The 70616-nt window shown below is 37.3% G+C and overlaps 6 protein-coding genes and 5 pseudogenes across 7 annotated transcripts; 4 read left to right on the top strand and 7 right to left on the bottom strand.

The window, feature by feature from the left end:
- Positions 1–18885: 18885 nt before the first annotated feature.
- Positions 18886–20563, bottom strand: LOC148933759 (filament-like plant protein 4 pseudogene; annotated as a pseudogene).
- A 2539-nt stretch (positions 20564–23102) lies between these two features.
- Positions 23103–23707, bottom strand: LOC148933758 (auxin-responsive protein SAUR15 pseudogene; annotated as a pseudogene).
- Positions 23708–30691: 6984 nt separating this feature from the next.
- On the bottom strand, positions 30692–32246 carry LOC125220512 (uncharacterized). Its single transcript, XM_089062347.1, has 6 exons — positions 32051–32246; positions 31783–31934; positions 31592–31701; positions 31427–31512; positions 31070–31174; positions 30692–30987 (listed from the first exon to the last, which is right to left on the bottom strand). The coding sequence occupies exons 1-6, from the start codon at positions 32158–32160 to the stop codon at positions 30879–30881; spliced, it is 672 nt and encodes a 223-aa protein (XP_088918473.1). The 5' UTR covers positions 32161–32246; the 3' UTR covers positions 30692–30878.
- Positions 32247–40625: 8379 nt separating this feature from the next.
- On the top strand, positions 40626–45227 carry LOC125218028 (auxin response factor 5-like). Its single transcript, XM_089063083.1, has 13 exons — positions 40626–41112; positions 41231–41343; positions 41789–41887; positions 41967–42023; positions 42109–42261; positions 42350–42434; positions 42523–42613; positions 42698–42862; positions 42941–43063; positions 43139–43350; positions 43427–44664; positions 44736–44923; positions 45014–45227. Exons 1-13 carry the CDS (start codon positions 41004–41006, stop codon positions 45135–45137), a joined length of 2757 nt encoding a protein of 918 aa, XP_088919209.1. The 5' UTR covers positions 40626–41003; the 3' UTR covers positions 45138–45227.
- A 160-nt stretch (positions 45228–45387) lies between these two features.
- On the top strand, positions 45388–48213 carry LOC125218025 (uncharacterized). Its single transcript, XM_048119617.2, has 7 exons — positions 45388–45603; positions 45796–46413; positions 46746–46933; positions 47024–47247; positions 47338–47531; positions 47770–47895; positions 47982–48213. Exons 1-7 carry the CDS (start codon positions 45448–45450, stop codon positions 48078–48080), a joined length of 1605 nt encoding a protein of 534 aa, XP_047975574.1. The 5' UTR covers positions 45388–45447; the 3' UTR covers positions 48081–48213.
- A 231-nt stretch (positions 48214–48444) lies between these two features.
- On the bottom strand, positions 48445–51381 carry BPC6 (basic pentacysteine 6). Of its 2 annotated transcripts, none has more exons than XM_048119619.1 (3): positions 51079–51381; positions 49751–49872; positions 48445–49643 (listed from the first exon to the last, which is right to left on the bottom strand). In XM_048119619.1, the coding sequence occupies exons 2-3, from the start codon at positions 49805–49807 to the stop codon at positions 48792–48794; spliced, it is 909 nt and encodes a 302-aa protein (XP_047975576.1). In that variant the 5' UTR covers positions 49808–49872; positions 51079–51381; the 3' UTR covers positions 48445–48791. The 2 variants fall into 2 exon arrangements, with proteins under 2 accessions (XP_047975576.1, XP_047975577.1); XM_048119620.2 differs by having other exon boundaries at positions 51146–51381.
- A 971-nt stretch (positions 51382–52352) lies between these two features.
- Positions 52353–54115, bottom strand: LOC125218024 (aldehyde oxidase GLOX pseudogene; annotated as a pseudogene).
- A 1818-nt stretch (positions 54116–55933) lies between these two features.
- Positions 55934–57681, top strand: LOC125218027 (V-type proton ATPase 16 kDa proteolipid subunit). Its single transcript, XM_048119621.2, has 3 exons — positions 55934–56134; positions 56204–56489; positions 57245–57681. Exons 1-3 carry the CDS (start codon positions 56056–56058, stop codon positions 57375–57377), a joined length of 498 nt encoding a protein of 165 aa, XP_047975578.1. The 5' UTR covers positions 55934–56055; the 3' UTR covers positions 57378–57681.
- A 1205-nt stretch (positions 57682–58886) lies between these two features.
- LOC125218023 (putative TPR repeat-containing protein At1g05150 pseudogene) lies at positions 58887–61689 on the top strand (annotated as a pseudogene).
- Positions 61690–61884: 195 nt separating this feature from the next.
- Positions 61885–62921, bottom strand: LOC125220741 (uncharacterized; annotated as a pseudogene).
- A 4180-nt stretch (positions 62922–67101) lies between these two features.
- LOC125223678 (B-box zinc finger protein 21-like) lies at positions 67102–68253 on the bottom strand. Its single transcript, XM_048126931.2, has 3 exons — positions 67978–68253; positions 67608–67910; positions 67102–67514 (listed from the first exon to the last, which is right to left on the bottom strand). Exons 1-3 carry the CDS (start codon positions 68161–68163, stop codon positions 67290–67292), a joined length of 714 nt encoding a protein of 237 aa, XP_047982888.1. The 5' UTR covers positions 68164–68253; the 3' UTR covers positions 67102–67289.
- Between the last annotated feature and the right edge of the window lie 2363 nt (positions 68254–70616).

Below are 70616 nucleotides of genomic sequence, written 5' to 3'. Positions count from 1 at the left end.
GAACTGTTCCTGGCACTCCACAGCAAAATGGAGTGGCTGAGCGTATGAATAGAACTCTCATGGAAAGAGTGAGGTGTATGTTGTTTGCTTGTGGGTTAGGCAAGAGATTCTGGGGTGAGGCAGTCTCAACTGCTGCATATTTGATCAACAAGTGTCCCTCTACTAGTTTGAAGGGTGCCACACCTGATTTTAGATGGTATGGAGGGCATAGAGATTACTCTAAAATCAGAACATTTGGGTGTAAGTGTTTTGCACATATTAAGCAGGGGAAACTGGAAGCTCGGGCCCTCAAGTGTGTGATGCTTGGCTATCAAAAGGGAGTAAAGGGATATAGGCTGTGGTGTGTTGAAGAAGGCAAGCAGAAAGTTGTGATTAGTAGAGATGTAACCTTTGTTGAGCACCTCATGCCATACCTAAAGTCAGTGGAAGATGGGAGGAAAAGTACTGCTCAAGTTGAGGTGGAGCCTGACCAGTTTCTGGAGTCTCATGTGTCTGATGAGGAGAGTAATTTTGACAAGCCTGTAGAAGCTGACCCTGATGCAGAGGGAGAAAATGATCCAAAAACTGATGATTTGAGCAATTATCAGCTTGCAAGGGATAGAACTCGAAGAGAAAACAGAAGAAGACCTGCAAGGTATGCTGAAGCTGGTGTCATCTCTTATGCTCTGTGTACAGCTGAAGCAATGGAGTGCTCTGAACCTTCTACCTATAGTGAAGCTGTGGGATGTAGTGACAGCAAGAAATGGATCAAGGCTATGAAATAGATTCCTTGATCAGAAATAAGACCTGGTTGTTGGTGGAAAGGGCTGAGTTTATGAAGTTAGTAAGTTGCAAGTGGTTGTTTAAGAAGAAGGTGGAGTCAGTGGGGACTGACAGTGTGAGGTATAAGGCACGGTTGGTAGCAAGGGGGTTCACCCAAGAAGAAGGAGTGGATTACAACGAATTTTTTGCTCCAGTAGTCAAGCATGCCTCTATAAGGATTCTTTTGGTAGTGGTGAATCAAAGAAATTGGGAAATGCAGCAGCTTGATGTAAAGACTGCATTTCTACATGGAGATCTTGAAGAATCTATTTATATGTTCCAGCCTGAAGGGTATGCGAAGAAGGGTGATGAGAACAAAGTGTGTCTACTCAAGAAAAGTCTATATGGACTCAAGCAGAGCCCAAGGCAATGGAACAGAAAATTTGATGCACATATGACAGAGAATGGTTTCACAAGATCTAAGTATGATGATTGTGTCTACATAAAGAAAAAGGAGGGAGTTCCAGTAGCATATCTACTGATTTATGTAGATGATATTCTGATTGCAGGCCCATCCAAACATGAAGTACAGATTGTGAAAGATGATCTAAACCAGAGCTTTGAGATGAAGGATCTAGGAGAAGCAAAGAGGATCCTAGGCATGGATATTATGAGAAATAGAGAGAAGGGTACTCTTTGGCTATCTCAAGCAGATTATGTGGAAAAAGTGTTAAAGAGATTCAACATGATCAATGTGAAGCCTGCTGCAACACCTATTGCCCAACACTTCAAGCTCTCAAAGGCTCAAGTTCCAGGTAGTATGGAGGAATCTAAGGAAATGGAATCTATCCCATATGCAAATATCATTGGCAGTCTTATGTATGCCATGATTTGTACTCGGCCTGATATATCCCATGCTGTTAGCATCACAAGCAGATACATGTCTGATTTTGGAAGGGAGCACTGGAGTGCTTTGAAGTGGATGCTAAGGTATCTGAGGGGTGCTGGAAACTTTGGTATTCTATACAAGGGTTGTGATGAAACTGAGACAGAAATTCTACAAGGCTTTTGTGATGCAGATTATGCAACCAATCTTGATAACAGGAAATCACAAACTGGTTATGTCTTCACCATGTTTGGATCAGCCATAAGTTGGAAATCCTCACTGCAGAGTGTTGTAGCACTTTCTACTACAGAGGCTGAATACATAGCTCTAACATCAGCTGTTAAAGAAAGCTTTTGGATTAAGGGGATGGCAGCTGAGTTTGAGGTGGAGCAAGATGCAGTGACTATACATTGTGACAGCAGCAGTGCCTTGTGTCTTGCTCGACATCAGGTGTTTCATGAGCGTAGCAAGCACATTGATGTGCGGCTACACTTCATCAGAGATGAGGTGGAGAAGGGAAATGCAAAGGTAGTTAAGATTAGCACTTTGCATAACCCGGCAGACATGCTTACAAAGGCTCTGCCAAAAGAGAAGTTTGAGCATTGTAAGGAGTTGATAAATGTGTGTGCTATGGTCTGAGCTGCTTGTGCAAGGTGGAGAATTGTGAAGAGTAATGTGCATAAGAAGCCCAGCCCATTAAGCAAGAAATAAAGCAAAGAAGAAAGGAGAGAGTAGAGTTCAAACCCTTGAACTAGCTGTTAGAAGAGTAGTTGAAAATTCTATTTTAGCTTCTTTTCCCTTTTCTTGTTTTTCCTATGGTTAGTAGAAGTTAGTTACGGGGAGTATATAGTCTGTTGATTGAGATGTGTAACACAAGTTTTTTCCCTTCACTACTGAATAAGATTTCACTCTCATTTTTCCCCAAATCTCTGATCCCTAAATTCTCATCTTCAAACATTCTTCTTCGTCAGAAATCTTTCCCAAATCATAACACCTTCAATGATCCTGCACACTTAAGTAGAATTTTTTAGTAACACAAGAATGACCCCGCGGGATCTAAAACACAGAGAAACAAGTAAGACAAAAGGTATAAGCACGTGAATATGGCTCAGGTCGCAACAGGCGACTACACCGGGCCAAGAACCTCCCCAAAGCTTCAACCAACCGTCACAAGGGAGTATTACTGAACAAGGACCCCAGAAACCCTAAGTTTCACCGGTTACCACCACAGTAGGCCTCCTCAACACGCGGACCACCACAAGGCTCTCCAAACACTATCACACACCAATATCTCTCACAACACCACCTCCAAGCAAGCAGATCGGTCACAGAAAGAAGATCGACCCTAGGGTTTGAGAAGGAAACCGAAGAAGTTGCCTAACACTCAAACTAACCACTAGATCTCTAGGAAACTGAGAATCATCGGTGGAAACACAAGCTTGAAGGAAAACTCTGACTAAAGCCGTCGGAAACCTAGAGAGAAGGCAGAGCAAGTTCGAAGAGAGAGAGAGAGAGAGAGTCAGACGTTTCAACTGAATGAGGGAAGTGAGAAGACTTCTTCTCACTTAACAAACACACTTCAGATCCAACGGCTAAGCTCCAGGATCCGCGTGGAGCTGCCTACTTTTGGGGTTTGGTGCCCCTTGCACAGCGGAAGACTTGTACAAAACAAATAAATCAGATAGGATCTATTTGACCGATTATGCGATTAATCAATTCACATGTTAAACAGATAATTGCATGCTAGAACGCAAATAATTCATGCTCATAGAAAGTATAAATCCTAAAACATGAATTCTACGGTTTAGAGTTACCGATTTGATTCTCCAAAGAATCGACGATTGCTCGCGCCTTCTCCACGTGATGATCTTCAATACTAGTAATAATGTAATAATAATAGTGATTCTATTCGTGCAGAACTGCTCGAATAATACCGAATCGGGTTAAAAGTGGATTGTAGAGTTTTACGTATACAAGCAAGATTCTATTCGAGCGAAACTTGCTCGAAACATGCTTTTCAGTATACCAAACCTAACACCTACGTGGCGGCCATCCAGGCAAGCAGGTAAGTAGCGGGCCAAACTCATACATTGGGCCTGCACCAGAGTCTTGGGCTCAAATATTAATTAGATTGGGGCCAGCCCAAATGATTAATACATAAGTCCAACTCTTAGAGGTCCACCAATATTCAACATTCTCCACCTTGGACCTATTGGGAGCACATGGGGAGAGCCTTAGTCAGCTGTTGCTTCATCACAGCCTACAAGGTTTGTCTCAAGACACCAGAGAGTTTTAAAGCTCATTAGTCAAGAGAGAAACCAGGTTGCCTGAACAAGACTCCAGATGGCAAGGCCAATTAGTCTTGCAGGACTTTCACTTGCCTTGTGACTTCAAAGAGTCAGCAAGGTCTTTCCCCGGGACATGCAATGCACATGCTCAACCAAAATCAAAGTGCAATTTTTTGATGCATGACAACAACTTATCCACAGAAAGACATTTAGTACCCATATCAGCAGGGTTATGATCAGTATGCACCTTTTGTAAAAGAACTTCACATTTTTCCACAACATCTCTAATAAAATGGAACCTAACATCTATATGCTTAGTTCTATCATGGAAGACAGTGTAACCTCAAGGACATCACATGAATGACTGATAAACTAGAATATAGTTACTAGTCTTTCTCAAGCACTAGGGTATATTCATTACCTCAATCAAAATCCTTTGCCATGGTTAATATGATATATACTTGCTATGCATAAGCACAACTAATATCAAACTTAGTACACATTATAGCATACTGACTCAACTTTATTTTACCCAAATAATACCTGCAAGTGTACAGGGCTATTGTAGCAAATAGCAAGCAAGAGTATATCGTATCCCACAGAGACAAATTCGTATCCACTTAACTACCACGAACCAATGTTGACTACTATCCAGAGAATCAGGAAATGTTTGGTTTTGTTCTAACACTATGAAAAGCATATAATGCAAAAAAAATAGATAAATAAAAGTAATTAAACACAGAGTGAAAAGATAATATGGAGAAAATTGTAGAACTCAAGGATCCGATGCACAATTCCAAGCTCTTATCCAATCAATTTGTCTTACCTTTTGGTGTCTCTAGAGTTACTAAGTCGACCACATTTATAGATTAAACCCCCTCCCGAGGTGAGAAACCTGCAGATTAAGCGCTAGGATTGAAGTCCCCTTCTAATCCTGAACCCCTAACTCCCAAAAGCTCGATTAGGTCAAAGACCTCACTCAAAACCTCAACTCTCCCGAGTTTTATTGCATTAAGGTGTGAACTATTCCTATTTCCAGATTAATTATTTCATCTCCCGATTAATCTAATTAATCCTACACAAACAAGTGGTGATCAAGCAATTGAAAGGAATAAACCCAAGAATAATCAAATAACTACAAGAGCAAGGTAAGAATAAAATCAATTGGATAAAAACTATGAAATTAATGCATCTTCACCAAGAATTCTACATGTAATGTTTAGCTACTCATATTCATGGAAGAAAACAAGTCTAAACTAAGGAAAACAATAGAAAACATGATACGGAGTACAATTGGCGGAGGAATTGAAGCTTGAATCTTCAATCTTCTTCCAAGAGTGCTTGAGAGAGATGGGTCGTGTCTTTCACAGCGGTCCAGCATGAGTAGAGTTGCCCTAGCTTTCCTTTCTTATTTCCCTCTTTCAGAAAATCGCGTTTTGGCTTGGAAAATCGCCAGAAATACGTACCCGGCCGGGTGGATTTATTGTACAGGAAAATCACCCGGCCGGGTGGGATTCTTTTGGCACTCTCTGGAATTACGCAGGCCAAAATGTTCCACCCGGCCGGGTAGAATTGTTGTAATGTAAAATCACCCGGCCGGTTGGGGCTTCACTCGAACTCTCTGTATTCTCCGCGGCTTCTCAATGCCACCCGGTCGGGTGGCTTTTCTGCCCAATATCTCACCCGGCCGGGTGAGACTCTGTTTCACTTCCTTTTTGCCTATTTTGCCTAAAACACTCAACAAACACGTGAACTCCGAAACAAATAGTAATTGGCTGGAAATAACCATTTTGAGCACAAAAACTCAACAATTAAGCATATCAACATACCAATCATGACACTAAAATACGAGTTTGTCACATACATGAGACAACTATCTCTGAAACCAGTCTCATAATTCTTGATCTCACTAAGCGTCAAACGACACTTGACTAGAGACAAGACAATTCCATCTTGAGAGGTATAAACCTTTTCATGGAATTTCTAATACTAAAATGTTCCAAGCAATGTGTAGATATATGATAATTAGTTTCTCTAAATGCTAAGAATGTAATTAGTTTATCTTAAATCATTTATCTTAAACTGGGTAGACAACCAGTTTGCTACGCCAGATGCAAATCTTAGTTGTTTGCAATTTTTGTAGATTTCATCATCGTAGAGTACCAATAATACCATACTTAATGCACTTTCAACTTCCTGGTGCTTACAGCACTGCAATGGGCAAAAGTCAAATTCCAGACATTTGACAATTTATAAAACACATATACTCTGATTTAGATGCTTGCCTAAGACCACGAAGGTCTTTATAAGCTTCCAATCATGCGTTTCTTGCCCTTAATTACATATCCATTAGAATGTTCTAGTAGATGATTTCCTCAAGACTTCTATTTACAGAAGGCTGTCTTGACAATCATAATACATACATTCTAATTTATGTAAGTTCTAATAGACAATAGGATCAAATAAATCCTGGCACAACGATAGCGAGAAGATAATTCTCTTTGGGCATAACCCATTGTCATTGTCTAGCCTTTTGAGATCTATATTTACACTTGCAAATATACTAGCTCCCACTGAATGACACAGCCTATAGGTAGTTTTGCAAGTCTTGTAAAACATGTTGTCTATCTTAGATTGTAATTTGGAATCTATCACCTTTTCAAGGATGATTATTCAAATTAATCAATACTACATTGTAGTTAAAGGGATTATGTTCAAGTTAATCTAAGACTGAGTCTTACGACACTCTTAGACCCATGAACTTGTTGTGTTCCAGTGGAACGCTCCCACTATGATATGGTTCTTACAATCTTAGGTACTGAAGTTGATTTTATTAGTGCAAAAGTTTCTAATGGTATGACTTCTTGGTAATGTGGAAAATCCGATATCTCTCTCTTTATTTTGAGAGTTATCACGCTGTTAGGCTTGTAGTTCATCTCTTGATCTTCATACAAGAATTATATCTTTGAAGATTACAGAACTTATAACCTTACATCATTTGGGAAAAACCTTAAAACATGCCTCATTACTCAACTCCAATTTCTTGGACACTTTTCCAACATGTGTTGGAACAACATTACACCTTGAGATGTCCTAGACTAGAGACACTCTAGTCCACAACTCGTGTTTTGTAGAAGGTACTGATGTTGGTAATTTCTTTAATGTTTCCCATCAATGATAAGATTTTAATGAGTACAACTCATCTCTTAATCAAACTTGTCTTAGAAAGACTTTGATTCCTTCTTACATAACTATCACATTTATTAGATGAATGCTTGGATTCGTTAATGGAGATTAGACTCCCACTACTGATCATAACCCTTTGCTCGTCTCCTTATGGTGTAAACCATTGAGACTTGCTAGTCTTTCTATGCTGCACTTCTATAAGTATTCTGAATCTCTTGAAAAATCAAATGATTCTAACTCATAGTGCATTAAACAGACTTTCTCAACTGTCAAGCTATTTAACGAAATGTTAAAATCTTGATAGTCTAGATCAGTTCGAACAATTTCTAAGTATTTTCTTGGCCTTAAGGCTAAGAGCCATAAATACTTTATCATTCAATGATTAAGAAGTTGATGTGTTGTTGAATACTCAACCTTGTCGCACTTATATTATTTTAATACTATGATGCCTTAAGCATCAACCATAAAACAATAGTTGAGCATTAATAGCTCCCACTGCAACAAAAACCTAACTGGATCAAGATCTCTTATTTAGAAGTTGCATTGTCATGTAAGTCATTGTCCTTCTGTAAAATAGGTCAATCCAACTCACAAAGCATCTTTTCTCGCTTTAAACAAACTTTGATTGACAATTCAGGCTCTCCCATTTTCATATCTAGTCTTTTGTTCAAATGAACTAGGACTTAAGAAAAATGCAGCCTTTATGAATTCGTCATCTATCATGTTACTTTCCTCTAACAGTAATATAACGACTACTAGTCTGAAGATTTTCTTTTCAGCTAAACCTTCTTGTAGTCATTTCTTATTACTTTAGGCGATGACTTGTGTGTCAGAAACTATTTGAGTGATCAAAAGATCCTCAAAACATTCTGTCACTCTAGGATATTCCAATCGAATCATCTGGACAGATTCTATTTATATCCTCTTTCATCGTCATTAACCAAGACTTGTCGAGCTACTTAAAGGAAAATAGCTTGACCTTATTCCTCAAAGAACTTGTCAAGTACATGCATAATGCAGTCTCGAACATTCTTCGTGGAATTATGTCGAGGAAATGGAGGACATGAATCATTGAGTATAAACTCAAGGTTTTCAGCGATGAGAAACTTATCCATTTTCGTTTCCGGTCTACATAATTTAGGCATTCGAGTTTACTTTCTTTAAGGATCACAGACAAATATTAAATGACATAATGAAGATTTGGCAAATAAACTTATTATCACATACTCATGCTCAATACATAATCACAAATAACCACAAAACAATTATGTATCTTACAACAGCAAAATTAATAAATTGTATCCTCCTTTGGAGGTTAATACGCATTAAAATTTTGACAATTTTACTGGTCACAACACCGACGCATCAATATCTTCCTCCTTTGGAGGTCAACACGCCTAATGCTGCCTAAGCACGACCATCAGATTTAGCATTACAGTATTTTATTTCTACAACACACTCCCATAACAATGTTCATGTGCTGATAACAAAACCAAGCTATCTCATAAATTCCGATTGAACCCTGAAACTCGCAGTTCCTTAGGATTATTGTCCCCACTTTGCAGGTGACAATAATATTGGGAACCACTTTCTAGTTCATTCTATTTATTATGTGAGAAGTCTGCCCTTATGAACTTACTGTTTTCGTAGGATTATTGTCCCTACTTTGTAGGTGGCGATAATATTAGAAAATCAGCTTCACAAAATTTGGCAGTCCAACCGATGGAGACCATATACAACGCACTTGTTGTAATCATCACTTATATATTTTTATATGGTTTTTGCATAATTATCACATAAGCAGATAAAGCAGATAATCCACTTAAAATAGATAAACAACAAATAAACAGATAAATCCATTTAATGCATGGCATTTAAACACAGGATAATTATCGACGATTATTTAATCTAGTCAAGGGAGAATCAATTAAATAATTAAGTTTTATATTGGATCATAATTATCCAATTACTGATAGGATTTATCAAGATAGAGTTAACTATCTAAATCCATTTAGGATTATTCAAGATTTTATTTCGATAAAATCAAATCCTACAATTCAAGATAACGTTGATCTAAGATTATCATTATTTAAATCGTACTAGGATATTACTAGATAGAATCAGTTCCATCATTATGCATAAGATAAAAATAAAATCCTATCAACCAAGATTTATACAAATCTTAATTCTATTTAGAATAGACATCCAGAATATATCAAACGTTACTTAGGATTTCTTAGATAAATAAATTTATCTAAATCCAATTAATTAAGGATTTCTTATATATCATCTTTATCCTAATCTATCTAGGATATAAATCCAAAAGATAAGGATAAATTGGATTAATACTTATTTTAATCCATCTAAGATTTGTCTTAATAGAATTAAATCTATTCAAATCCATAGGATAAAATAAATCAATATTAATATTAATCCTAATCCATCTAGGATTTAACTTGGAGTAAATCCATATAAATCCATAGAATTAAATAATATTATATTATAATTATTCAAATCTACCCAAGATTTATCTAGGAACAAATCCATATAAATCTATAAGATAAGAATAAAATATTATATTATCACTATCCAAATCCATCTTGAATTTATCTATGAATAAATTCATATAAACTCATAGGATAAGAATAAAATAATATTAGTCATTATTTAAATCCAACTAGGATTTGTCTAGGGATGAATCCACATTAATCCATAGGATATAAATAAAATTAGATTGTCATTATCCAAATTTAACTAGGATTCGTTTAGGAATTAAATACCTACAAATCCATAAAATAAGGATAAAATCTATAATTAATCCATGATTTAATACAAAATCAAATCTTATATAATATATAAAATCCACAAGATATATTCAAATCTTATTTCTAAATTTAATCTTGAATTATCTCCAAAATTAATTCCAAGGGTTAGGAAAACCCTAATTCAATTTTGGAAAGCGAAGTCACGAGAACGAGGCCAAGCGACATAGAACTCGAATCCGGGAAACTGCCCGCGAAGGACTCCCACTCGAATCACAGCCGTTGATGCTCGTCCTCCGTAGGCATCGCGCTGCTGTGCGCTCTCCGCCGTCGATCACAGCCGCTGCTGCCCGGAACTCCACGTACAGCGGCTACTGCTGGACATCTCCGACGCTGCTGCGTCGATGTCGTATCTCCGGCGCTGCACTGCGAGATTCCGTCGCCGCTGTCTCAGCGTCGTCGCACCGTCGCTGCCCGTTTGCCGCTGCTGCTGCAGCGTCACCTCCGGTAGCCTGCCTAGTGTTGTTGCGTCTTCGGCGCAGCTGCTGCGTCGTCGTCGCTGCTGCGACGGCGCCTTCGCAGTGGCTGCTGCGCCATTGCCTTTACTCTCAGCGACTGCTGCAGGACATTCCCGACGCTTCTGCGTCGATATCCCACCGCCGGAGTTGCAACGATCACGCCAAGGTCCACCGAATTCTTGCGGTTAAACCCGCAAATCCAATTTCGTATTTACATGGAATTTACGTATCACCAAACCAAACAATTGATAAAAGATATCAAAAAAATTGGTAAAACTAATCATCAGGTAATGATCACGCAACATGATAATTGAATCTCACAAAACATGTACACGTAATGGATTCACGCCGCAATTAAATATATGCACTCAAGCAATTCACATAACATGAAATTAATCCACATAATCAGAGCCAAAAATTGGCTCTGATACCAATTTTTGGGGTTTGGTGCCCCTTGCACAGCGGAAGACTTGTACAAAACAAATAAATCAGATAGGATCTATTTGACCGATTATGCGATTAATCAATTCACATGTTAAACAGATAATTGCATGCTAGAACGCAAATAATTCATGCTCATAGAAAGTATAAATCCTAAAACATGAATTCTACGGTTTAGAGTTACCGATTTGATTCTCCAAAGAATCGACGATTGCTCGCGCCTTCTCCACGTGATGATCTTCAATACTAGACCACGGATCTTCTCTCTGGTTCCCGAACTGTATCTCGATATCAGGGTGGGCTGATCTTATCAAAATACTAGGACTTAAATAAAGAAGACAGAAGATATCATTTTGGGAATAGGAGTAGAATTTGAAAATTCCTACAGCTGATGTGGCTGATATTTTCGAAAATTTCAGTAATGAAAATTGTGATTATTCTGTCTCCTTTATTCTCCTATTTATATTAAGTTCCTTTTGGGCCCAGACAGAGATCTATGGAAGGTTTTGGATATGGGCTCATCCAATTTACTTTTTACTAATTAAATTGAACCCACAATTTAATATAAGTTATAATTGGAATATTACGAGCAGCCACTACAGAAGTAATATTGAACTCTCCCCATCCAAATACGAAATTACAAGTAATCCGGGTTTCCACTTTTATTATTTATTTCCCGCGCTTAAGATATAAATGTCCATTAATTAATTAATGCCTGCTATGGACTTAATTAATTAATATCTTATTAATTCCAAGAGTGGACTTAGCAAGAAACATTTATTTATTATTCATAGAGTAATAAAACTCCAACTGGCCAGTTTTCCGAATAATAAAACCTTGTTCGAGCTCCTCTTGAGGACATTATCAAACGAGACTCTCCTCGTGCACGATTCAACATAATAGCAATCCTAGCACCGCTAGATATTAATCACCACTACCCAATATATCAGGATTATTGGGTTGCGAAAAACCCGCACCATTTGATAAGTCAAAGTAGTGCATAATCAATACCGTATGCTCAATGCTAACATATGTAGATTAAGAAATAGTATTTTATCAAGACCTAGTCTTTCAGTAGATAGCATAAAGACACGTCTTGCTGTTAGATCCGTTCAGTGCTATACCACACCAATGTCATCTTATTTCAGTAAGGCTTAGAAATAATCGGACTGACATTGCAACCTTTCACGATAGGTAGTCTAAGCCTATCTGGGTTGTGAAATTCTTCTTTTTCTTTTGCAAAGCATTGCATAGATCTGACCGTGTTACCTTAAAGTGGACGACGCCCACAACCGGTCTACTAAGCAAAAGACTTAGACTTTGTTTACTTCTTATGCATTTAAATGTTTGTAAAACATCTTATAAATGCACAAGCAAACACAATGTAATAATAATAGTGATTCTATTCGTGCAGAACTGCTCGAATAATACCGAATCGGGTTAAAAGTGGATTGTAGAGTTTTACGTATACAAGCAAGATTCTATTCGAGCGAAACTTGCTCGAAACATGCTTTTCAGTATACCAAACCTAACACCTACGTGGCGGCCATCCAGGCAAGCAGGTAAGTAGCGGGCCAAACTCATACATTGGGCCTGCACCAGAGTCTTGGGCTCAAATATTAATTAGATTGGGGCCAGCCCAAATGATTAATACATAAGTCCAACTCTTAGAGGTCCACCAATATTCAACATTCTCCACCTTGGACCTATTGGGAGCACATGGGGAGAGCCTTAGTCAGCTGTTGCTTCATCACAGCCTACAAGGTTTGTCTCAAGACACCAGAGAGTTTTAAAGCTCATTAGTCAAGAGAGAAACCAGGTTGCCTGAACAAGACTCCAGATGGCAAGGCCAATTAGTCTTGCAGGACTTTCACTTGCCTTGTGACTTCAAAGAGTCAGCAAGGTCTTTCCCCGGGACATGCAATGCACATGCTCAACCAAAATCAAAGTGCAATTTTTTGATGCATGACAACAACTTATCCACAGAAAGACATTTAGTACCCATATCAGCAGGGTTATGATCAGTATGCACCTTTTGTAAAAGAACTTCACCTTTTTCCACAACATCTCTAATAAAATGGAACCTAACATCTATATGCTTAGTTCTATCATGGAAGACAGGGTTTTTACAAAGTTGAATGGCAGACTGAATATCAGAGTACAACACAGGAGTAGACTTAATAAACTTGAGTTCAGAGAGAACTCCCTTTAACCAGATTGCCTCCTTCATAGCCTCTGTAATGGCTATATACTCTGATTCTGTTGTAGACAGAGCTACAATGTGTTGTAGTTGTGATTTCCAACTAACACAAGACCTGCAAACCTGAAACACATAGGAAGTTGTGGACTTCCTCTTGTCCTTATCATTTGCATAGTTAGAATCAACAAAACCACACAACTCAACACCTTGATCATGCTTAGAAAAACACAAACCATACTTAGAAGTATTTTTCAGATATCTAAGCAACCGCTTAAGAGCTTCCCAATGCACTGGCCCAGGGTTAGACATGTATCTACTCAAGCAAGAAACAGCATAGGCAATGTCAGGCCTAGTACTAACCATAAGATACATCACAGAGCCAATAGCATTAGAATAAGGGACCTTTTGCATAGCTTTAACCTCAGATTCAGTTGTAGGACAAAGGTCCTTACTCAGCATAGAATGAACAGCTAAAGGAACAGAAGCAATTTTAGCACCAAGCATATTAAACTTTTCAAGAATTTTTTGCACATAAGGCTCCTGATGAAGGACCAGAGAAGAGGACTTTCTATCCCTAAGGATATTGATCCCCAAAATCTTTTTAGCATCACCAAGATCTTTCATGTCAAAATTTTCACATAAAGCACTTTGCACATGTTTAATAGACTTAATGCAAGGACCCATAATTAGCATATCATCCACATACAACAACAAGAACACAGGCACTTTATCAAGGTTTTTCACATACAAGCAGGCATCAAAGGTACTCCTAACAAAGCCTAATTTTTGCATGCATGTATTAAACTTAATATTCCACTGCCTGGGAGATTGTTTAAGACCATATAGAGCCTTTTTAAGCAAACACACATGATTGGGAAAATTGGGATCCACAAAACCCTCTGGTTGTTTCATGTATATGGGTTTATCCAAGTCACCATGAAGAAAAACAGTTTTGACATCCATTTGCTTTAATTCCCAATTAAAATAAGCACATAAGGCAAGCATCACTCTTACAGTAGTAAACTTAACCACAGGAGTAAAAAAAATTTTATAATCAATCCCCTCTTGCTGAGTAAAACCTTTGGCAACCAACCTAGCCTTGTACCTCAACCCCTCAATCTCATCTTTTAATTTAAACAACCACCTGCAATCAACTACAGAGGCACAAGGATCCAAGTTTTATTGACAAATAGAGAGTGGATTTCATCTTGCATAGCTTTAAACCACAAATCCCAGAACTTGGACTTTTGAGCCTGCTTAAAAGATTGAGGCTCATTTCCATCAGATTCAAACACATTAAAAGCTAGGGCAACCAAATTCACAAAAGAACCAATTCTATCAGGGGCTTTACCAACCCTTCTTGCTCTATCCCTAGTTAACTGATAATTGTGTAAATCTGGATTATTATTGGGTTGTGGCTCACCATCAAAAACATTTTCAGAGTTTGGGTCTTGGTTTTCCAGAGGCTCAGGGGGTATAGGATCTGGGTTAATAGGGGAAGAATTCCACACCTGCTCCACCTCAGTGGAAGCATCACTGCCCTAGGACTCCACCTCACTTGAGGACCACTCCTCAGATTGCTCCACCTCACTAAGAGGTTCACCATCTGAGGATGGAGAAGCAGGGGACCTGGGGACAACACAAGGGAAGTCTTCTTCATTGAAGATGACATCCCTACTGACCACAACCTTGAAACCAGGTTCATCCCTAACCCACACCTTATAACCCTTAACACCATCAGGATAACCAACAAAAACACCCTTCCTAGACCTTGGGTCTAACTTATCAGTTTTTGAATGAATAAAAGCACTACACCCAAACACCCTTAGGTGTGACAGATTGGGTTTTCTACCAGTGAAAACATGCTCAGGGCATCTGCCCTTAAGAGGGATAGAGGGGGATCTATTTATCAAATAACAGGCAGTGTAAATGGCTTCATCCCAAAACTTTTTTGACAAACCACTTTTGGACAGGAGACACCTAACCTTTTCAAGTAAAGTCCTATTCATCCTCTCAGCAACACCATTTTGCTGAGGGGTGTAAGGAGTAGTTTTATGTCTCCTAGTTCCAGATTTTTGACACAAAGAATCCATTTGAGCATTGCAAAACTCAAGGCCATTATCTGTCCTAATGGTCTTGATACATTTTCCAGTTTGATTTTCAATTAAAACTCTCCAATTTGAAAAGGTTTGAAAAACATCAGACTTATATTTTAAAAGAAAACACCAAACTTTTCTTGAAAAATCATCCACAATGGATAAGAAATACACAGATCCAGAGTGGGTAGTAACAGAGGCAGGGCCCCAAACATCCATATGCAGGTACTCTAAGACTGCTTGACTAACATTTTCAGTCACAGGGGTGGGAAAAGACACCCTATGCTGTTTTCCCATCACACAAGTTTCACAAAAAGAAAGCTCATTTTTTAAATCCAACTCACTCAACATATCAGAATTTTTCAAAAGTTTTAACCCCTTCTGACTCATGTGCCCAAGTCTATTATGCCATAGTAAAGCCTTATCCATTTTAACAAGATTTACACTATGATCATAACTAGTTAGAGGCTTAGCAGTACACACATACAGATTACACTTTTTCACAGCTTTAAACAGGCATAGCACACCCTTGCAGATCTTCATAATACCCTGCCCCCACTTACCCTCAAAACCCTCAGATTCAAGACAAGAGCAAGACAGCAGATTGTAGTTCAGATCAGGCACATATCTCACATTTTTCAAAGGCAGCAAGTATCCATTCTCAAACTTTAAAAGCACAGTACCAATGCCAAGAATTTTACAATTCTTGTCATTAGCCATAGACGCAAAAGCATTTTCCACAGGTTTGAGAGAAGTAAAAGCATCTTTGAAAGGACATATGTGAAAAGTGCATCCAGAATCAATTAGCCAGTCATATTTGGTAAAGAAACACTCTAGTTTACAGAAAAAACATCATGGTTCATAAAACATACACCATCTGCACCATCATCCCTGGCCAGATTTGCAACATACTCCATCTGGTTATTACCATTTGGATTCTTACCTTTCTTGGGTCTAGTACATTCTGCCTTGTAATGACTCACTTCACCACAATTAAAACATTTTCTTTCAAACTTAGGGTCCTTACTTTTAGACCTAGACCTGCCTCTGTTTGACTTCTTACCATTCCCAGAGGAATTGCTGCCATCCCCTCTAGATTTAGATCTCCCTCTCACATTCAAAGCCTTAGTTTGAGAAGATTTAGGGTTAAAGTTTTCTTTAAGCTCCAATTCTTTTGACTTTAAAGAACTGATTATTATGTCTAGAGGGGCACTATCCCTTCCATACTTTATAGCTGCCTTAACATCACCATAAGTATCAAGGATAGCATTCATGAGGGCTGTGCTGGTATACTCATCAATGGTTTTATCTCCAGACCTTTTGATGTCCTGGACCAATTTTTGAAAAATATCAATATTATCATCTATGTCCTTTGAAAGATCCACTTTAAATTTAAAAAGCTTTTCCAGGAGATACATCCTGGAGGACATAGAAGTTTCAGTATAGACAGCTTAGCCCACATCTCACTGGCAGATTCAATAGCCCCAACCTTTCTAATCACAGAGTCGGAAAGGTTGAGGATAATTGAAGACCTAGCTAATTCATTCATTTCAGCCTTTTTCTCAGCAGACATGTTTTCAGGAAGAACCCCTTCAATGGCTTTGAAAACCTTTTGCTGAATCAAAACACATTTTACCTTTTGTTTCCATATAACAAAATCATTTTTCCCATTGAAGGGGACAATGCCAACTGGCTGAGTCATTTTGAGAAAGATTTTTACACACACAAAAGAGCTCAACACACCAAGGGCAAAGCAAGCAACTCTGCTTTCACAGATAGTGGATTTAAACAGATAACAGTCAAGGAATCCACTAGGAACAAAGATGCAGGGATTTTTCATGCAATAATCACATATGCAGCTAGCAGCAAGCACACACACACAGGAAAAAAAACTCAAGGTGATCCCAGACACACAAAGATCAAGTTCAGGAGAGTTCCTCCCTATCTGTCACGTGTACCCTGGCAAGAGGATTTCCCAGTTCACAATCACCCAATGTATGGGGGCGCAGGGGGTCACTCAAGGCGGTTAAGGCACAGGGTGGATAGGTAATTCACTCAAGACACAGAACAGAGCTCTGAGATACACACCTTGAGTAAGAAAAGAGAAGCAAGCAAGCAGCGGAAGAAAAAGAAAGCTGTAAGCACCAAGATCATGCAAGAAGACAAGAGCACAGAGCCTAGACCGCGGCCAGCGGTTACTACCAGCAACAAAAGCCCAAGCCTAGGGTTCTAAGAAAGCAAAAATGAGAGGTTTAGCCAATTTACCAGAGCGGTTACCCTTCGTTAAGGTGTAACCGTCTTACCTCAGGGCCTACCCGGAGACCGAGCTTTACTCTGACGAGCCCACCTCCTTAATTTGCGACCCGGCGCGCCCAAGTGATCCCCCCGTGGCTCTGATACCACTGTAGGGATCAGACCACTCGGGATTCGCTAATTACCGGGACCTGTTTTATTGATTGAGTCCGAGATGGCTAATCTCAGAGATACAAGCCAATACAAGAGTGATACTAAGGTTACACTCTACACAAGTACAGGGAGACACAAATGAAGAACCCTAGACTAAGTTCAAGTAACACACAGAACTTGAGTCTTCATCTCCTTCAATTATCCTGCACACTTAAGTAGAATTTGTTAGTAATACAAGAATGATCCCGCAGGATCTAAAACACAGAGAAACAAGTAAGACAAAAGGTATAAGCACGGGAATATGACTCAGGTCGCAACAGGCGACTACACCGGGCCAAGAACCTCCCCAAAGCTTCAACCAACCGTCACAGGGGAGTATTACTGAACAAGGACCCCAGAAACCCTAAGTTTCACCGGTTACCACCACAGTAGGCCTCCTCAACACGCGGACCACCACAAGGCTCTCCAAACACTATCACACACCAAGATCTCTCACAACACCACCTCCAAGCAAGCAGATCGGTCACAGAAAGAAGACCGACCCTAGGGTTTGAGAAGGAAACCGAAGAAGTTGCCTAACACTCAAACTAACCACTAGATCTCTAGGAAACTGAGAATCATCGGTGGAAACACAAGCTTGAAGGAAAACTCTGACTAAAGCCGCCGAAAACCTAGAGAGAAGGCAGAGCAAGTTCGAAGAGAGATAGAGAGAGAGAGTCAGACGTTTCAACTGAATGAGGGAAATGAGAAGACTTCTTCTCACTTAACAAACACACTTCAGATCCAACGGCTAAGCTCCAGGATCCGCGTGGAGCTGCCTACGTGGCGGCCATCCAGGCAAGCAGGTAAGTAGCGGGCCAAACTCATACATTGGGCCTGCACCAGAGTCTTGGGCTCAAATATTAATTAGATTGGGGCCAGCCCAAATGATTAATACATAAGTCCAACTCTTAGAGGTCCACCAATATTCAACATTGACAATGACTAATAATCCTTCAGTATTTCTTAGAGCAACTATGCTAAAAACAGACAGCTAGAACATATGTGATGTATATCAAACTGTCAACAACAAACTAGTTTCCTTTGCTTATCAATGGGCTAATACGATGAACTTCCTAATATGCGCATATTTATTTTGATCATTACCTTTGGAGCTGCTCTAAGAGATCATTGCATCTGTTAAGTGCATCCTGATGACCTCTTCTTTCGTCTTGCAGCTCAAGGTCCAAATTTCCTATTTTCCCTTCAAGAAGTTTAACTTCAGTTTGTAATTCCTCTGCTCTTTTTTCGAGTGATTTGTAGGATTCTGTCATGCATTTCAGCTGTTGCATTTTCGGGCTAACGTTAACTGCAACTTAACATCAGCAAGAAGCTGTTCGTATCTTACTGCTTTCATACTCAGATGCAAGTCCATCTTTAAATGGAGTGTCTGTGCTTGTGTGGACTTCAACTGAGCCTACTCGGCTTGTATGTTCGGGCATACTGCCTATATCTGTACTTGAAACAGCTTCATGTGATCCATGAGATTGGTATGCTAATTTCTCCATTTCCAAGAAGTCATCCATGAGGTCAAGGTTTTTGGTGTATTCAGATTTCCATGAACCAGCATGACTTACAGTATCATCATGTCCGCATTCAGACACCGAGGCAAAACTTGGTTGATTGTGATTCACAAGACTTCTCCATTCACCATTAGATTGTAATTGTGATTCTAAACTTTGAAGCTTGCTAGCTGTCTGTGCATACATACTTCTACAACTTTGCAATTCGCCATTACGCTTTGCCAACGCTTCTTTCAACATCGTTGTTTCTTCATCCATTGTTATTAGACGCTCCATTAGTGACTCGTTCTCTTTCAGACATAAACTTGTTGTAGACCTCCTTCCACGGGATTCTCCATAATCGATACCCGTATTTTCAACTTCAAGTTTCATTTGTGCCAGTGCAGCCGGACCAGGTAGTTTCTTGCGAACAAGCCCTCGTAGCCTTTGACACTCTGCTTCAAGCTTGGCAATTTTCTTAACTCCATCAAGGTGTTGCTTGTTTGCAACATCCGCAGACCTCACACTCATGTTCTTTTCCTCATTGCGGATTTCCACTTCTTTCTTAGCAATGTGGAGCTCATATTTTAGTGAGTTCACTTCTTTTTCACACGACTCGATGTTTCTTCTCAAGCGTTCTATCTCAGCTTCAGCCTGTAATCTGTCCTCACTGAGCTTGAACACCGTGTTGGAGCGCTCCTGCAATGATCTTGATAGTGCAGCAATTTCAGCGGAAGACATCAGTAATTGTTGTTCAAAATTTGCAATTTGTTTTTCAAGCTCATGTTTCCTCTTGTCAAAGGTTCTTGTTTTGCTAAGAATAACATCCTGTAGTTTAAGATCATGGGCTTCCTTCAAATTTTGTATCTGCCTCGTGCGTTCGTTGAGAGAAGCATCCAAGTGGGATGCCCGATCCTCAGCAGTAATCTTTAGCAGTGTGACAGACTCCACATTATTTTTCAATGCTGCAGCTTCTGCATCAGCCTTTTCCCAGCCTGCAAAGATTGTTTTTTAGTCAAAAAAAGTCCAGTTTTTATGTTCAACAACAAATTTGATATAAATCAAAATAAGTATAAAAACCTGAGACAGCTTCTTCAGCAACTTTAGCATGCTGTTTAACCATATTTTCTTTATTAATCATTTCTAAATGTGCTTCATGTAGCTTTTCATTGAGTTGTTTTACTTCATGTTCTAAGTTGTGCACTTGATCTTCATAGGACTTGACTTCTTCCTCAAGTCCAGTAAGATGTGTGTACGATTCGATTGAGATTTGAACATACTTGGGTTTTTTATTGTGATTATCCAACTTTCCCTGCAACAGCAAAGGGCTATTGTTCAAATGAAGCAAAAGGGTGTATAAATAATGAGAATAGCATGAACAAACCTTGTGTATTTGAGTTGAGGTTGTATTTGAATAAGTGGTCCAAGAGTTTGATGTTGAGACAGCTGCTAGTTTATCAGATGATTTTTTGTTCCAGGGCCAACTCCTTTTATCCATTGCAGGCTGTTGAGGTATGAAAGTTGATGTTAAACATTTTTAGGCAAAAGTTAGATAGTTTCAAAATGTGTCAGCTATATTAACATGATCAGAATCAATAACATATTGCCACAGTTGGATTTCATTTTGAAATCTTTCCTAAGCTGGAACAAATTGCTAGTAGTATAATGGTTTAAGTTCGTATTTCCTGAAAAAGAAAGCACACACATAGAGATAGGAGAAATCAACGAATGTGCAAACTATATAATCAATGGATTAGCAATTGAGAAAAAGAACAGAAGAATGAGAAGTCTTACTGGAAGTCTGTTGTACTATTGCAAGTAATTAGGAAAAATGTGATATCAAAAGATGAATCATAGTGGCATCTGAAGAAGCACGATCTGAATAAGCACTTTAAGAGGTCCCACTATCTTCGATTTGTCAAAATGAATGCTGTTTGACTTTATATGTCTGCTTAGGTTTCAAGTAAGGGTAACTAATTCCAGCTTATAAGTGATCACTCATTAGTAGGTTAATTAATTAGCTTCATTCTAACTAATGAAAACTACTATTTGTCTTTTGGAAATTGATTCATAGAGCCAACTTACAATATTTGTTGATTTCATCCATTAATTTACAAAATTATTCTTTTAGGCAACGAGTAAAAATTTAGTTATTGTCGTATATTGCTACCTGTTGTATCCAACCAGTTATAATTACAAAAATATTCTTATAAATCTGTCTGAATAATTAAATATCCAATAATAGTTCAGAATTTGTATGGTTGTATCCATATAAATAATCAAAATAAATTTTAGCCATGACTTTTAATTCCATCCGACTAATCTTTAACCTAAAGTTTCATAGACAATAATTTTGAATCCATATAAACTCAAATAGGATAAAATTATATTAAACTCAAACTCATTTATTATGTTAAGTCCTAATTTTGTACCCTTGTTTGGTAAAGGGGATCGAAAAACCATTTTCAAAGACTACATGATTGCTTTCTTAATTAATCAAGTGGACCTTGAACGCATTTATTAAATGTAATCAATGGTAATAGTTGTACCTTACACACGTTTATAAAATAACACGGAGTTCATTACAACTTTAACTATAGTTCATTATAGGAAATTAAGAGATTTAAAAACAATGATACCATCTTACATAATTTACAAATCCGAGTTCATTATAAGTTTCTTATTAGTTCATTAATGTATAAATAGTCAAAATATAGGATTAATAGTAATGAGCCTTATTGGCCCAATTAGAGCCTGATTCAACCGAAAAGCCCAATCCACGCGCTCTTTATGTTACCGTTGAATTGGATTTGGGTCGTTTCGGCTCAATCTAGATGACAAGTACTAGATTCGTTGTGTAATTTATTTGTACTAAAAATGAAATTTACTTCAAGAGGAAGTGGTAATTTAATTTTCTTGAGTGCAGTAAAAACTTTATAAGGAAAGGGGACATATTCAAAGTATTGCTAACTTATAGTATTATTACTTGTTTTGGGTTTAATTAAGGTTCTTGAAATGGAACAAGGTCTCATTGAAATAACTCCCTGTCGATATCCCTACGTGGAAAATCTGAAACTGATGAAAGAGCGTCATGAAATCCCGACAATTGTACGGAAAGTGAGGAACTACTTGACATAGGGGACTTTGCATTTGGATTCATTGGTGGTGGAGTTACCTTTGGTTGAAAAGAATTCAAAAGATTTGTTTGAAGACGGAAGTGAGAAACAAGAAATCGAACTACTATTTGGAATAGAAGATAACATATGACTGTCGCAATGGCTACATGTAAGTTTGATTTATGTGTGAACATCGAAATTATTCCTATGAATTAGTATGATTAATAAAAAAATATGAACTTAAATTATAAAAGCTGGCTACATGTTTGTTTGATTTATTTTAAGTGGTAGGAGCATGTAGACGAGAAAAAGTAATGCTTGTAGTACATAATCATTCTTTAGAAAATCCAATTATGAAGCTGTCAATGAACGAGCTTTTCAAGTTGGAGCTCATTTCACTGGAAATTATATCATGAATGAACTCTTTTTATTGAATTAATTTTTTTTTTACCAATTTATAAACTTTTGAGTATATTTTTTATTCGAGATGTTTTGATAAATTACTACTAGCCTTAACGTGAGTGGGCCTCAACATGTAAAGGCTAGCCCAACTAGGTCTGTTATGGTTTCAGGTTATAAAAATTGACAGTTTGTTGAAGCACAATCATACTTTATCAATTAATTTTACGTATCTAAAGTCATTCTATTTTTGCTATATGTAGTATTCCAAGCTTTTGTGTGAGCTGAGCTTGTTGTCACATGGGTTTGTTGCCACGTTCTACCAATCAATAATCACCCTCAAATAATACTAATATATTATTCAAACAAATTATGGAACAATGAAACATGGTATATTTGCTTTGATTCAATTATAAACTACGATCATATATAATTTGTATGGTATAAAAAAATAGAAGTGATAACAGCTCTGATTTTAATGAAATAAGAGAAAATTAGAAGAAATTCAAAGAGTATAGTATATAAAAAAAGAATTGGGTTGGGCTTAATTAAGTCCGTTGTCCAGCATTGTTGTGTATATATATACATGTTGGGGAGATCCCGAGCCGGGACGACTCTCTGCCGTCTCCATTTCACATTGTCGACGTAAGAAAAAAGAAACAATCTATGGTAGCCTGGATGAATTCCATTCCACCAAATACGAGATATGATATGATTTAGTCGGAGCTTCCAAGTTTACCAGATAGCCTTGTCGCCCAAGAGAGGGCGTGATTCGGCCAGGATTTTAAGGTTGGACTGCAGTCCGACGTGGAAATCCTCGAAGCTCATGAGCCGGGCCGAGCTGGTCCGGGCCATGTAGCGGAGAATCTCCTCAAAGAGGGACTCTTCGCACGGGATGGCGAGCGGACCCGAGTTTGCGAACCCGTATTCCTCCTCGGCCTCAACCAGTAGCTTCTTGAAAACCGGGTGGTTCAGGTACGCCGTCCGGACAACGAACCTCTTGCGGCTGGGGCCCACCGTGACTGCCACGTGCCCGGACGGCACGGCCTTCTTGCGCCACCGCCGTAGCATCTGCCTCATGCTTACAATGTCACGGATTTTGCTACAACCACACATGTTTTTTGTGTTTCAAAGGGAGGCTTTTTGATGGTCGGGGGAGTTGGGATATTTATACACTTGGGAGTCGGAATGTGCCCTTTCTTTTCGTCGTAATTACGATTATGGGATTTGTTTATTTCTTTAATTGTCTTGTCCTTACGGGGGTTTTCATTTCTTCATTTTAAAACTAAACAATACGTATACATCTAAATATATTATCATCACAATAAAAACCTCTTACAAATTAAAAAATATACTATACCAATAAGTTAAAAGGTTTATGGAGTACATATTTGCTGCCCATATGCAGTGCTAAGGGTTCCACACAAATTACTACATATATACTGGAGATATCAAGTAAATTAAATGCATAAAACAATTACGAGGCATCATCACAAAGAATACTCACCATTTTCCGAGCAATAAAACACAACATTAAGCACTTTCCGAGCAAATAAAAGAATAGACGAACTCTTTGAAACTTTGTGTAATTTGCAAACAGTTTTTGAATAATTTGATGCTCGGTAAACACGGCTTTTTAGTGGTATATATATAGGGATGTGATCATGTCAATAAGAATCTCTGTAAAAAAATCAAAGCAAATCTCAATCTTGTGATGTAACCGTTAGATTAATGTCACGTGTCATCTAATAATGTAGATTGTGTAGTCTAATAATGTAACGCTTTTAATGTAATAATGTAGCTCGGATATTATTATCACAACCATCCAATCTAAGGATTTAAGGGCTGGAATTTGCTTTGATTTTTTAAAGGATTTCACGTATAAGAAAATGAATTCTAAATAAATCAGTATAAATTAAATATTAAAGTGATGCATATTTATTCTACTAAGTGTTCGTTGATGTCATTTGGAGTATGTAACCAAAATATATATCATTAAAACTCAACTGAATACTGGTTAAAATAAATAAATAAGGCATATGTATAAATAGACTTATGGATTTTCCCTAGTTTCCGAGTTCCTAGCTAATAATCAATGTCAATTGTAATCCTTTTCCTGGAGTCAACGTTATATACGTAAGTACTCCATAAAGTATCAAATGGATGAATAGTTACTAAAAATAGTATTTTGCGTTTTAATTTCTAAACGTGGCTCTAGCAAGGTAAGCAATTAATTTTATATGTATATGATGTAGTACTTAATATATATTATTATTATTATTATTACTATGATAGGGTATAAATAACAGCTACATAATTAATAATTATATAAGGGAAATGAACAAATGGTTATGTGATCCACGATATAAGGTGCTGCTCATAATTGACCAGGGCATGATGATTTGTACTTACTACTTATAGTAGAAAATTGTTATTATTGTTAGTAATAAAGAAGACAGACATCATTGTAAGTTAATTTTGCGTTTTCTTCTTCTCTTCTCAAACCATTCTTTTTATAGCCATTTCTCTTCAATCTCTGACTATTTGGTCTTCATCTTTGTATTCTACGACTAGCTACTTTTGAATGTATTTTCTATATGGAGTAATAAATATACATACTGATAAAACATAAACAAAGACACTTATTCGGATAAAATGAGTGTTTTCATTGGTGGATAGAAAATATACCATCAAATTCAATTGGATGAAATGGAGAGGTTTTAATTATCTGATTGATATAAGGCTAAAGTGTTGGACTTAAGACTCCTTTGAAAAAAGATGCTTTCGTCAGTTAATTAACCAATTAAAGATGATTGGGTAGTTAAATTATATACTCATATATCCAACTTTTAAATTGTTATAAATTTATAACAATATTTTGTCCTCCATATCTTGCCATCAAACCATGTGCAAGACTGCCCAGTCCAACTTTTATTATAACTAGCAGCCAAAAATTGACTCTTTCTTAATCCTTGATTTGTAACTTAATCAAAACTGATTTTATGGTTAATTTCTTGATATACAACGCTCGTTATGTCCTGACAGGTGGCACCTTTTGTGTGATCATGATGTAAGAGCACTCGACAATTTTTTCCATGGGAGTAATAAAATGTGTTATTTTTTGTGAAAATAGATTTTGTAGCAAAGATTAAGAAATAGTGGGAAAATACATCCCCCTTAAATTTTATAAATATGAATTCATTTAAATGTCCCACATGTCAAGATTTAAGGATCAAATCATTTATGACCAATGTTCAATGTTTAAGGCAAATATTTGGATACAAACAAATGTAGAATCTGTTTTTTCCCCAACACAATCAAGTGCTTATCGATTTGAAAAAAGAAGGATAAATAATGGATCGAATTAATTAGGAATATATCACATTATTCTTGTGTCCACTTATATTGCGTTTGGTTAATTTTTTGTTGTTTACTTAGATACACAAATCAAGTTCAAATATATGAAGACATTATTTTGTTGGAAGCTATTATTTGACTAATAATCTCGACATTAATTAATTAACACCATGTTAATTAGTTATGTGAGAGTTTGAATTTTGTTCTTACCGGAGTAGTTAAATGAAAGTTACATAAAAAAAATTAAAGTTTAATTCATTCTTTAATTGATTTCTTTGAAGTAAATGGAAACAAGAGTAAAACATGCATGCTATAACTTTTATGTAGTTTATGAATTTTATAATTTTAATACGTAATAATTTTTTATGTATTATTATATAAATAATATTGAAAAGAAAAAAAAAAAGTACTGTTGATGCTGACTAAATGTCAAAAAATTTTATGGTGCATGCTCATATAGTATATATATATATTTTTTACAAACATAAGATTGTACAAAAATAAATAAAACTGAGTGTCCTAGTTGAATTGCGAACTGTCACGGCCCCACAGCACCTCCTCTTTGCTTTATATCCATTTTTAATTTGAAGCCAACTTTTAATTAAATTATTAAAAATGTCTTTTTGAAGAGAGGACGTCACGACAAAGGAACAGCACACTTAATTATAATAAATATAATAAAGTCTCATACTTGCTTTTAAAATTTTTATCTAGGAAGTCTTATTGGGGGAATATGTATTCAATTATAATATTTTTATGTATTTATGCGCACTATAATTGCGTGCATATTACTTAGATTACAATTAAAAGAATGTATCTAAAACTATTATAGTAGTAAGAAAATATGTCACCTAAGTATCTTTTTACACATTTAAATTGCTGCTTAGAGAGAATTGTGAATATATTATTGACAATTTAAAATTCATACTATAGTCCATTTAGAAATTGGGTTCTATGCATAGGCTAGCTAACTGATACAATGAGAAGTATATTAGACTTATGAGTTATTAGTATTTATATCTACATCTCTTTTTTCACAGTAGTACTAGTAGCAAATGATATGGTTTTAACTTCATAAACTAAGTTGTAGTACTAATTAATCACGACAGATTCTATTTTTCTAATTAATATTTTTACGAAACAATTGTTATTATCGTATTAAATGGGATCGAGTAATCTATACTCTGAGTTGTGTTTGATTTTTTTTTGTTTTTAATTTATTCAGATTTTGGAACTCGTAGGAGTATACACAATTAACTAGGGACAGATTAATTTGAAAAAAGAAATTGTTTTTCTATTTTTTGAGTTTATGTTTGAACCATATCATATAGACACTACAAAACTCTTCTTTTAAGGACATAAAAAATAAAACGCAATTACTCAGGCTGGAAAACTTTTAAAATTAACAAAGTAGGATGCAAAAGAAAGTGTCCCTAAATTAGTATTCTCTGATTTTAGTTGGGACATCAACAATAAGGATGTTTTTAAAAACGTCGATGACATATTTAGAAACACAAATTAGCCTTCATAATTGCATTAAAAAATATTCTTAATGGTTTTTTTTTTTTGCAATGATGATTAAATATTGATGATTTATCTGACTCAATTAGTAAGTAATTATATTGTGAATTATACTAAATTTTTACTGCACGAATATGCATAATTAATGCTATAATATATCTACAGTTTAGAAAGAAAATTATGATGATTAAAGAAATAAAGCCAGCAAATAAGTTTTGTTTGGTAGTGTTTACATTTCAATTTTTGTTTGTGGGGAGAAGACGTGTCTCTTAACCACGGGATGATTAGCCTAATTAAGATTCTTAGGGGAATATTGAAATTAATTATTGATTATTGGATAAAGTGACAGACATAACTTTACGAAATTAATATATTATCCATTCTAAATCACACTTGATTAAGTAGCGACTTTTCTTGGTTAAGAATCCAAGATCGGTTCTTCAAATTTATTTCTTCATAACTTAACTAATTAAATTTAAATTTTTAAATACGAAATTGACTCTCCTCCAATTATATTAATCTACTATAAAAAGAAATTCCAAAATGTGAAACAAATAAAAGGAGTAACAGAAAAGCATTAAAAAATTACTACTATAAATTAAAACCAAAGTTAGACAGCTCATTTGTCCATAGAATTTGTTGAAAATAAATGGTAGTTATATCATGCAAAAAAAAAGTAGTAGAAGACAGTACAGAAGGAGGTACGTACTATAAATACAAACATTATAAAAACCCAAAACAAAAGTATTTAAATCAAAATTTGTTATGTAATAAGGTATGTAACCGACGTAAGATGTGTCTTAAATTATTATGAAATTTATGAAAAAGTGAAACGCACGATTGATCAAACTGAAAGCTTCCAACTTGTTCCAGCTTTTCCGATTCATTATTTACCAAATGAAGATTCCTAATCTCAATTCCTAACACTTCTGTTTTTATATGTTTCTTAGTTTTCTACTGATCAATGTTTGCTCTAACTATGTGTCAACTAATTGAGATATTTATTACTATCATTTTGTTTTTTGTGAATGAGCAAATAACTCGAATATGAGACCCTTAGCCTCGGACGATAATGACTTTGCCAATGCCTATGAACCTATGTGTTAATGTGTTTAACACTTCGTTTGGATCATTAATATAATGCTCGATCTCAAGAAGCTACTTTATTACATAAACTCTTTTTTTTAGTGTAAAGATATAAGTAGAACAATCATGAAGTTTAGTCAAATTATGACTTGTTCCATAACTTCAAAAAAGAACCAAAAAATACATAAAGTTTGTATTTACTAGATCTCAATTACCTTAATTTTATTTATGTTGGTGAATTTGTGTCTCATATAACAACCAAAAGATCACATGCAGACATCACCGCATATGAATTAAACAATGTTTATTCATAAAGAAAACATCATTTAATTGCAAAAGATGAACAATATATTACACTAGGCAACAAAAAGATTTCAGCATGGAATAATTGGGAACAAATGCAACTCTATAGTTATCAAGCAAATTTTCGAATCTGTGAGACACCAGAATTTAATCAAATTTGTAGTTTCTAAGCTATTTGCCCTAATTTAAACTTAGTAACATAGTGTAGTATTGTAGTAATGATTTTATCAACCAAATATTTGGTTTTTATAGTACTCTATACTGCCTCAATCATACAGATACCACAATTTTCTATATTTGCTTTGGACTTAGTTGGCATAAATACCATCAATGAATGTTCAATAAACATTTGTTGACTATTTCTTGGATCCATTATAGACTAGTTGGAAGGGATTTATATTGAGAATATTGCTCAAACAACTTGATTTTCAATAACATTATTCATAAGCTTTGTGTGAAGAGAATTTGTGACTATATAATTGAAATGGTTGGAGCATTTTCAAGCTTTTTATTTGACCCTTGCTTCACTGCAAGATCAATAGTGCTTTCTAATATTTTATTTTCTACACAATAATTAGGAAAAAAATTAGTAAAATTAGCAACCTAATTAATATAGTATTATTGTATGATAGACATTCAATGAGAGTATAGCACATAGTTGCCAAAGATGAACTACATAATGTGTTACTATGATAGATGACTCGAGTCGATCAAATCGAGGAAGATCCTTTGAAAATCCCATTTGAGAGATCATATTATTACAAGTAGGTGAAAGCTATAATTTGTTATGGTAAACCAAACAAATATTCCACCCAAACTAATGCACACCAATTTATAGTATTCAAATAATAAATATATATGCATGTTATAAAATAAGAAAGATATGAGCACAGTTGTCAAATGTATTATATTCCATCCTTCACATGGGAGGAAGATGTACTCAAACCATTCACCTAACTCTCCCTTTCTCTCAATTTGAACACTCGTTTCATAAAAGATATTTATTGGGGATCATCAAAATAAAGATAAATGTATGTACCACTAAAATTTAAATTGAATTGGATTTAATTTATATGTATATCAATTTTATTATGAAAGAATAAATGTAAGTACATTATTTCATAGATGATAGTATGAAAGAATTATGAAAATACACCATATGATTTTGAGCTTGATTTGGAGCAATATTCAACAAAAGAGTTAATTTTAAAATTTCATCTTTTCCTACATTATGTAGAAGGATTATATGTAATATATTGATTTATTTTGAAATTAATTAATATTCATGAGCCCATTTTTTATGTAAAATACCTAAATTGTCCAATTATGCATGTACAATTTATGTACTATACATTTTTATTTGACTATTATAGGAGGGATCTAAAAGGAATATGGAGTTTTAAAATGATGAGGCATTCACACATAAGCTGATCAAGAATCAAGATCCTACTCAGATTTGTGGTTAAGCTATCACAACTTCTCACATACAAGTTTATGCTCAAATAAACATGACATTCCAATCATAACCAAATCATAGCTCATTGCTGTAATTGAATAAATAACAAGATTTTCTGCATCTAATCCTCTCTTAGCAAAATAATTCAAATTTGTACTATAGTACAACACCTAATCATGAAAGATTGTGTGGAATATGCATACATATCATGCTAAATTTCCAATTTGGCCATTTGACAATTAAGACTATGAGAGATTGCATTAGAGAAATTTTGCAGCATATTTCTTGATTGTACTACCATTCATGTCATAAAATTTTGAGCTTCATTTTTTGAATGGTGTTGATTGATGGATGATGATGTAATGGAAGAATACAATGGTGGCGAAGGTGATGTTAATGAGTTAAATTCAACATTGGCAAGATCAAGCAGAATTCAGAGAAGAATGGAGAAGATTGAAATACATTGATCACAACTCATGGAGCTACACAGGACATTGGACTTCACAAGTTTTCAAAAGAAAATTTACTTACCTATATTAGTCTCTGAATCATGCATGACAGTTTTTAATTAAATTTTAACTATGTTGTCTTTTCCTTTTCTTTGGCTTCTCAATCTGCTCTTCATTTTTCATAGATGTATCCCCGTTGATCAATAATTTATCTGTGTTCCTCTTTGTAGCAGTGCTGCAAGCATCATTTCATGAATGTAAACAAATACTCAACGTACTATAGATAATCTTTCTGTCACTGAGATGTTTGAATGAACCTGTCAGCTCGAGACCATTCATCCGTGTTTTTATCCAACCATCGAGCACCTCCTGTATGGGGAGCAAGCAGAGATCCTGATATGTGAAGTATCTCTTCATCAAAGCTGCACAAAAATGCAGACAAATGGATTTAACAAAGTCGAAAGAACCCCTCAAACAACTCTACAATAATCTATGAGAAACATAATGTATATCAAATATACTAAAAGAATGAAGTAAGCAACAATCTCTTGATGACAAATCTATATCAGTACACACACGATCTAATAAGTTCTATATGTACAGTTATTCTAAGCGTTCAAACGTTGGGGAAGGTAGCAGAATCCAAATTTGAGATATAAGGGCCTGCAAATCACCTCTTCACAGTAAAACGTAGAATTGCTCCAACTTTTATCTTATGTTTCCTGTGTGTTCGACTAACGTAAACTTCCTCTCCGCCTTTCTGCATTATGATTGTATATCAAGCCTGAGTAAGTATCTTCAAACACAGTAGTACTAATGTGCAAGACCATAGCACTTACAACTTTATGCTTGAACTCATCACGAATGTCGTCATCTGCTATTACAGCAGACGAGAAACCAAGAACCACAGCATGTATCGAATTGGGAGTAAGCTTAACAACCTCCCCCTCTGAAACAGAGCAAGAAAGAGTCTCAAATAACTTAAATCATCACTTAAACTTCTTCGGTACACAACGAGTCAGTAAATTACCTAAAACCATATCGGGTTTCGGATTGAAAAGCAATAGCTTTGCCTTCAATTGCACACCAAAACATGGAAAAGTTCCAGGCACAATCTTTGCCAAATTAGAACGTATACTCGGATCATATGCCAATACAACTCCACCAAACGTCTCATTATACCTACCCAAAAGGTAAAAAATTAAACTTTCACACAAACAAAATGACCCAAACAGGGCAATTGCAATTTCCAGAGCAAGTCATCAATCTAACAGAACAAACGAAATTTTGAAACTTACGTGAAGAGCAGGGAGCTAAGCTCACTGAGAATGGCGTCACTGGCGCAATTTGCCTTGGAGGGGTGAAGATAAACCACCAAATTCGCCTCGCACTCCTCCAGTCCTGCCATTGAGCTGATTATCAGCGACAATCACGAGCTGGCTTGAGGCGATTGCGTTCAATTGATGCTGGTTGGGGTTTAGGGTTTTGGCGAAGACCCTAATTTCAATCCTCTGTTAATTGGATTATGATTTCAATTTTGGGCCGGGTCACATATAACCAAGCCCATGCATAATTACATAATATTGGGCCATTTATGGACTATTTACAGTATATGTGATCTCAAATTAAATTTATTTATTACTTTCAATAATCATATTAAATTTTTTATTTACATTTTTCAAAAGAAAAATATAATATTTGAACACATGGGTAATATTCTAATGCTTATAGCACCCTAATCCAAAATCAAGATCAAATCTCCACCCTTAAATTTTAAAATGAGTGGATGAGATTAAATCTTACGAATCTCAATAAACATTAGACAAAATATCAATAAAATGGTAATATCGTCATTATGTTATCATATGATAATTTTTGTGAATGTTTTTTTATATCAACATAATGTATTACAAATATCGACAATATGACATAAGAATATCAACACTAGTACAAGAAAATATCAACACATATTTATTGAGATTTTTACATGGTTTTATTGAGATTTTTACATGTATTTGTTGATAAAAATTTGGTTATCAACATTTACGAAAACTAAAATAAAAAATATCAAATTTCATTATCCGAACATCGTCGGAACATATGCAATTGAGATCTCGTTGGAATCCTTATAAAATTATCTTTAATTTGATATATTTTTTGCGAAAAAATAATTTAAATCGAGAGAATTACGTAAATTTAAAGTTTTAAGATGATTTTAATGAGAGGGAATTGACATTAATACCCTTTAATGTTATTTATTAATTTTCTTAATTAAAAATATAATTCATGTGACATTATTTCAACCACTAAATCTTCTAATCTAATGGCTAAAATTTAATCTCAGTTTGAAATAACTAATTAGTTAACAATTGATCACTTCCCTTTATTATAAAATACCACTTTTAGTTACTTTGTTCAATTACTGCAACATAAAATACTAGAATACCCTCGAGTCGAGTGCATATGCCAGTATTTATTTTCCAAAATGTTAGCCAGGGGTGATATTGTCATTTTTATGTTTATTATCTTCTCTGTTTTTGTTGAAGTGGCTACCTAAATGTATACGTAAAATAAAGTGGTTTAGAAACCTAACTAAAATGAATATGTGTATCATTGAGTGGTTAAAAAACCTACCACATAAAGTAACTTCATTGGGTGTAAAGAATGTATGAAACATGATTGATAGCAACAAGAAAAGTTCATTCTAATACATGTTTATTTAACCGAAAATAAAGTGGATTTGTTTGAGCTATACATCCTACATTAACGATTCGGGGGTTCTTATTGTATCAAAAACCAACAAATTTTTATGAGTTTTGATGTTGTCCACTTTTTTCTATGTGGAGGTATACATCTAAATTTGAACTTTAAAATACATTCATACACTTATTCTGCACCTATATGAAAAAGGTAGTGTTCATTATGTAGAAACATGTTCGAAGCCAAAACAGCAATTAATTGATTAGTTCAACAAATAGAAGCAGTTCGTAGAATAAACAATAAAAAAATAAAAGGCAATGAAAACAATGTGTAGACAAAATCAATTGTTTTACGTAAAATCACAAGTGAACCATATGGCAAATAAAAAAAAACGAAAGTAAAGAGGCAATTATGCGTCAATTAACCAAAAGATAGAGAGAGGTGGTTTTACAGCAGTCCCAAGCGGCATGAGAGGTTCTAAACAACCACAAAAGAAGATATGTAGTTCACAATTATCGATATTTTAAATATGTCACATATTTTACGTCAATGGATAGCTATTAGGAAATTCAAAAGCAATGGGGATTTACCCAATTTACTACATGTACCTAAGATCGAGAATTATCATATATGAAGAGCTAAACTGGCTCATTGATCTGACGTAAATAGGCCTATAACGATACAAAAAGGACTAAAAAGAATCAAAAGATGTAAAGACCAATCAACATTAATCAATGTAAGTGTAAAAATGTTGATACATATTGTTCTTCATAAAACGACCACTTCTTGCTAACTCTATAGATCAACTATCCAACAAACCTCATTAATTGATCTAGCATTTTATTTAGTAGTATGTCAGTCAAATTTCAAGAGCATATCATCAAGTCCATCATCAATATATCACAAATCATTAATTAATATCCCATAGTTGGAGAGTGTGATATTTCTTAAAAGAGAAATCTCTTTATACGTGTTTCTATATAATCATGAAAAAAGCCTAAATAAACAGGCCCACAAAATAGAAATAGACAACATGGAGTCTCTTGCATAAAAGAATATGTCTCCTTATAACCTTACATTGAACTCTGTTTTATGTTCCCCTCTATCACCACGCCTATTTCTCCTTCTTTCACCTTCAATTATTAACATGCTTGTATAATTGGGTCCCATTTTTTTCTTCCTTTTTTTCCCTTCCAATTCTATGAATTCCCATTATTATGAAAATATCATAGCCTAAATCATTTGAGAATACTATTGTTATGCTTGTGGATATAAATGATCAATTTGAGAATATTGTTATTAGTAGGTAGTAGTGGAAACTCATATAGATATTGCTTCATCTATCCTAGAATAATATATGGATTAATTAAACTCCATAATCATAAAGGGTTTAGTGTGTGGGTATATATATACAATCATAATCGTAATAATTTTTTTTTATTATTTTAACATTACTAAAAGGTGAGCAAAAGATGATACCTACAATTTTCATGCCAAGGTCAATGGGGTCAAAACATGCTATATTTGATTGCTTATAATTGTTAGTGATCTTTTACTCACAGAAAACCCAATTAATGATTAATCTCACCACTAATTTTAATTATTTGATTATGCTTTTCCAATAATTTGGAATATTATAATCGGTGTAGGACAACAAAAGCATTAGCTCATAATCATGAGACTTTGTATTGTTTTAGAACTATATACATCATTGAGTGATTTTTTTTAACCATACTAATGATAATATTTATAAACCTATGCCCATATATGTTCTTGGTACCCTTAGATTTGCTTATATATATAATTATTAGTTATTACTTAATTACTACTTATATTAAAGGAAGACAACATATAACATCAAATGATGATGAGCTTTTATTGTTGTCTTTCTAACGTTTGTAACACCAAGTATGTTTTATTTTCATTTGAATGTTTGTGATTAAACTATATAATCGAACCCTATTTGTAATAATGCAGCAAAAATATCCATTTTAGCAAGTACTAGTAAATCACTTTTTGGAGAAGTTTGAACTAATTTCGAAAGTATTCGAAGTGGTCACATATCAACTACTCCTCTCCTCGGATCCCACAAAATCCAACTACTTCGATCCCCCAAATTAATGGCTCAAACCACGAGAATTTAAATTAATTTTGGGGCCATAAGAAAATATAGACAAATCTTAAATGCCAAAAGTTAAAAGATTAGGCAATTGTTTGGCGTGATTTGATAATTATGCCAAAAACTACAAATTGAAGTAGTGATTTAAATACGAAGATAGCGAGATTTTGCTAGATTTGTTAAAAAACAGAGTAGTATATTAAACATAAATTAGTGAGGCAAATTTTATCCTTAACTAGCATAATTGATTATAATATCATAGACGTGTATTAGAGCATGCACAACCGTGTTCTCTGCATAGGCATGAAGTATGCTCTTCATTTTCATGGGCTTAGCCACACTTTTATTCATATTTTATTCAATGCTATTGGCAAAAACACAGCACCAACAATCATGTTCTCCCCCACGATGATGCTTTTCACTATTCTATTATTCAATTTAAAAACCACAATTACCAAAAACATTTCAGTAAAAAAACCCGAAATAACATTACAAATTCCTAAATATCAAAAATTAAAATTCTAAAAATTAAAGAGTACATAATTTAATTCCTAAAAAATTTAAACTCACATTAAAAATTACTCCCTCGTCCCAGATAGTTTGTCCCACTTCTTTTTTCGCACTGGTTTTTTGCAAAAATAATAATAAATAGGTAAAGTCGAGAGAAAGTAAAATAAGAGAAAGAATAATGTAGGTAAGACTACTCTCTCTACATTATTCTCTCTTTTGCTTTACTTTTTTTTCCACTTTAACTATTTATTACTAGTATTATTTTTGCAAAACGAGTGAAAAAAATGAAGAAAGACAAACTATCTGGGACAGAGGAAGTATATAATTTAAAATCATAGTTAAAAGTTAGTGTACATATTCACATTGGGTGATGAGTATTTATAAATGATTGGATGAATTGTGGATAAAAGAATGGAAAGAAAAAAAATTAAAAAAATTGTAACAAACGGTAATATTTTGGGATGTAGGAATTTTTTAAATATTTTTTTTCCTGATTTCTTCGTGATTTTTATGATTTTTTTAAAAAAATTAATAAAACAGATAAAAACGATGCTCACTCATAGGTGGCCACGTGTTTGAGTGCGTTTGCTCTTGCCGGTGAGCGGCGCTCGCCTACATGAGCCCAACAGTGAACTTCACGGTTTGCCGTGATAATGGCACGAACCCGCTTTTAGCTGAGGCACCATTGGGCATATGCTCCAATTTTAGTTAATGCATGTTTACAACTCAAACTATGCATGATCTAGCTTGTTGTAAAGATGAGTGTAATGAAAGTTATTATGAGAAAAACAATGATAAATAAACTGATTTTTATATTTCTGAATTTTAAATGATCCATGAAAAGACAATCAAAAACAAAAAATTCCAAATTCAGCGCAAAATAATTAGATATTCATATCACAAAACGCAAACCAGTTATTTCTACAAATAGTACATGATGGATGTATCCAATGCATGCTCGACACGTGGTCCGTGTGGTCAACAATGTAGCGAATAGAGAGAAGTATCCGCTGCGGTTGCGGCCAGTTTAAGACGCAACGCCCTCGTAATTTGCAACCCAGCGCCGCCTCCTGACCGTTGGATCTAGCTACTGATCTCCATAGATGCACGCGCGCACTGGAATGCGGGCCCCACCGATAATTGCAGGCAATGCAGAGAGAGATAAGAGTAGAGAATCCTGCAGTCGGACTTTGTACACAAAAGTAGGAGTATTTCCCTTCTGTAGTAAAGCAGGTTTAATATCATTTGTACATTGAGCAATATATAACTGATCATGATATTAATTTAATACTATACTAATTGTTTTAATTCATTACTGATATATGATGTTAAAAAGTCTAATTGACAATTACACTTTACACTTTAAGACACTTCACATTATTATGTGACAATTTCGTATGTTGTCACACTAAAAAATCAAAAGAAAATGACTTTAAATCGCGTCACTCCATCACTGTTTTTTCATAGAACTTTAAAAATTAATCATACGAGTATGTGATATCGAATTAATATGATTGTTGACATGTGTCATTCATAGAGAAACAGCTCCAGTATCATATTCCCCACTTTTACCCCCCTATTGAAATTTAGGTGAATATTTAGAAATTGGGAAAGATATTTGCATCATTTAGGCTTATTTTTGTGCTTTTCTATATAGGTTGAAAATGTTTTGCTTCACGTCTAAGTTCTTTCTTTTTTTTCTAATTTGCTTGGCAGGAATCTTCTTTGATTACTATAAGTTGGTTAGAAAATAAATATATGGAATGTGTAAAAATGTTGGACAACAAAAGGAGTATATGTTTTGATGAATGGAGAGAGATAGTTGCTCAATAATTGGTTCAATTAATTCAACTTATTATTCGGAAAATCGAATAATCAGACCTTCATGCCTAACAAAACCACTCCTACTACTCTATTGGTATAATTTGCAAACAAATTAAGTCCAATAATTTAGACAATCAAAGTTTTCACTTTCCAAGAAGCACTTGTCTTGTAATAACGTAGCAAAATATTTTTGGTTTATTTAGTGGGAACTAAATAATTACTACTTCAATTACAGTAGAATTGCACTAAGTCAGTTGTACGTCGCATTACAATCTCCTAATTACTTCATATATTCAACTTTAATTGCAATTATAAATTAACTTTTCTTCTTGATTTAGAAATTCAAATGCAGTTATATACACATTTCTTCCCTTTCATTATCGATGATTGTTTTATTACGAAAATTAGGACTATAATTGAAATTATTGAGTATGAATTAGAAATCAACTATTTAGGAGGTTACTTATAGTAGTATTACCGAGCATTCACCTTACAATAAAACATTACTAATAATTGATACAATTTAATTCTTGTTTACTGCACTACAATTAGAGCAATATATATACATCCTAGCAATGTGATTAATTTGGCCCTTATACTAAAATCGATTAATTAATTGCTACGATTTCGCCGAAACAAATCGTATATTCACAATCATGGATAATAATAACATGGTTCAATAATTGGACATAGTGCTAAGACTGCCACGTAGACTAGAATAAGCCACCCTATTTAATTAATATATTAATTAATCAAATAAATTGTTAAGGACAATAATTGGTGATCAATTTTTTTGATTACTATTTGAAGCATATCTAGATTAGCACGTACGAAATTTGAGCATTTGAAGTATATCCAAAACTAGTCTAAGCATGCCACGTTATTTTTTCCCCATTTCTCCGTTTCTTAATTCTAATTATGTGGAAAATTGATATATTTATCTTTCTTCCTTATTTAAATGATGCCCGGAAAAAATGTTGAAAAAAATATTATAATCATACACATGGATTAATAAGAAAATTATATTATCATATAGCTTATTTGGTGTTACAATGTATAGTCTTTTAAAGGCAGTGTTATTAATAACAATTTTAATATCACGTTATTGCTGTTTTTCGACAGTCAACTCTTTCGACATTGCTGTGTTTCTTTTAATGATAGCCACTACATATAGATCTACTTCTTATTTATCGTCTTTTAATTATTTTTTTCTCATTAACAATCTTATATAGTCCGTACTGTTCTTGTAGCCTAAAACTGTTAACATGATTCGAGCCTTCTATAAAATTATGACATTGCCATTGATTCCATTATTTCATTTTATATAAAAATGGCACCGTGCAAATGTGGGTTGTAAATTAAAACCTCCTACAAAAGAGTAGGTAGATAATGTCAAAGAATTCCTAAATGAAAGTGTAAACACATTACACATTTTTTCCTTGCAGAAAAAAGAGTTGTTATTTTCGAGGTGCATTCCTAACGTGCGCCGTATGTTTGAGACTATCGTGCACTGTTCGCATGCCCAATGGTCAAAAAAATAATAATGTGACGCGAAAGCTCATGACAAAAGAAAAATACAATTCCATTTTATTTTTGGAATATAAAATATTCTCAAAAATGGTCTAGTCTTGACACGCCCAAACATGAGAGAAATGACCCTTTTTTCCTCATACCTCGTAATCCACGTGCTAAAATACGCCTCTCCCATTATTTTTTTTTGTCATTTCTCTTTATTTATAATTTTTTAATAGAATTAGTATAATAATCTCCCCTGAAACAATTTTTGTTATGAGATTTTATGAAGCAATAAATGATGAAGATATATTTTGTTGATTGAAACATTGATACTATTTGATATACTACAAAACTTATTCGAAATGCTGCATAAAACGTCACATCAATTTTTAAAAAGTGGAGAAAAAGGGGAAACTTGCTTCCAAGAGTGTGTAGTGGATTATCTTTATTAACTAATCTATACAGTTAATGGAGAACAACTCATAAACATTGAATTAATTAATTATATTGCAAAAAAAAGTTACTACTATGGTGGAGTTTTACGTTGAGATAATTATACTTTTGTTACATTAAAAAGTTGTGTGAAAACAGTATGTTTAGCACATAAATTTGCATATTAAGTGAAAATGATTTTAAAAAATCAAAATTAGTACTCCTAAACAAACACGTTAAGCCCACATGAAGATGTATAGGGATTAATGAAGGATTTATTAGTAAATAATCAAAATTGGAACTTGTTTTTGTGTGAAAAAAACTAAAAAAATGCTACCTACATTCTTTCTAGTACAGTACATGGGAGTAGTTAATGGGTGCAAGCAAAGGTTGTCTGATTTTCTCTGCAAATTTCTGTTTCTCATTTCTTCAGCTCTCAAAACAGAACCAACCATTTTAAGCAAGTTTATGCGCAGCTTAAGAGTAATCACACCCTTTGCCTTCAGATCACATGTAGCGAGAACAGTGTAGGAATGTTAGAGAGATAAAGAATGAATCTTTTTGGTGCTATGTTGATTGAGAAAGAGAAAGGTGAAACCTTTATTTTTTGTCATTTCGATTTGCCATCTCAAAACTCCATTTTTTCTACTGAAAGGTCAATTTCTTTATGAGAAGGGAGAAAAAGGGAAGAGGAAACACTTGATAGTCCAACCACTCATGCTTTGATCCGCGTGCTGTGTGTGTATGTGTGTGTGTGTTTATATTTTTGAGACTTTTTTAATAAAAAAGAAAATTCCCTTTTAGCTGTGGATGGGTTGTTGGTGATAGGGCGAGGGGGCGAGGAAGCCCCACTTAGATTTTTCAGTATTACTTTTTTGCAGTGTGTTTTTTGTTCCTTGGTTTTGGATTTTTTTAGAGCATGCCTTCTTTGATTGGTTCCTCTCATACCACTAGATTCTCTCAATATTTGTCTGTCTTGGCCATATTCCTCTCATCAATTGTTTAATATACATGCATTTTCTTGAACTAGTGTTTTTTTTGTTGTTGGGGCGATTTGTGAAGCTTGATTCTTGCTTGCTGCAAGAGATGGAGCCTAGTGTTGTGGGATTGAAGTAGTGTGTGTGTTTGTGTGTTGGAGAGAGAAAGAGAAGATGGCTTCTATTGAAGAAAAGATGAAGGCAGGGGGAGGAGGTTATGTGAGTGGGGAAAGCAATGTGATTGATGGAATGAAGCTGTTGAAGGAAATGCAGGATCACAGTGGTTAGTTTCTGGTTCATCTTCTGATCTCTCTTTCTTAGTCATGTGTGTGTGTTGTTTTGGTGAAATTATGTGGCATTGTATGGATTTATCAATTATCAATGAGTTGTTGATGTTTTAGGGGTAAAGAAACCAATAAATTCTGAGCTGTGGCATGCCTGTGCCGGTCCACTCGTTACCTTGCCTCCGGTGGGAAGCCTCGTATACTATTTCCCACAAGGCCACAGTGAGCAGGTTCGTCTCTTCATCTTCGAATGAGCTGCAAAATCTGCCTAATTTGGAAGGAATGTAGTTAGGGGAATGTGTAGCTAGTGCACGTATTGTGCTAGCTCGAATGTGTCGTTCCCCTGTGGTCTTTTTCCTTTACGGATAGAATTCTTTCGCTGAAGCTGCTTATATCATGTGTTTTGGCCTTAATCTACTCTGTTTATTTGTATACTTATTTAGCCTCGTATCTTCATCTTCGAATGAACTGCAAAATCTGCGTAATTTGGAAGGGATATAGTTAGCGGAATTGATTTCGTTGCAGTTTAGGCCCTGTTAGCCAATTGTGTAACTAGTGCAAGTATCATGCTAACTCGAATGTGATGTTCCTTTGTGCTTTTTTTACCTTCCACTGATTGAATTCTGTCGTTGAACCTTCTGATTGAGCTAGTATATCTCGGTTCCTCTGCAACAGGTTGCCGTCTCCACAAATAGGTCAGCAACGACACAAATACCAAACTATCCGAATCTCCCCACTCAGTTGCTGTGCCAAGTTCACAACGTTACACTCCATGTAAGTATTTCGAGAGGGAAACTATTCTACAGCTTTGGTTAACAACTAATTGCATCAATTTAAATGTCTGTGTCAACAGGCAGACAAAGAAACCGATGAGATCTACGCCCAGATGAGCCTGCAGTGCGTAAATTCTGTAAGTCTAGCAACTGAAGATAGTGTTTTCTCCATATTGTGCACCTCTCGTCACTGTGATGATGCGTGTTTTTTTCTTGTGGCAGGAAAAGGATGTATTCCCTATACCTGATTTTGGACTAAAACCGAGTAAACATCCGACAGAGTTCTTCTGCAAAACTTTGACGGCTAGTGATACAAGCACGCATGGCGGTTTTTCCGTTCCTAGGAGGGCGGCTGAAAAGCTTTTCCCTCAATTAGTATGGTTTTAGTCTAGCTGGCTCTATATGTGTCTCTCTATATCTCAAAAATTATATTATCAATTCATTTTATGCTTACTGATTTCAGGATTACTCGATGCAACCTCCATTTCAAGAACTAGTGGTCCGGGATTTACACGATAACACTTGGACCTTTCGCCACATATACCGGGGTAAGCACACTGTAGAGTTGTACAAAGCTCAAGGCATGCCTCTGTTGTATAAGTATAACCTCGGTATTTTTGAATATTCTTTATTTAGGGCAGCCGAAGCGGCACCTTCTTACAACTGGCTGGAGTATGTTCGTTGGAGCAAAGCGGCTTCGAGCTGGTGATTCAGTGCTGTTTATCAGGTATTGTTTGTAACTCTACAGTTAACCTCATTTTCCAGTCTTGATCGTTATGTATGCTCACTGTTTGCATTACTTTCACTGTAGGGACGAGAAATCGCAGTTGTTGCTAGGAGTGAGGCGTGCCAACCGCCAGCAAACGATGATGCCATCTTCTGTTCTATCTGCTGACAGCATGCATATAGGAATCCTTGCTGCTGCTGCTCATGCTGCTGCTAACAGAAGCCCGTTTACGATCTTTTACAATCCGAGGTTTCTTAAATAAGTCCTTTTAGTTAACGGATCCACTCTAATGTTTTTCCAAACTGACTCACTCGCCCCATTTTGTAGGGCATGCCCCTCGGAGTTTGTCATTCCGTTGGCTAAATATAGAAAAGCAGTTTTTGGGACGCAGCTGTCTATTGGTATGAGGTTCGGCATTATGTTTGAAACCGAAGAATCCACTAAACGGAGGTAACAGGCGAAGCAGATCCGCTTTGTATTCCATATCGCCTCAGTCATTGCTTTACGTTCTTCTTCTTTGTACAGATACATGGGCACGATCATAGGAATAAGCGACATAGATCCATTAAGATGGCCCAACTCGAAGTGGCGTAGTCTTCAGGTGGAGTGGGACGAGCCTGGATGCGGTGATAAGCAGAATCGAGTTAGCCCTTGGGAGGTCGAGACTCCCGAGAGCCTCTTCATATTTCCATCTCTAACCGCAAACATGAAACGCCCTTTCCACTCGGCTTTCATAGGTCGTTTGTTTTATAAGCATTGACTTGTTTTGGTTGTGTTTTTGTATTTGCTGATTCGTTGTTTTCCATGAATCAGGAGCACCACCACCCGAATGGGATTCTTTAATGAATCGGCCTTTCCTCAGGGTTCCGGAGAATCCACATGGCGAGTTTCAATGCCCCCCGATATCAAGCATGTGGCCCGAACAATTGTTGAAGATGCTTGCAAAGCCTCATGGTTTGATGAGTCCTCATCCTATGCAGGAAATGAAAGACGTTGCGTTACACGAACCAAAGTCTCTAGTGCAACCGGCCATCAAGGACGTTTGTCTGCAAGCCAACACTCATTCTCAGAGCTTCTCCGGCCAGCCATACGTAACTAACTTGAGTAACTCACTACCCGGAAAGCCTAACATATCCGGGAACCTAACATCTCCGGGAGCTGGTCAGGAACTGTCGAAGATTGACTGCATTCCTGCTGCGAATCAATCAGGTCAGTGCCAGTCCGATGGAAAGCTCAGCGATGAAAAATTGATGTGTAAGCCCACGAATCCACAAAGCTTCAGCAACGATTTGATGCTCTCGGGGCAGATTGGTGGGGGCTCCGTGCCTTTCCAAACGAGTCCGTGTGGAACACAATCACGCCTGGAGGCACACAGTCTTCAAACTCCAACGGTCGATCCATCCCACGCTGAATCTACTATTGCCAACGCCTCGGTCGATTTTAGCCCATACCCGATGATGTGTCCGTCTCCTCCCCCCGGATTGTTTAGAAATACGGGATCCTTGTCCGTGTTCAAGAAACCCGACCAGTCTCCAATGTCGTCTGAAGTGGCTTACTCGATGATGCTGCCTTCAGTCGGACAAGAGCTATGGGACGGCCAATTTAGCAACCCCAAGTGCGCTGCTCTTCCCGTGCTGCTGCCTCATCACGACATTTCGAACTTCCAGTACGGTTCGAATGTTTTGAAAGACTTGTCAGATGATAAGCACAACCAAAGTGACATATACAGCTGTCTCAATCTTGACGGGAGTAACAGCGGGAGCACGGTGATCGACCCTTCTTCCGTCTCTAGCACCATCTTGGACGACTTCTCCGCCCTCAAGAACATGGATTTCTCGAACCCCTCGGATTACATGGTGGGGGGCTTCTGCTCGACCCAAGACGTCCAATCGCAGATCACGTCGGCCAGCTTAGCAGACTCGCGGACGTTCTCCGTACAGGAATACGCTGACAACTCGGGCGGGGCATCATCCAGCAACGTCGACTTCGATGACATCCTGCAGCAGAGCTCCTTCCAGCAAGTCACTCCTAGGTTCCGGACCTACACAAAGGTGATGATCTAGCCACGCTAGATTCCGTCTTTTTTATGTTTCGTTTATTCATTCATGTTGCTGGACGACAGATTCAGAAGGCGGGATCGGTGGGGAGGTCGATTGACGTGTCGAGCTTCAAAACGTACAACCAGCTGCGGTCGGAGATTGAACGCATGTTCGGGCTGGAGGGCCTGCTGAACGACCCTGGCTCGGGATGGAAGCTCGTGTACGTGGACTTTGAGAGCGACGTGCTTCTCGTTGGGGACGATCCGTGGGAGTAAGTCGAGCTCTTGCCTTTCTTAGTTACTGAAAAGGAGAGGCATGTGTATCATGCAAGTATAATGTATGATGATGTTATGCTGTGTAGGGAGTTTGTTGGGTGTGTTCGATGCATAAGGATTCTGTCGCCGGCGGAGGTGAAGCAGATGGGGGAGGAGGGGATGCAGCTGCTCAACTCCGCGGCGGGGAGGGGGATTCAACTTGAATATTAGATGAATGTTGTATGTAAATTGGATTCTGATTCAACCTTGTAGCTTTTCATCATTCTATTTCTCCCCCAAAACTTCGTTTATCGCTCTAAATTTTGTCTCAAATAAACACAAATATGCATATTCAAATCCAGGTACAATTTATTTTGGGAAATAGATAAAATGACCCCTGGGGTAGTGTTTGGGACGCACTTCATTTTTGGTACTGATTCAAAAAAAAAGATAAATAAAAGGATGTCGGTAAAGTCAGTTAAATTGGACCCACGACTCCCACCTTTCAGAATTCCACAAAAATCTCTCCTTTATTGGAGAAATGGGGCAATCATCGTCGACGGAGCACGGAGCATCGCCGGAGCTGCGCGAAGTACAATCACTAGTTGCTTCAACTGGAGCCCTACCATCTCTCCAGAAATCATTTCCTCTTCTCTCCGATCCACAAACTCGATCGATTCCTTTTCCATCTCTGCAGGTAATTCAACAACAACAAATTAACACAAATTATGATCACCACGTGCTTTTGTAGAATTAGGTCACCACTTACCTGATCAAACTCGATATTGCGTTGGATTCCCCAAATTTATTACTCGATTGCCTCAACTTTGATCTTTTCATTACGGAACCAGTTGTTTACTCCGTTTCCCCCTTTTACTTTGTGTCTCAGAAATGTTTCGATTTGACTAGCGCGAATGTGGAATTCGATCAAGATGTGGTGCTTAAGGAATTGCCCCTGTTGTTTACTCATCTAGGTTCTGCAATAGTTGAACTGTTTTTCGTGGCTGATGAAAATGGAGTGAGTGAAGTTGAGTTCTTGAGAGGCTACACCAATATCTGCGGAAGGGCGGTGTCTTCCACATTGTTGAATAATTTGTTTCGGGTATTTTCTGTGGCGTGTTCCAAGGCCGGGCTTCAAATTGATCTGCAGTTTGAGCTGTTTAATGATGATTACAAAATTAGTGGGGCTTTATCGCCCCGTGATGTTTGTATGCTTTTGTGCATCTGTTGGATTTTCTCTTGTGATTCTAGGATGCTTAGATTGAATGCAGGGAAGGGAGAAGGGAAATTTAGTGTTCCGGATATATCTCATTTGGTATTCTCGGCTATTGAGGTGTGTAGTGAAGGAGATGCCGGGTTGGATTTTTGGGACTCCCGTGTGTCGGAGATAGATATGCAACTTCCTGCTGCGAAAATTCATCTTTGGGCTTTGAAGAATGTACCTCACCTTGCAGATTGCTTTCAACAATTCGTTCATGCAAGACTCTGTTACCTCAAGCTCCCAGAGGTTGGCACACTTTGTTCAGTTCATCATATTGTTTTGTATGATGTTATATATAACTTCACATGCAATTTTCATAGGATTTCACTGCAAATGCATTATAATTATATTGCTTAAAAGAGTTCCTACAATGTTTGAGATGGATGCGTTGGTCCATTGCTAGAGCAATAGTGGTCTGTTAATAGTTCTTTTCCATATTGTTGTCTTGGTCTGTGTCAATTTTATGAGGACGAGACTTTCGTAAAACTGTCTTTTTATAAGATCATGATATCAATGGAGCTTCACAAGCATTTTGTATTGTATTTCTGTTACCATAACCTTTAAATGCCTAATTGCAGGAGAAATCAGAGCCATCATGTGCTTCTGCTCATGAGAGCTCATCTTTAGCAATTTCTAAACACCGCCTTTTGACTCCTGGAAGGGCCTGGGCTATCTCACTCTCATTGAGAGGTGCTATGTATGAAGAGATGTCAAAAACTTGTTTTCCCAACGATGATGATGAAACGATCGACAACCTACTTTACCAGTTTGTCCACTCTCTTACAGTACTTGACTGCGTTTGTGTTTCTCATATCATACTCTAGCATGTGTTTTACATTTCAAGTCATGCATACAGGTCTTCTGTTGATGGCAAAGGTCTTAATCGCTTTTGGTCAAGGGTTGAAGGCTACAATGGTCCAACTGTAATGCTCATCTCTGCGCGTGAGCAAAAGACAAATGCAAGGCCATGGATCATTGGTGCACTCACAAATGGGGGATTTGAAAATAAGGATATATATTATGGAAATTCTGGCAGTCTGTATGCATTAAGCCCAGTCTTCCATGCATTCTTATCCTCTGGTTAGCCACTTGGGGTTTGTTCTACGATATATATATGTTATTTTCTGTGTAAGATGATTAAAACTGACTGGAGATTTATCGAATTGGCAGGAAGGGAGAAAAACTTTGTCTATAGTCATTCGCAAGGTAGGTCTTATGAGGCTAAACCTAAACCAGTAGGACTTGCATTTGGTGGATCTTTAGGAAACGAAAGAATATTTTTGGATGATGATTTTGCAAGAGTTACCGTACGCCACCATGCCGTTGACAAAACATACCAACATGGCAACCTCTTCCCCAATCAGGTATTACCATACAACTCCAACTCTTTGTCTGTTAGCTTTTCATTGTTTTCTTATTAGTAGATTAGTTCCTTTTACTCAGCATTCACTGAATAGGACTGGACCTAGTTTTTAGTTTTTGAGTTTAAAACAACATTATTTTCTTGGTTTTTAAGGAAGTGGTGAATACAATATCCACACACTTTATGATTCATTTGGATGGTGTGGTTGATGATCTCAATTTGTGTGTGTGCATTGATAGGGATTCCTCCCAACTGAAGCCTCAGTTTTCCAAGTAGAGGTATGGGGGTTAGGCGGGAGATCTGCGCGAGAGGTCCAGGCTTCTCATCAGAAGCGAGAAGAGATTTTTACAGATCAAAGGCGAAAGGTAATCCCGATCTTTCACTGTATTTCATTGAGCAGGCAGTCAATCAAGCTTCAATGGCACTCTGATGCTATTCTAATCTCTTGCAGATCGACTTGAAAACATTTACCAACTGGGAAGATTCGCCGGAGAAGATGATGATGGATATGATGTCCAATCCAAACGCTGCTAGGCGCGAAGAACGATGATCACAAGACAAATCAACCACCACATTGTAAATATCAGTGTACATTAGAGTGCTTCTGATACTACTACAACATTTTGTGGAAGACTTGAAATTCAGTGTGTTGAGAAATAAAATAAATTGCTTCATTGCTATAATATTGTAGATCCATAAAGATAGCTTTACTGATTCTCAGAAGCTACAATCAAGAATCTTACAATTTCACTAACTCATTCTCACTAAATGTTATAAAACTAGTACTTACTCACGTTCCACTAACTTTTTCATCCCACTTTCTATTACATTTCTTAAAACCTGTGTCCTGTCAAATGGAGCCAAATTATTAGGGACGAGGGAGTAACAATTTCTTAAAACTAAGACACATAACATTCCATAAAATACCAACGGTATTTACTCTTCCATAAAAAAACTATGGTATTTACTCTTCCATACAAACATAATCATCATGAAATGCTCTTAGATTTGATACAATAAGACATCATTTTCATAAATCCTTGCTTTACAATTACATCCCTTCTACCATCTCTCATCAACATTCTCATACATATTATTACACAACGAGAACTGGGCGAGCACGTTAAGCATCATCATTCTTTCACCAACTGTAGCACACCTTCCTATTTACCTAAGCCAGTTATTAAATACACCTCTCCAGCATTGATGGTAGTGATGTGCAGCATTTTGAGAGATCCCTTTTAATCCTTGTTGAGAATACTTACTTGATGGTAATGTAGCGGTTTGTCCCGTGCTTTGCCCAGTGTTCTTTGAGATCAACCGGGTTGGAAAGATCAATCCCCTCAGCAGCAAGTCGACCAAGTAGCTTGTTGAACGCACTTCCACTCATCTTCCTGCCACCAACACGGGCGTGTCGCTTGTTAGGCACAGCTGGGAGTGGATACATCGACAAATTGGTTGTGCAGCACGGTGACTGCCAGCCACCGTTGCCCCATTTGTAGCACGGCCTTAGGACCCCAGTGCATGAACAGACTGGCACGGGCATGGTCGACTCATCAAAGGCAACCTGGTTCAAACCAAGATCTTGATCCTTCCACTCAAATTTAGTGAGATCATCCTCTTCCTGTTTAATTTTTTTCGTTGGCCTTGGAGCCTTCCTTGCAGGTGCAGCTTGTTTCGCCTCCTTAGCACGTTTTGTACGACTGGGCTTTGCAGGCTCTGGCGAAACTGGAACCGCATCGGGTATCTGAATTTCCCTGCTCGTGTACGGGGCTTCAACCATGTGAGGTTGGTGATGAACGTGCTGATGCTGAGGATGATGCATATGTTTCACTCCGCGGGGAATTTGACATCCGGGTGGACAAGGGGATATGTTACCGTTGTTATTGATGGCATTTTCTCGATACTGAAGAGTAGCAATAGCGCTGTCTCGTTCCATTATGGCATTATTTCGTTCAGCTATCGCTGCATCCCGCTGCATAATAGCCATGTCCCTCTCTGCTATGGCCGCCTTTTTTTCAGAAATCGCAAGATTTTTTTCTTGGATTGCAGCATCTCTTTCAGTCATAATGGCCATTATCTGCTTCATTGATGGCTGATGCTGCATCAACCACTGATACAAAAATGAATTTTTATCAACCAATTAGGGCAGAGTATGAAAGTCGAAATCTTGAGAGTAGGAGCAACTGATTTCCATCAGTTCCGTGCCACTTTGTTTACCTGACCCTGCTGAGGTGCTTTATGCCTTCCATTTTCGTGGTGCCCACTATCATCCATCTAAGATCCACAGCAAAAGAATCTGCTAGTACGAATGCCAACTAAATCCCGCTAAACCATGCAACCTGAAGGAAAGAAGATTGTGTCACACAAATCAAACTAGCGTAATTGCTCCAAGGGGAAATACTTTGAAATTGATATGTAAGAGTTGCCGATGCAATGCCACATACGAACAAGAAGCATATATTTACAGTAAGTGTCGCCAGTGTTACACCGAATAACTTAACCAAATACCAGATAGGTATGTCAGGTTCTGAATGTAGCATGATTCAGAGACACAAAGCATGTCATCACTTTAATAATTCAGCTCTTGGAGCATAGAATTTCGAAAAACAACACTTGGTGACTTTACACAGCTGATATATATAAGTAACTAACACAATAATAATTTATTCCCAGAACCATCATCCATACTGCTTAACTGTTGAAACAATGAACTTCACAGATCACACCCAAAGACTTGATTGAATTCAATCTACCAAAAAGTTTCAACTTTTGATTATAATTTGGTTAATCAACCAGTACCAATATACGTTTACAAAAATATACAGATCACTCTTGATTTTGAAGTGTAAGGGATAGTTGATTTTAGCTTCAAGTTTCAACCCACACATTTTTGTTAGAAATAGCTTGCATTATGCAGATTTAGGTAACATGTTACATCAAAACATTTACAAGGCCGAGATCATCGTTTTATAAAAGTACACCTGCGATGCAAACATCAAGCTTACTATCCAAAGAAAGACACTGGTGGAATGAAAGAATCTCCAACCATAGCAACTTATAAAGCAAATGCAACTTTTCTTCACATTCTATCTCTCAAAAAAAGGAAAAAGAAAACGCAATGTGAAGCTCAGCTTAGATAATGAAGTAGTATAAAATACACTAATACTTGCACACTCAGTTAAATATCGATTCCCTTCAGTTTCTGATCTTTGGCAGCCACTCAGATCAAGTAGAATATCATGCTATTTCAACACATCTGAATCAACTGAATATTTTATGACGAAAAGTAGATGGTAAATTATCAAACATAAAAACGAACTCAACCTCAATTTTCAGCTAAAATGGAACACACAAAGTAATTCACTTTAAGAAACAATTAATTCAGCAGGCAAACAGGAAACCCATTTCACACAAACCCCAAAATCAACCAAAGCAAACGCACTAAAATTCAGCAACTAAAGGCAAGAGCAACGCGAAATAGAGATCAAGACAACATTTTTACGGAATTGAGTAAGATAAGAAAACATGGAGGTGAGAGGCGAAACCCTAAAATCAAAGAGAGCAAGGAATGAAATGGGGCAGCGAATTAGTAATTGTGCAACACCCACGCACTTTTGTGTTTCCTCATTTTCATCACTACTACTGAAACACTAGAATCATCACGCCATGTTTTGGTTTGTATTTTATCGGATTCATCACTGTTTATTGCGATGGAATTTGGCCAACTGTGGCAAGAGTAATTAATGGGGCAGTGGGAAATTTGGGAAATGGAAATGGACGGTTGGTGATGGGAGTTATTGTGATGCTGCCTGCTTAGCCGTTGATTAGGACGGCGATGGCCATTTTCTTCCGATTCAGTCACAAGTCAAGAATTGCACTGAATTTGATCGTCGCTATTCGATTCAATTGACCAAAATTTATTTCCTTGACTGCTCTAAAATTAACTGTAGACTGTAGTAGATAAAAATCGCACTTGTATACGTTTCACACCATATTATTCGGGCTAATTATATAAAATCAAATTAAAATTACACCATAAAACAATTACATTTAGTCCTCTATATTCTATAAATGGAAGAAAGTAGCTGACCTTTTTCTTGTGAATTAAAAAGGATATATACTGGATATGATATGAATAGGAAAACTAACAACCGAAACTCGAAAGTGTGTTCATTTGTCCAAGATTTGTTTTCTTGCTTTTTTTTGTCATTTGTATTTTATTGTTCCAATTAATCTTTTAACGTGTTTTACCATGATGAAAATAAATGTCTTTATGAATTAAGTACAATTAAAATCAATTGTAAATTTCATCATGCATTCTTCAATTTTGAGACGCTACCAAAAAAATAATAGGAGCATTAGTGTATTCAAACATTAAGTATCAAGCAAATTCAATTTTGAATCATCACTGAATTGAATTCAAACAAATCTTGGTTCCTCAAGGACTCAAGGTAGGCACCATTTACAACTTGTAATAAAACTATTATCAAATGTTATCACGTGAAGTAAGAGACAGAAATTCTGACGAACAAAAAGTTATACAATTAGTTGTATTTTGTCTTTGTTATATTATTATCACTTTCACGAGCTCACAAATGTAATTTTGTGTGAGAAGTCACGTCTATTCTTTACATATATACGCGTGTTCTAGGCTGGATTGTTTCGTTTTATTTCTCATTTCAAAATAGTAGTAGTACCAATAATATGGACTTCATGATGGAAACTTATAAAATACGACTGAAATTATAGATCTCCTTTTTAAATAAGTCTATTCGCTCAAGGTAATTGACAAATGCATGTTAAAGAACTAGAATATATATATTAAAATAAGAAATTGACAGTCAATCCAATTCTTTTCATGTATACATGTATATATAAAAAATCCTTCATCTTATTTGGACCCATATACCTTCACTAGGTATATTCCGATGAACCACAAATAAAAGATAGTATCCGGGTGGGGCAACATTGCCCGAATCCGGCGAGACGACCCGGATTTGACTTGAATTACCGCTTACTGTTACGTTCCCTCGACCTAGTAGCAACAACCTTTGATTCATCGAAAACGAGTGAGTTGCAAACGGGGGTGCCACCATCGTAACCATAACTGAAGCATTGTCAATTTGACCCGAAGGGACCGTGAAGCCTACTACAAGTGGTTGTCTATAGCCAATTTTAGACTGCGAGGCAGGAGAAATAATCTTTGGGCGCGTGCTAGCATACGACGAATTCAAGTAGGAGGGAGAAAATGCTTCTAAAGTTAAGTCAGTTGGGAATAAAACTCGAGTGAAATTATAATACGTGTGAGGATTGCTCCCACCAATGATGACTCGACCGTCGCGTAGTAATACTGCGGTCGAGTGGTACATTCGAGGAGTGGAACTGGAACTCTGGACCTCGAATCTCGACCCAACAGGGTTTTCGGGTCGGTAGATAACCGGCGCGAGAACCGGGTCCCTGGACAATTCCCAGCCGGCCGTGCCCGAAGCGGCCCCGTTGATAATCAAGACATCCCCATTAGGTAATAAGACCATATCCCCCATGACCCGGGGACCAGGCATGGTCTCCATGGCCCACTCGGGGTTCTGCTCATTTATTCGAATCCTACCACACGTGTCGAGCGCGGTCACAAATTTCCCATTATTAGCACTGACATAAGCTCCTGCGGGCGCACCCCCGCAAACGAGGACCTGAGCTCCGGAGCTGCTGTTCAACGGGAGCAGAACAGCAGAGCCGGAGCTCGGGTAGCTCCTCGGATCCCCACCCGGGATCGTCGGGTAATTTTTCACAACCACTCCGCGGACATAATCTAGCAGAATTGCTCGATTATTCGCGAAGATGAATAGATTTCCATCTACATTCAAGAAAACAAAAGGGTAGAGATTATTCTCAACACGAGGATCATTGGTTTGGATGAGAAACGGGAGGCTGCGCGGCGCGCTCCGCCTCGGGTAGAACTCGTAGCTGAACTGGCGGCGGCCGCCCACGATGATCACCCCGCCGCCGTCGGGGAGGATGTGGTTGGTGGCGTACCAGCGGCGCAGCGCGAGGGCGGGGTTGATCTCCTGCCAGTCGCAGGAGGCGGCGGCGCCGGAGCAGGGGCTGAAGAGGCGGGCGGCGCGGTCTCCATCGTTGTAGCCGCCGGTCTGGAGGAGGGTGCCGTTGGGGAGGAGGGCGGCGGAGGAGCACCAGGTGTCGGTGAGGAGCATGAGGGGGCGGACGGAGTTGGAGGCGGGGGAGTACTCGACCGAGTGGGCGGTGCAGTCGAGGGGGAGGGCGGTATCGTTGGGGTCGCGTCGGCAGCGCCCGGATGGGAGGGAGATGTTGGAGGGGCCGAAGTCGGTGCGGTCGAAGATGAGGACGCGGTCGGAGATGAGGAGCTGCATGTGCATGGCGGAGACACCGATGTTCGGGTGGAGAAGCTCCCACTCACCGTTGGCTGCGTGGTTAGGGAGGACGAGGACGAGGACGAGGACGAGGATAATTAGTGGTGGAGGCATGTTTTTGTATTGCTAAGTTTTTAGATTCAAATGTAGACAAATGATGTACTATATATAGTACTGTTAAAGTTAAAAAATTTCGATTTTTTTTCATATAGCAGCAATACATGATTAATTGAATTTTTCAAGTGCTATTTTGATCAAATATTAAATTGTCAAGGTCTTATAAGTAGATACTCCATTAGCTTTCATTTATGTGAATAGAATACTCATAACTAAGTATTTAAACTTACTCAAAGCTCATGTACGAATCAATGTAGAGTTCAAGTCTATAATAATATAGGTTTGACTTTTATATGACAAATTAAATTAGCATGTCTAGCGTCCTTGACTAACTTAATGAGCCAATGTCATGCTTCTTGGCTTCTTGCTGCTGTTCATTTTTTCGCTCTTAGCAATTGGAGTTTAAATTATTTTTATAAATATTAGATTGACCTTTTAATTTGGCTAATGTGTGAAGGTATGGAGTATATATACATATATTGAAATTAATAATTTTATTATTTGTACTTATCTATCTATCTATAGCAAAATGTTGGAGTAACATAGCTACTAGTATTATACTACTATGGTAGGAATTCCTTCGAAGGAATCGTCAGGTATATAATACCATAAATATTGCTTTCATAGAATAATAAAGCCTATAATTAAACCCAATACATGATGTACTGAATTATCGACATATGGAGTATTCATAAAATGGATCCAGTCAATAATCAACGATTAGAAGTAACTCATAAATTTAATCACTTGACTTTGTCTAAGTGATCGTTACAAGTTAATTCAATACGAATGATTTTATCAGTTTAAAACGCAATATGTAGGATATTATTGTTGCCTCAATACTTCGAAATAAATTTAGAAGTTAATAGGAGTAACAAATATGACTATAGGAGTAGTATTTTCATTTAGAAAAACAGCATTGTCCCCACAAAGAAGAATCGCAATATTATTTTATTTGCATCATATTTCGAATTAAATCTATATATGAAGATGAGGTTATCCTTCTAGCAAGAATATACTATATCCTTTCCTTAAAATAACAAAACAAGGAAATCATTCGATAAAGAATAAGTACATAGGTTTACATGACTTTATAATCTTTGGTTTAGAAGAATCAGTGCATAGCTTTACATGACATTATAATCTTAGGTTTAGGACCATTCTTTCGTCTGACAAATAATAAGTATGTTGAATGACTGAATCAGACATAGATTTATTAAGTTTCTCTAATCAAAACTAGTGTACAGAGAATTGTTCTTGTATAGAACTGTATTCATGTTGATACCGAGATGTTAGTAATGTATTTAATTAAACGCGGGAAACAATTAGCACAACAGTTAATTATCTTATAGTGTTTAAATTTCGAATTTCGATACATTATATCGTTTGTGAATCTAGATCTGGTCACATATATTATTTTCGTGCAAAACGTTAGATGTCAATATGAATTACTGACGCGAAATATACAATTTCCTCCGTACTATAGTAGTAGAGTCAATTTTCCATTTTGGGCTATCCATAGTAATAATATCATTTCCTTTTTCAGTAAAAAATACTTCATCCGTCCCACTATAAGCGAGTCACTTTTCTTTTTGATATGTCCCATTATAAGTGAGTAATTTCCATTTTAAGCAAAAAATCTTATCTCTTATTTTATTTTCCAACCTACTCTATTCTTTCAAGTCCTCTATTATCAATTCCTTAAATCTTGTGCCAGAAGAAGTGGCTTGCTTATGGCGGCACAGAAGAAAAACTCTTACTTTATTCTCTCTATTTTTAAATCTAAATGCCGGAGAAAAATGCACCCAGTACTATGGAACGAAGGAGGAGGTGGTATAAGAGAAAGGGGTAAATGGGTAATTTGAAATAGGGATCGAGTCGAGGTCCTCCACTCGCATTCTCGCAATCCAATCAATCAGATAGAAGAAGCATATAATACTAATAATCAAGCTCTAAACTTTAGCTTCATTCATCAATCCGATCAGATCCGATCTCTGCGCTAATCCAAACCGATCCATCATGTCGTCTACCTTCAGCGGCGATGAAACGGCTCCGTTCTTCGGCTTCCTCGGCGCCGCCGCCGCTCTAGTCTTCTCCTGTAAGCTCTCTTTTCATCCACGGATCGGATCCGCCCTTCAATTTCAGATCTAAATTTGTTTCTGATTAGGTATGGGAGCGGCTTACGGAACCGCCAAGAGCGGCGTCGGAGTGGCGTCGATGGGTGTGATGAGGCCGGAGCTGGTGATGAAGTCTATTGTTCCGGTGGTCATGGCTGGTGTTTTGGGGATTTACGGCTTGATTATTGCTGTCATCATTAGCACCGGGATTAACCCTAAGGCCAAGTCTTACTACTTGTTTGATGGCTACGCTCACCTCTCTTCTGGACTTGCTTGCGGTCTCGCCGGCCTTGCCGCCGGTATGGCCATCGGAATCGTTGGTGATGCTGGTGTTAGGTTATTTCTAATTCCTTCATCCTTGATAAATTTCTATTTTTTTGTTTCTTTTTCGTCATCTGGATTAGGTAATAGTAGTAATTTCTTAGTTGTGGTATTGCTCTCCGTGATTGGTTTATTGATCGTTTGCTTAGTTCCATATAATCTACTGTTTGACATTTTCTGCGTGTGTATAATTTTTAAATCTGAGGGATTTGTGCTACTAAAGGCTAGCTTCAGTATTATACTAGTGAATGAAACCTATTACCTCTTGCATTAAGGTTCTTGTTCTTGTTTTCACATAAAATGAATGAGAAAGGGACAAGCTTTAAAAGTATTTCTATAACTTTCGAATTACATTGCCTAGATGTTATGCTACTAAAGGCTAAGCTTCAATTTTATACTAGTGAATGAAAATGAAACCTCTTGCATTAAGGTTCTTGTTCGGTTTTCAAGGTTATTACTAGTTTGCTTTGTTATCACATCGAATTGATGAGAGTGGGATAAAACTCTTACATTGCCTAGATGTTATGTTATAAAGGTTAGCTTCAAGATGAACTGGTTAAGTATGAGGAGGATCTGGGGTGTGGCTATATGGGGAAATTGACCAGATAGTGTTCTTGTTTACTGCACCTTTGGCCATTTTCATTCTCAGTCAAAACGTGGCATTTGATCTTAACTGCATTCATTGACCAGAAGTGATCAACTTTGTGTTTTCTTTTATGCATATTGTTTTATGAGACTACACATTCACATTCCACTATTTTGTATGACAGAGCCAATGCACAACAACCCAAGCTCTTTGTCGGAATGATTCTTATCCTCATTTTCGCTGAAGCCTTGGCTCTCTATGGTCTCATTGTTGGTATCATTCTCTCATCTCGTGCTGGTCAGTCTAGAGCGGATTAGGCGAACTGAATCTCGATCTCGGCTTATGCGAGTTGCTATTCTTTCCTTAAATTAAGAATTATAAGTATGTTATCCCTGTTTGGCATGGTAGTTTGGCCATGGAGTCTCAAGTTTTCTTTTGTGCGCGTGGGAAGTGCTTGGCCATTGAATTCGAGGGTTGACATGTTAAGTTGGTAGGATGTAGATGATGAGTTTACTTTTCAGGGAATAAAGTTGTTCAATACTTTGATGTTGGTGTATTTTGGAAGAAACCATATTTGATTCTTGTTTCTATGCATTAATTCTTGTTTCTTTTTTGTGATTAGCTATGCATTAACACATAACCATGAATGCCCATCTTTGCTACTAGACTTTTAATGTTTTCATGAGTTGTAGTAGTTATTAGTTTGATCTGTTTTATTGGGGTTAACACACCCAAACAGGAGATGTGTGAGTATTTATGAAAGTAAGAATGCCTAATGTTCTAAAAAAATGGTCCAAAACTAACTTGTTTCTGCTCTTCAATTAATTACTCCATCTGGGAAAAGATGTTCCATATATACGAGCTAAGTTAGAGGAATATGAGCTCAATGGAAGTTAAATAAGATATAATACTTTTAATAGTACTTGACAACAAATAAGAAATATGGGACATTAATAGAAGAATTGAATAAAACAAAACTACAATAGTTCATATATAACGTAAAGTTCAAGTGGAATATTGGACAGAAAAATTGCTTTATAATCTCAATGAGTATGTCATCATATCAGAGATGAGGATACAATGATTTAAAGTAGAGTGGATATAACCATATAGAAGAAAAATTCACCCCAAATGGAAGTTGAACTGTTTTATTACACTTAAATTGCACGTGAGAAATAGGAAAAAGTGGATGAAAAAGTAAAATCTAATCTACCCACCACTATTATGTTTACATGTGACACATCCTAAAGTTTTGTAGCTTTTCCGAAATTTCTAAAACCAGTTTAGTAAAGTTAGATATGGGGACTCTATATTATGTTAAGACCATTAATCAGCCAAAGTATCTATGCATTAGGTGTGAATATTGGTGCTAATATTTTATTTTCAAGTTCAAACAAATATTTTATCCGGTCTAAGATGGTTTTGTTTAATTCTTAGAAATTTCATATTTTGTTTCTTACATAGCTACTTATGTTAAACTTTATGACATATTGACATTCTAAAATGATTACTTTTGATCAACACTCATTCTTCTAAGGGAACAATTTAAAGTACAATTCGATTAATCTCATTCCACACCAATAGGATGTAGGAGTAGCAATTACTACTATGTTTTAAAAACTTTATTTAACATACAAGATTATTATTATTATTATTATTATTATTATTATCCTGAACCAACTATTGAGATATTGAAGATTTGACCACTTCCTTCTCATTACACTTGTCATAATTAAGCCAATAATGACACCCACTAAATGATCATTCATTAACCCCGCAATAGACCATACTTAAAAGAAAATGAAGTCTTAATTCACAGATTGATTTAATTAATTCCCAGTCTGTCTCCAACCAACATTACAGTTGCAGAGATACACTCTCATCCATCCTCAAATAGATTTCATTATGAATTCATCTCTCAATTCTCTAATAATTTCCCCACATATTCTGTTCCAGCTCATTAAACTCTTCGTATAAAGCCCTAGCTCAATTCAATCCCTGATTTCGCTCTCAATTTAATTCCCTCGAGCTCACTTTTTCCCAATTGAATACCCAGAAATTGGGGGCGAGATCGTGCCATGACGACTCGAGGGAGCAGATCGGAGAAAGTGAGGCGAATATTCCGGCAATTTGACGTGAACAGAGACGGGGGCTTGAACCGGGAGGAGATGGCGGCGCTTGTGGTGGCTGTGAATCCTAGGGTTAAGTTCAGCGACGAACAGATTAGTGCAATTCTCGACGAGGTTTTCCGCACCTACGGCGAATTCATCGACGGCGAGAAAGGCCTCACCTTTGACGGACTCCTCCGCACCTACGACGACGGTGCCGGCGACGTGGACAGAGATTTCGAAGCCCTCAGCCTCGAGCTGAAGGCGTCGGAGGAGGATAAAATCGAAGCTTCGGAGGAGGCGGCGTCGTCTTCCTCCGTCGTGATGGAGCCTCTCAAGAAGCAGCGCACTGCTGCGTGGGCTGCTTCCCCTAACCACGGCATTGTGTTCGATGACACGTGGAACCTTGTAGATGATCTGGAGAGTCTTATCAATAGGTTGAAGACGAAGCAGATGAAAGATGGGAAGATCAAGAATGACAATTCAGACGTTTTCTCCGATCCGGGATGGTCTAGAGAGCTCGGCCCGCAGTCTAGTGAGATATCAGACAAGAGAGTGGTCTGGGACGAGGCTTCTTCGGATTATGCAGCGTTCGTTAAGGAGTTAGGAGTCCTGAGGTCGAGGGCGGACAGAGCACGTTCGCCTGCTGAGGCGTTTGATGGCCAAATGGCCATCGGTCGGGTGTTGTACGAGCATTACCTGTTTAACGAGGCGTTGGTTAGTTTCAAGAGGGCTTGTGAATTGACACCTTTTGATGTGAAGTCTCATTTTAGAGCAGGGAATTGTTTGTATGTTCTTGGCATGCATAGTGAGGCGAAAGCCGAGTTCTTGCTTGCTTTGGAGGCAGCAGAGGCTGGTGGGAATCAGTGGGCTTATATTTTACCTCAGATTCATGTGAATTTGGGGATTGCACTTGAGGGAGAAGGTATGGTTCTTGGTGCCTGTGAGCATTACAGGGAGGCTGCGATCCTCTGTCCGACTCATTTCCGGGCTTTGAAGCTTTTAGGCAGTGCCCTGTTTGGTGTAGGGGAGTATAAGGCAGCTGTGAAGGCCTTAGAAGAGGCTATTTACATGAAGAACGATTACGCAGATGCTCATTGTGATCTGGCTTCCGCGTTGCACGCCATGGGCGATGATGAGAGCGCGATCAAGGAGTTTCAGAAGGCGATTGATCTGAAACCGGGTCATGTGGATGCATTGTACAACTTGGGAGGATTGTATATGGATATGGGAAGGTATCAGAGAGCCTCGGAGATGTACACTCGTGTTTTGGCCGTCTGTTCGAGCCACTGGAGAGCGCAGTTGAATAAGGCTGTCTCGTTGTTAGGAGCTGGAGAAACCGAGGATGCTAAGAAAGCTTTGAAGGAAGCTTTAAAGATGACAAACAGAGTGGAATTGCATGATGCTATAGCTCATTTAAAGCAGCTGCAGACAAGGAAGTTGAGGGGGAATGGTAATGGCAATGGTGAAGCAGCCTTTGTGACTGTGGAGCCCTCGAAGTTTAAGGCCGTGAGTGAGAAAACAACGTTAAGGCCGGAGCTAGCCATCGCGCTTGACATCAGAAACTTCCAGAGGGTCACTAGATTGAACCGGTGTGAGGTTGAGAAGATCAAGAAGGAAATGAGTGAAGGGAATGTCCCTATTTCCTACTCCGGCAGTGGCATGCCGGAAAAGTCCATACGCAAAGCTTCACTCGAAGGAATCCTCCACAAGTTGCTTAGTTTCTTGAAGCCAGAAGCTTTTGTGGGAGCTGTCAAAGCTATAAACCAGAAAATCCTCTGTGTTTTAGACGAAACAGAGTCTGGCCGGGTGGATTTGGGCATGTTTTTCGCAGTGCTTGCTCCTCTCTGCGGCGGCTCTGCAGAGAACCGGAAGCAAACTGCGTACGAGTCACTCCTATGGCGCCCCATGAATGAAGGCAATGCGCAGATCAAGAAATCCGACGCTCAGAGATATATCAAACTGTTAAGGAGGATCTACATTCCCACACATGGCATAAGTGAGATCTTGGAAATTCGTGGGGAGAGTGATGATAACTCGTTGGTTTCATCGACAGAGTTCCTTGCGATGTTTGATAATCAAGAATGGGGCTTTGGCATCATGTCGACCCTCTTGAAGCTCGAAGGTGGAGATAGGAGTCGCCATGGCCACCACGTTTGTTGTACCTGTCGGTATCCCATAATTGGGCCGCGTTTCAAGGAGACAAAAGCGCGCTTCAGTCTGTGCAGCCAGTGCTACAGTGAAGGGAGAGTGAGCTCTTCAGGCAAGCAAGAAGAGTATAGGTTTAAGGAATATGCAAATGAGGCTGTCAAGGATAACTGCCTCTGGTTTGGTTCCAAAGGGTCCTAACTTTGTCTTATTTTGTTTAAATTTAGTGTAAATCATAGTATTAAGGTTTGTGCACTAAGTCCTTTTGATACGTTTGGGTCTGAATTCTTTGTTTCATTGCTTTGAGGTTTGGCAATTGCTGTTGACTTCTACTCTCAATATACTCAAGAACTATCACTTTCTTTGTTTGAAATAGTGTGACAGCACTACAGTTTATACATGGATGTGTATATTGTAAACTAACAACAAGATGGAGTATATCAAAAATAGTGATTAAACACACAGTTGGAAGAGTGTGACAGTACTACAGTTGCAAGATGAATACAAAAAAATCAGTTAAGTATTAAACACAATACATATATACCAAGTAAGAAAGTTTCACTAACTCTCAACAAAATCCAGAAGTAATTTCATCTTCAAACCAAGCATGATTGAGAGCCATTCCTGCAGTCATCCTCTTCACTGGATCATAACACAACAACCCTTTAAGCAGATCAAATCCATCTCCCGAAAGCATCAAATTTGCACCACAAATAGAACTCTCAACATTCTTCTTAGCACTAGGATGGCCAAGAATGCAATACATCTCATGCAACTGATCCTCCTCCGACTCCCCTCGAAACAACACCTCGTTCAACACCATCTCCGCAAATATGCACCCCACGGCCCACATATCCACCGCGCACGAACCCCTCCTCTCCCCAAGAAGCAACTCGGGCGCCCTATACCACAGCGTCCCACCTTGCACTCCTCCTCCTCGTCCTCATCCTCAACCCTAATCGACAGCCCAAAATCGCATATTTTCAACTGCCCCCCTTTGCTTACTAGCACATTCGCGGGCTTGAGATCCCTATGCAGGACCTTGTTCCGATGAAGAAACTCTACACCTTGGATCAACTGCTTCATCAGCTTCTTCACTTGGCTGATTGCAAGGCCATGATCATGATCTCCCTTGAGAGACATGTATCTTCTTAGATCGGTCTCCATGTACTCCATCACCACATAAACGCCGTCGTACTCATCCACCGCGACCTCCTCGAATCGCACAATGCAGGGGTGGCCAGCGAGGGACTTAAGGATATCGATTTCAGCCCTTGTCGAGGGAGACAGGCCGTTGAACTCCTCCTTCATCGCCATGATCTCTCCGGTTCTCTTGTGCTCGACTTTGTAGACTACGCCGTAGGATCCTGAGCTAATCTTCCCCAAACTCTTGTACTCGTCGACGCTCACGCAGTCAGGAAACGCATCCTTGCCGTAGCAAACCCTGGGTTTCTTGAAAGCGACGTCGTTTGTTGCACTCTGCAGCAAGATGTTTGGTTTCTTGATTGTGATCCCTTTAGGTGGCTTGGATCTGCGAGCAGCCTTTCTTCCACGGAAAACGGAAAGGTAGGGTTTGGAATCGTTGTTGAAGATTTGAGTAGCCATGAGAGAGCAAATCTATGTTTGTTTCATTGTTGGCGGCAGAAGAACTAGTTCTAACTTAAACTCGATTAAGGTAAGTAAGTTTATATTTGGAAAGTGTTTCAATATCTAAAGTTGGCGCGATGGTAATGAAAGATTGCATTTTTTTTGGTAAGCATACGTTGGAATTTGAAGCATACAAGGAAATAAGAATTTCCATGTTTAGCATATACTAGAATCAAATTAATTAATTAACTTAATAATAAAAATAAAAGTTTTCATGATATACAGTAGTACGTACTAATATACATACTATCGGTTGCAACAATTTTCATATTCCGCCCTTTGGATTTAGAAAACAAATATGGTAAGAGCGATTAATTAAGTAAATAAATTTGGGATTAGTCAAAATTGGTCAAATTTAATGATTTTTGCAGTAATTTATCTTTGAAAAATTCTCCAATTAAATGTATAAATATTTAATAGCGTGTTAAAGAAACTATAGAATTAAAATTGGAGAAGTAGAAAAGTTTCAGCTATATTAATTGAAAATATGCAATAGTGCCTAGTGGGCCGTCATGGGATGACGCGCGGTGGAAGATTGCCCAATGGTCAATGGTGGAGTTGAGGGTTGAGTTGACCACCAGTTTTAAAGCAAGTGAAAAATGTGACTATTGTTGTGGTTATTGTACGAAGTCGACAACGGTGGTGGTGACGGCCGATTTTCGTCTGGATGACTCCGGCCAGGTTTCGAAGATCCATTGAATTTTATAGCCTTTTTATTAGTAGTACTTTTTTTTTATTCCTTTCAAATTAATTTTGGTTTCGAATTAAATTTGTTGTTTTAGTTCATGAATTCATCTTCGATTCATAAAATATACAGTTTATTAAATTAGGGAATGAAATTATTACTAGTCATTGTATAAGTACATATTTTATTATTTGGAGAGTTTTGTTAATAACTAACGGTGGGGTTGAGGGTCGAGATTTCTAAGAAGACATAAGACTCAATTGAATTCGAACCCAAATGATGCATGTATCTATTAATAATTTTTCTAAATATTATGAAACTAATTGAATTTGATCAAATCTTATGATTAGGTGACATGACGATTACGAATTCTTTTCAAATTTTAACATTTAAAAGATATTAGAGCCGAATCAGCTTGGAAATAGCAAACTATGCATATAGAGTTTGTGCAAACAATCATAGTGATCATAGCAAACTTTCTCAACAACAAAACGCCAATAGCAAACTTTTAGCTTTGACAACCGTGTGTTTTTGGTCAATAAAGTCTGATTATTTCATTATATTTTTAGTGGAAATAAACTAAGATTGTACTGATTAAAGACTAATTATTTAGACAAACTTGAAATTTCACGTGATTCATAGGTTGATGGGAAAAAAAAATAACAAACACAAACTTACACTTTGATGATTTCACATATTTTCCACTTTTGCGGATTATATTTATATCTATTATAGATTGTTGAGAATACAATATTGACAATTGAGTTACTTAATTTCTTGTAGACTTTTCCATAAGCAACTACTCCATAATACAGGAAAACACCCGCATACATACCATCTAATTTAGTCGTGTGTGATTATGCAAAGTTTTACTAAACTACACACCGTAACAAAGTGCAATAAAAACACGAGCACAAACGCACGAACATTGAATCCGAAAAAGGCAGGGAGGAGGAGGCAAATCGGTGGGATGCTCCGGTGCAAATCGATTCCAGAGAACTGGGGATGGTGCAGTGCATATAGTAGGCACACGCACAAAAGTCTTCGTCTTAATATATATAATGACTTTTTCAGCAATTTGTACTACTATAAAAAAGAAAAAGACACTCAAATAATTAAATTCCAATGAAATCACTAAGGGCAGAACCGTATTAGAATCTGTTATGGCTAGATGTAGCAAATTGATTAATCAATAATCACACATTAACATCTCCGTACTTGTTAGAAAATCCTTTCCTAAAAATGTGGCATTTTCTCATTCTCAACAACCCAAGATCATCAGGCCATCCGCAACGCTGTCTCTTATCCGTCTCTTAACCATCTCATCTCTTCACTATTCATGGGTCCCACTGTACTTTTCAGCTCATCTCTTAACTAAGAGACAACACCTGCATCCCTCCATCTCTTAACCATTTCTTAACTATTCATTCAATTTCATTTTTTATTTTTAATTCCAACAAATTCAATTAATAAAAAACACACTTCATTAAATAAAATAAAATTACAATTTAAATACCTAAAAAAATAAAAAAGACATAATTTAAAAACTAGAAATTAGAAATTGCACACTTTTAAACTCAAAAAAAAAAAATGGAGGCAAAGAAGCAGAAGAAGGAGTTCTCTAATGACGATCATCTAACGGTTGCCAAATTTTGCCCAAATATGCTCCATTAGATCCTCCTGGAGTTGGGCGTGGGCGGTAGAATCACGTGTCCTTGCCCGAATAGACAACCGCTCTTGCAAAGACGGATGCACTCCCGTTCGAGGCGGACTACTTGCGGTTGAGCTTCCCGGGGTTTCAGGGTCGAACCAATTTCCCGCCTCAGGTCCTTCGTCGGCGACAATCATGTTGTGCAAGATTATGCACGTATACATGATGTCGACCATATTCTCCATAAACCACTGTCGAGTCGGGGCTTTGATAATGTTCCATCGAGCTTGGAGAACCCCGAACGCTCTCTCCACATCCTTGCGAGCAGACTCTTGCTTCTGCGCAAAAAGAGACTGCTTTTCGTCCGTAGGCCTGTTGAACGTCTTCACGAAGGTTGGCCACTTCGGATAGATGCCGTCGGCAAGATAGTACCCCATTTTATACTGGCGATTGTTAGCGACGAAGTTGATGGCCGGCGCTTTACCATTCAGAACTTCAGCGAAGAGGTCGTAGTTGTTGAGCACGTTGACGTCGTTGTTCGAGCCGGAGACCCCGAAATACGCATGCCAAATCCATAGCCGGTAGTCGGCGACGGCCTCGAGTATAACGGTGGGGTGGGTGTCTTTGTGGCCGCTCGTATATGACCCCCTCAACGCCACAGGACAATTCTTCCATTGCCAATGCATGCAATCGACACTCCCGAGCATCCCGGGGAATCCGTGCACTTGTTCATGAAGACGGAGCAGAAACTGACAATCTGCGGTGGTTGGCTTCTTCAGAAATTCGGCGGTGAAGGCTGCCCGGACGCCTTTGCAGAAGTTCAACAAACAAAGTCGCCCAGTGGATTCTCCGACGTGCAGGTATTCGTCGAACGCATCTGTCGATTGTCCAGTAGCAAGCTGACGGATCGCCGCAGTACATTTCTGGAGCGTCGTGTGGCTAGGACGGCCAACAGCGTCGAACCCTTCTCTGAAGAACTCTTCCCGTGCCGCCAATGTACTCGCGATATGCAAAAATAGCGGGCGTGACATACGGAAACGGCGACGGAAGTAGATATCTCCCCACACCGGGTTTGGACTGAAGTAATCACGTTCCAACCTTGCGGCGGCTTCCTCTCGGTTACGGTGGATGTATGTCCGGCGTCGCCTAGGAGGCGCAGCGGCTTCCTCCTCCCTACGTCGATCTTCTTCTAGCGATTCTTCCATTATTCGACGCATTTGCTCAAATGGATCCATAATTGATTAAATTTGGGAAAAGAAAAAAAATAAAGGAATGATTTTATAGAAGTGATTGGAGAGGAAAGAAAGAGAGATGAGAGAATAGACGTGTGTTTGTGTGTAAAATGGAGAAGAGTAGTATAAAAAAAATAAAATAAAATAAAATAAAAATATGACCGTTCAACGGTCATATTACCGTTTTTTTTTATTTTTTCATTTTTGAAAAATCTGATTTTTTTTAAAAAAAAATTGAATTATGATGTCATAAATCCGACGACCACTCGCGGGTCGGTGTCACGCCAGCCGCCCGCGCACGCCACGTGGCGTCGGGACGCGTCGGGCGTTGAGACATCTCGTCTCGTCGAGACGAGACGGGACCCGCAACGCTGTCTCAATGCCGTCTCGTCTCGTCGAGACGAGACTGCAGCGAGGCAGTGTTGCGGATGCTCTCATTATCTTCTGCTTTGTATTATGAAATTCCGAAAGGAGTAAATTGACAACCTTTTCATCTGTCACTTGTAAACTCCCATAATCACTCAGAATTTTTCTTGGTTGTTTGTGACTTGTTCCATCATAAAACATGAATACAAAAAGTGAGTTGTGATATCAGTAGGTCTTCTCATTAAATGCAACAAGATATTTACAAAATAGGAGAACATAATAAAAGCAGTACATCCCAAAAATCTGACAAAGAAAAACAAAATTACAAAAAGGGAATTCAGATCTCTGATTTTCCGGCATTGGGCTGTGAAAAAGATTGGCTTTTTTTGGTTCTACCAAAACGTTTTGGATCTCTTGTTGAAGACGGCGGCGGAGGAATGGCTGATCTGTGGAACTGCGAAAGAGTTGTCGTCTCTTCTTTTTCTGCTGGATTTCAACTCATCTTTGCTCCCATTTCCATTCCCCAATCCAAATCCAAAATTATTCACTAGAAATGATTGATCTTGAAATTGCAGATCAACGTCCCAAAACGGCAGCATCAAATCACTCTCCCCACTCTGCAATTTCAGTTAATTTTCACCATAATTAGAAATTTGTAGTAATTAAAAAAAAGAAAGTTTGATAAAAATGGAATCTTTGAGGTGGGCGACCTTGCAATCGGCGGAGGAGGAAGGGGTGGAAGAATCTAGAAGGTCCTCGACGTGCCAGCCTGGCAGCGTCTCGATCAAGTACTCGGAAATGCTACTCGTTGAGAAGTGGAGATTGTTGGTATCCTCGGAGGGAGGGGGAGGGGGAGGGGGGGGTGATTCGGCCGGAGAGGCGGAGAGGCGGACGCCGGTGAGGAGGAATCTGGTGTGATTGTGGGTGTGGTGGTTGGCTTTGTGGATTGGGATGTCGCATTCCCTGCAAAGAATGGCTCTATCCTCCTTGCAAAACAGAAACGCGCTTCTTTCCTACAAAGAGAAAAAAAATTGAATTTAGAAAGAGAGAGAGAGTGTGTGGAAGAATTTAATTAGTTACCTGGCAGATGTCGCAGAGGGGGGAGTGTTTGGGGGAAGGGTGGAGGAGGGAGAAGCGGCGGTGTTTGCCGGCGAGCTTGTTGGCGTGGTGGACGCGGTGGTCGCAGGAGGAGCAGAGGGAGGCCTCGTCGGCGGTGCAGTAGACTGAGGCCTCGCCTTGGTTGCATACGTCGCAGAGGATCTTCATTTTTTGATCAAGATCAGAGAGAGTGAGGACTTTAGGAGGAGTTGACACAAAGGAAGAGCCTTATTTTTATATGTATTCACCCATTCCTACTATAGCTGGAAATGATCACCCCACATGATTTATGTCCCCATTTGCTTTTCTTTTTTTTTTTTTTAATTATTGTTTCATACACATCGTTTTTTTAGGGTACGAAAGAGTAGTAGACTATTTTAGTACTCCACGGAGGAAGTAATAAGTTAGTTACTTTCTCCGTTGCACATGAATTGTTGGGCATGAAATTGGATTCAAATCATTAATTTATTTATGGTATGGATCTCGATCTTTATGAGAATCTTACATAATTTGTTATGGGAAAAGATAAATTTCCCATCCTCAATCATATGCATTTTTTATTGGGGATGCATCAAATTCATTCACAAATACTCCATGAGGATTGATGAAGATTCTTACATTCATATGTATCAATTGGTGCATGTGTATTTCAATCTTTGCTATATTAATGGGAATGTACAGTGGTTGGTTTAAGGTTTTCGATCTAGGAGTGCAACAAGCCAACAACGACTTAGTGCTCCGCGATCCGAGTAGTTGTTGACATGAAGGATTCTGACAACCCAAGTCTATGAGCTATGGACTTTCTTTCTTGTTTTCTTCTCTTTATTAATATTGTTATGTTTTTCGTTAGCGTCTCTCTATTTGTTTATTATACTACCTACGTCTACTAAAAATATACTAAGTTACGAATGATACAAATTTTAATGATTGATAAAGTAAAAGAGAGAAAGAAAATGTAGCAGAAGTAGTGTACGTAGATTGTAAGGTCCATGTTATAGTAGTATTTAATTAATTTAAGTTTTCCATATTTAGAAACTGGTCTAATTTTAGTGGATGCCAAAATCGTGAAACTAGTCTATTTTTTGTGGACGATTGCAGTATTATTTATTTCATGAAACAATAATTAAATACTAGGAGTATATTATTTGTTAGTTGTAAAGTTAAAAGAAGTGACAAGTGAACGCATGATATCCCTTCTAAACCGATGCATCAAGTATTAAAACAGTTACACCAATTTCTTTAGTTAGTTTATTTTACAATTATATTCAAATCTGCCAAAATAGGAAGGGCCCAAAAAGTATTCACATCATCTGATCATGGACTTTAATAGTTTTATTATTTTAATAATATTTATTTTTGTTACATAATACTTTATGATGATGAACATAAACTATAACGTTCTCTTGAACCAAAAAATATAACATTAAAATATAAAGTTAAAATTAAAAAATCATATACTGTGATTTTGAAATAATGAACCAAAGTAAATAAATTCAAATAAAATATTCTAAAACTATGAAATAATTTATTTTATAAATGTTAATCATGATGTATTATGTAATACTACCAATATTTTTTTTATTTTCATAATAGATAGCCTCATTCAATTAGAAAAAATTTCTAGGACACCACGTAACCAATAAGATTAATGTGATACAAAACATTACCATGCTTCACTTCTTGAACGATCATGTATGTAATTACTCCCTCCTTTTCCGATTAGAAGTCACACTTTGACCGGGCACAGGTTTTAAGAAATGTAAAGAAAAGTTGGTTGAAAAAATTAGTGGAACGTGGGGCCCATTTTTTTATATTGGTTTTATAATAAAATGTGAGTGAATTGAGTTAATGGAATGTGAGACCTAGTTACTATTTATGGTAAAAATAAAGTGTGACTCTTAATTGGGAACGGACCGAAATGGAAAAGTGTGACTCTTAATCAGGGACGGAGGGAGTATTATTTTTACAGCATTTTTATTAATATTTTATATTTGTCATTCGAGAATCTTCAAAAGTGCATGTGAGATTCTTTTATAGAAAAAGTGTAATCTTGAGCTCAACAATCTCCCTATCTCTCTTCTCCCGAAATAACTATTCATCAATTAACAAATTGCAGAAACTAAAATTTCGAATTTTAAAACCAAAATAACTCTAAAAAGTGAACTGCATTTGCATATTTATTAATTGAACTAGTACATCTCCTGCAACACACACGTGTTTACCGAGTTAATCAATAAATCAAAAGATTAACCAATGACTGGGTGACAAACATTAATCACTAAATTAAATTATTAACCAATGACTCGGACGTGACAAACGAACAACTATAATTTAAATCAAAAGATGGGTCTTAAATTATAATTGTCCACTTTTCACCAAGTCTTTGGTTAATCTTATGATATCAACACATAAAGTTAGAGAGTGGAAATAATTCAAAAATCGAAAGTTTTTACCTAATACTCAATGTAGCCAATCTTCAATTATATCCTATCAAGAGTTGACTCTATACTTATTAACTATGATAAGATCATAAAACTATTTCTTATCATAATCCATAAGAACAATTAAATGATTTACTCCTACATTTCTTTGACTTAATTACTTATTTAGAATTCGTGCCA

The sequence above is a fragment of the Salvia hispanica genome, chromosome 1 (genome assembly GCF_029641045.1).
Source record: "Salvia hispanica isolate PSC_SH4W2 chromosome 1, Shi_PSC_v1, whole genome shotgun sequence".
Taxonomy (NCBI): Eukaryota; Viridiplantae; Streptophyta; class Magnoliopsida; order Lamiales; family Lamiaceae; genus Salvia; species Salvia hispanica.
The sequence above is the reverse complement of the archived record's forward strand: the minus strand, read 5'-3'. Positions and strand labels throughout refer to the sequence as shown.

What these genes read in the sequence shown, in the direction of transcription:
- LOC125220512 (XM_089062347.1), bottom strand. Translation starts at nt 32,160, where the DNA reads ATGGCAGGACTGGAGGAGTGCGAGGCGAATTTGGTGGTTTATCTTCAC. An exon ending in CTACGTTTTACTGTGAAGAG is followed by an intron (nt 31,175 to 31,426) that starts GTGATTTGCAGG and finishes ATTTTTGTGCAG; the next exon opens with CTTTGATGAAGAGATACTTC. An exon ending in GAATGGTCTCGAGCTGACAG is followed by an intron (nt 30,988 to 31,069) that starts GTTCATTCAAAC and finishes TGATGCTTGCAG; the next exon opens with CACTGCTACAAAGAGGAACA.
- LOC125218027 (XM_048119621.2), top strand. Translation starts at nt 56,056, where the DNA reads ATGTCGTCTACCTTCAGCGGCGATGAAACGGCTCCGTTCTTCGGCTTC. An exon ending in CGCCGCTCTAGTCTTCTCCT is followed by an intron (nt 56,135 to 56,203) that starts GTAAGCTCTCTT and finishes GTTTCTGATTAG; the next exon opens with GTATGGGAGCGGCTTACGGA. An exon ending in GTTGGTGATGCTGGTGTTAG is followed by an intron (nt 56,490 to 57,244) that starts GTTATTTCTAAT and finishes TTTGTATGACAG; the next exon opens with AGCCAATGCACAACAACCCA.
- LOC125223678 (XM_048126931.2), bottom strand. Translation starts at nt 68,163, where the DNA reads ATGAAGATCCTCTGCGACGTATGCAACCAAGGCGAGGCCTCAGTCTAC. An exon ending in CCCTCTGCGACATCTGCCAG is followed by an intron (nt 67,911 to 67,977) that starts GTAACTAATTAA and finishes TTCTCTTTGTAG; the next exon opens with GAAAGAAGCGCGTTTCTGTT. An exon ending in CCTCCTCCGCCGATTGCAAG is followed by an intron (nt 67,515 to 67,607) that starts GTCGCCCACCTC and finishes CTGAAATTGCAG; the next exon opens with AGTGGGGAGAGTGATTTGAT.
- BPC6 (XM_048119619.1), bottom strand. Translation starts at nt 49,807, where the DNA reads ATGGATGATAGTGGGCACCACGAAAATGGAAGGCATAAAGCACCTCAG. An exon ending in AAGCACCTCAGCAGGGTCAG is followed by an intron (nt 49,644 to 49,750) that starts GTAAACAAAGTG and finishes TTTTTGTATCAG; the next exon opens with TGGTTGATGCAGCATCAGCC.
- LOC125218028 (XM_089063083.1), top strand. Translation starts at nt 41,004, where the DNA reads ATGGCTTCTATTGAAGAAAAGATGAAGGCAGGGGGAGGAGGTTATGTG. An exon ending in TTCACAACGTTACACTCCAT is followed by an intron (nt 41,888 to 41,966) that starts GTAAGTATTTCG and finishes CTGTGTCAACAG; the next exon opens with GCAGACAAAGAAACCGATGA. An exon ending in ACGATCTTTTACAATCCGAG is followed by an intron (nt 42,863 to 42,940) that starts GTTTCTTAAATA and finishes CCCATTTTGTAG; the next exon opens with GGCATGCCCCTCGGAGTTTG.
- LOC125218025 (XM_048119617.2), top strand. Translation starts at nt 45,448, where the DNA reads ATGGGGCAATCATCGTCGACGGAGCACGGAGCATCGCCGGAGCTGCGC. An exon ending in ATCGACAACCTACTTTACCA is followed by an intron (nt 46,934 to 47,023) that starts GTTTGTCCACTC and finishes TCATGCATACAG; the next exon opens with GTCTTCTGTTGATGGCAAAG. An exon ending in CCATGCATTCTTATCCTCTG is followed by an intron (nt 47,248 to 47,337) that starts GTTAGCCACTTG and finishes TCGAATTGGCAG; the next exon opens with GAAGGGAGAAAAACTTTGTC.